We start from the raw sequence: 72,089 nt of genomic DNA on the forward strand, positions 1-72,089 counted from the left end.
GGTACAGAAGATTATAGGGGCTGTCTCGGCATGAAGTATTTATTTTTATTTTTTTATCTGGTCAGGGAGGGGGTAAGTAAAAACAAGAACACTCCCTTAGCTTCCTCACTACTGCACCTCTGCCGGTATTACAGAGTACCGGTCCATGCTGTCCTTGTATCTCCAGTTTCGGGGATGACATCACATGCCCTCTCCAATCAGAGGTGAGACATGTCCATGGCTGCTGATTGGATGACTGTAAAGTATGCTACATCTGTATATGGTGGGACTGGAAATCTGTTCTGGATAAGGGGGTGGTCTTCTCTGAGAGGTAGTGTTTTGGAGAGGAATTACTGTGTTTTCATGCTGAATGCATATGAAACTAATAGTACGATTGGATATTTAAAGAAGAACTCCAGCGAAAATTAACCCATCCGCTATCCACAGAAGAGGTGATAAGTAGCTAATCGTGGGGGTCCGACCGCTGGGACCCTCTGCGATCACTTGGACCTATAAGACTGAGCATAGATTAGAGTAGATTAAAATGGATAAGATTACCGGTAGTTTCACCTGACCATGCCAAATGGATTGGTTCTTGCATCAGAGTCAAAATGTTACATAGTTACATAGTTCATAAGGCTAACAAGTCTATGTGTGGTGTCCCGGTACCGGATTGTGTCCATTACCTTGTGGTGACGTCCCCAAAGTCAGAGTCCCTAGGTACCGGTGGGGTCCTCATCAATAGTTAGCCCCTTGTAACCCCTGTAATAGTTAAAATTATTCAAATTCAATGTGTAAATATTTGCCGTAAATAAAGTGTACTTACCTTGTTGTAGTGTCGCAGGACCTGCGGGTCACGTGATGCGTTCTAAAACTCTAGGTTTTATGGTTCAAGGACCTTTGGAGGAAGTCAGGTGATCGCCCACAATGCATTGTAACGGTGAGTGACAGCTGACTCGGACCAATCCAAAACGGCCCTGCCCATATAAGGGAGCGGCGGCCATTACTCTCTCTATTTCCTCGTGGGCTGCTGATAGAGGAGGATCTGCGCAGCTGTCATCAGCAGTGACTATGCCCAAGCCTTGCGGCAACAGCCATCTTACAAAACTGTGAGTTACCTCAATCCCTTTTAAGTCTGCAAGATCCCGGGACCTAAACAGACCCCTAACTCCGGACGGATCTCTGCAATAATCCTAATTCTATTAGTCCTTTGGATAAGCTAATGGTCCGCGGCATCTGTCAATCACTGCGGTACTACATAGAGACTGTATTGCTAAGACTGTTGCTGTTAATTGGATGTACCGCAAGTACCTCAGTAAAGTTTATACAAGTTCAAGTTCATCCCTATTGTGGACCGTCATTCATTTAAGCACGCACCTATCGTTTCTGGGAAGGGTGGCGATAGGCTGAAAATTCACCTCAGCGTATTAACCCTCACCCTGGCGTCACGAGTGACATGGGTTAAATTAACACCTCATATACCGAAGCAACACCCCAACTACACTACACCCCCAAGGCCCTACCACATATGGGAGGGGGCATGACAGCAGCCACGCCCCCTCCCATTGCCTTGCATTGAGGGGTGTGACGTCATGATGGGGCAAGGTTATGATGTCACGAGCTCCCAGCGCCGGCTCCAGCATTCGAAACAGTTTGTTCCAAACGCTGAGCAGCGGAGTACCCCTTTAAGCCCAATAGTTATTAGGTCACCCCTATGCTGTCTTTTTTTCTAAACTAAATAACCCCAAAACAAAGTAAGACCCCATGGTCCTATGGCGCTTATAGTAAGAAAAGTCAGCTCCATTTGAAATCCTCTTCAAGAAAAACCAAGTAGTGACACTGGGAGATTTATGAAAAACCTGTGTAGAGCAACCAATCGGATCGCTTCTATCATTTTGGACAGGACTCTTCAAAAATGAAACAAGCAATCTGATTGGTTGCTATGCGCAACTGCGCCCCTTTTCCTCTCCACAGGTTTTGATAAATCTCCCCCAATAAGTTCTAAAAAAAAATTCTAACAATTTCTCTATCAAAAATGCATCCACTGTCCATGGTACTGAACTATCAGGATGTTGGCTAGATCAGGATCCTTATGTGGACACCTTGGGGGAGATTTATCAAAACCTGTCCAGAGGAAAAGTTGCCCAGTTGCCCATAGCAACCAATCAGATCGCTTCTTTCATTTTTAACAAGGCCTCTGCAAAATGAAAGAAACAATCTGATTGGTTGCTATGGGCAACTGGGCAACTTCTCCTTTGCACAGGTTTTGATAAATTTCCCCCCTTGTGAGTGCAAACTTTACTATTCTTTTGACAAAAAAATAAACAAACAATGCGACAGTATAAATAGAATAGTACAGTGGTCCCTCAAGTTACAATATTAATTGGTTCCAGGACGACCATTGTATGTTGAAACCATTGTATGTTGAGACCAGAATCAGCCAAGAAGTTTCTATGGAAACTTGGTAATTGGTTCTAAAGCCCCAAAATGTCATCCAAAAATAGGAAAAAAGTGAGGATTAAAGAAAAATAAATAGATAACTAATATAGATAATGCAAGTCCTTACATATAAAAGTAAGAAAGATTTGCTGGGAGCTGTAAATCACTGTCTATTTCAGTGTTTTCCAAGCAGGGAGCCTCCAGCTGTTGCAAAACTACAGCTCCCAGCATGCCCGGACAGCCAAAGGCTGTCCGGGCATGCTGGGAGTTGTAGTTTTGCAACAGCTAGGGGCACCCTGCTTGGGAAACACTGGTCTATGTAGAGGACAGGAGCTTCTTCAGGGTCCTGTACAGTACATGCTATAGGGGAGATTTATCAAAACCTGTGGAAAGGAAAAGTTGCCCAGTTGTCCATAGCAACCAATCAGATCGCTCCTTTCATTTTTAACAAGGCCTCTGCAAAATGAAAGAAGCAATCTGATTGGTTGCTATGGGCAACTGGGCAACTTTTCCTTTGCACAGGTTTTGATAAATCTCCCCCAATGTCCTAAAAAAAGTAACATGGAGTTGCCCTCACCTGGTGTCCAAAGGAGCAGCTAACCCTGGCACCGGTAAAGAGGAGTACAGAATTTAATACCTTAATACCTTTAATACATTTAATACCTCCCTGTACTGTAGGTGGTGCTACCAGACATCAGTCAGTGCATACGCTTCAGTAATACAGGTGTTTTACCAGTAAATTGCCCATTCTGATTGGTCAGTTCTTCCAGCCATTGACACGTTTCACAGATCTGGACTGTCCGTACATTGTATGTTGAATCTGGTTTCAACTTACAATGGTCCAGAAAAGACCATTATATGTTGAAACTATTGTATGCCGAGGCCAACGTAAGTTGAGGGATCACTGTATATTCATCCGAGAGAAGAAAAAAAATAAAATCCTAGAGTTATATTCAGTTCAGCTTCTGACCTCGGTCTCTAGGATACAGCTAAAAATCCCCGATTTTTATCTACGGTGGCATTAGACACCTCATGACATAAAGGCCCATATATTTCTCATGGATACAAGTGCAATGCCTTTCCTGTCAACATGAATCCAAATGCAAACAACCCTGTGAATTACTGTAGGCAGCCCCGGTGAAAGATGGAGGAGTTAATCAAAGGAATACTAGCCATTAAATAAACCCAGACATGAAATAATACAGATGTTCCTCCGGTTCACACGGAGGTGCCCCATAGACATCTAGTTAAGGGCAATATACATATATGTATTAGGTCGCTGAGCCAAGATACCGGAATAGTCTAAGTCTGCTATTAGGAAGCCGTTCTTTCTGGCAGGAACCTATAATCTGACACAGACTGAGCATAGTACAGTAGTCAATTAATGGCTCAGTGCTCGTACAATAATGACCTACTAACCTGATAGTGTGTTTCTCTCACATTTTGGGATCCCAGGGGAAGCTACTGTCATTGTGTTATCTATTGCCTGCTTCCCTATCAAAGGAAATAAGCAGAGCCGAAATGTATGTACACATCAAGCTCTGTAGTTCATTGCACAAGGGCCGCAGCAAGTGGAGGAACAATAGATTTATAAGTTTATCCTGCATTAAACCAAACATGCCTGACTGCACTGTAAATTACTAAATAATAAGGCAGGAGGTGCGAGATCCCGACTTGGATGGAATATAAAAATCTATCAACCTGTAAAACACAATAACCATAAATGTATAGGGACGGTGCAGATAGGACAATACCAGGCCGCAGCGACATGATGGGATTATTTTCTGCGGTGCATTAAGGACATGTTATTACGTTATTATGGTATCTTTAGTATACATGTTCTAATGGAGTATGAGGGAGGAAAACAAACCGCTAATGGAATAGAATGGGACACAAATCTCACGGTAACATATGTAATAGGCTTCGCCTTGCCTAAAGCTACAGGCTTTTTTTTTTTTTTTGGTTTCATTTCAAATAATCCTTCCCTTTTCATCCCGCAGTCAAATTACACAAATGTTTATGTATTACAATAGTCCCGAGTCTTATTCCCTTCATGCTAAATTAAAGATGCGGAATGGAGGAAAAACTGCCTTTCCCTTGTTCTAACCGGTGGTCTATGGGATGTGTGATGTACATGCAAGTGCTTTATTAAATGTAGGGTGAGAAACACCCTCTAGGCTCATGTTTATGGGAGTTTTATATGGTAATTTGAAATGATCATTTACAGTATATTACTATATGGGAAAACTAGTGACTGTTTCTTGATATCTTATTCGGATTTTCTAGGAACTTGAAACTTGGGTGATAATTGTATATCGGTAATAATTGTATGTAGGTGATAATTGTATGTGGGTGATAGTCATATTTGGGTGATAATTTTATGGAGCAGAGCTTAGTACACTGCTCAAAAAAATAAATAAAGGGAACACGTAAACAACACAATGTAACTCCAAGTCAATGACACTTCTGTGAAATCCCACTGTCCACTCAGGAAGAACACTGATTGACAATCAATTTCACATGCTGTTGTGCAAATGGAACAGACAAAACAGGTGGAAATTATAGGCAATTAGAAAGACACCCCCCCCCACAATAAAGGAGTTGTTCTGCAGGTGGTGACCACAGACCACTTCTCAGTTCCTATGCTTCCTGGCCGATGTTTTGGTCACTTTTGAATGCTGGCGGTGCTTTCACTCTAGTGGTAGCATGAGACGGAGTCTACAACCCACACAAGTGGCTCAGGTAGTGCAGCTCATCCAGGATGGCACATCAATGCGAGCTGTGGCAAGAAGGTTTGCTGTGTCTGTCAGCATAGTTTCCAGAGCATGGAGGCGCTACCAGGAAACAGGCCAGTACATCAGGACACGTGGAGGAGGCCATAGGAGGGCAACAACCCAGCAGCAGGACCGCTACCTCTGCCTTTGTGCAAGGAGGAGCAGGAGGAGCACTGCCAGAGCCCTGAAAAATGACCTCCAGCAGGTCACAAATGTGCATGGGTACACTCAACCAGTCAGAAAAAAAAAACTCCATGAGGGTGGTATTAGGGCCCGACATCCATAGGTAGGGGTTGTGCTTACAGCCCAACACCATGCAGGACGTTTGGCATTTGCCAGAGAACACCAAGATTGGCAAATTCGCCACTGGCGCCCTGTGCTCTTCACAGATGAAAGCAGGTTCACACTGAGCACATGTGACAGATGTGACAGAGTCTGGAGATGCCGTGGAGAAGGTTCCGCTGCTTGCAACATCCTCCAGCATGCCCAGGTGTTGCAGGGAGGTCATACGGGCACGTGGAGGCCACACACACTACTAAGTCCCATTTTGACTTGTTTTAAGGACATTACATCAAAGTTGGATCAGCCTGTAGTGTGGTTTTCCACTTTGATTTTGAGTGTGACTCCATATCCAGACCACCATGGGTTGAGAAATTTGATTTCCATTGATAGTTTTTGTGTGATTTTGTTGTCAGCAGATTCAACTATGTAAAGACGAAAGTATTTCATATGATTAGTTCATTCATTCAGATCTAGGATGTGTTATCTTAGTGTTCTCTTTCTTTTTTTTGAGCAGTGTACAGTATGTTCCTGTTTACATGGCAGTCAACTAGATAAAAAAATAAATAAATACCACCTTAAAATGTTTGCCTGCACCCATGAAAGCCTTTTAGTGTGGCAGATAACCTGCTGCACCCAATCCAGTTGTGACATATCAAACCGCTGGGTCAAAAACCCAGAGGTATAAACCCCCTAAATTGTGATCCAGCCCTAACAGTTATATATTTTATTTGTTATAAGAAGAGTGAATATGCAAAAAATTTTTTTTCAAAGGAACCTTAAAATAATCAAATCTCCCAGTGTATATAGTAAATGAACATGGATAAGTTGATCACTCAAAGCCTCACTTTCCCTGATGATATAGTTGGCACTTTAAAACATGTTGGGGAGACTGTATCAGTTGTGTTTATCTGAAATGTTCATTTTGGGGAGATTTATCAAAGCCTGTGCAGAGAAAAAGTTGGCCAGTTGCCCATAGCAACCAATCAGATCGCTTCTTTCATTTTTCAGAGGCCTTTTCAAAAATGAAAGAAGCAATCTGATTCTATGGGCAACTCAGCAACTTTTCCTCTGCACAGGTTTTGATAAATCTCCTCCTTTGTCTCGGAAAATAAATTAATAAATTCCCCCCACTGTGATATCAAGGACAGTTGTTCGAAAGGACACACTCCGCTCTGCTACATGTGACATGCTCAGTTTGCAAACAGTACATACATATTAAGTACACAAAGAAGAGTACTACTTAAATACAATAGGGTTCGTTATACCTTTTTACTACATATCTGACAGTCACCATTGACTCCAATGTATTCTTTAACTTTTTTTTATAGCAATCAGCTCAACGTTGTAACATAACAGGAGCCTCCTCAATGTAAATACCTTTACAGTGCCACCGTAATACCAAGTTAATTCAATGGAGGTGAAGCGAACGCCGGCTGTGCTGATATAGAAGAAATAAATTAGGGAAATAATAAGCAATAAAACCTTCCTGAAATCTTACTGTAATTAATTATCTTTGGGAGATTCTCAATAAGTGACCAGAAGTAACATTATGTGATTCACAAACACGGCGCCTCCGAGCAGAGATGGGGAAATAATTGGGGCACATCTGACATAATTGCAGGAAAATGCTGGAGGAGGCAGACACTTTAATTAGAAGAGATTGGAGGTTCACAAGATGACTACAGTATCAGAGAGAGCCGCGCGTTACATTAAACAGCTGCACGCTCATTTCATTGTATCAAACTATGCGTCTTAGCCAATAATCCATCTAGTGAAGAGAAACCTACACAAGCTTCTATTATGATGTTTGTATTGTGAAAGCAAAGCTGTATTTAGTATATATATATATATATATATATATATATATGTGTGTGTTTGTGTTTAAGAAATAAAAAAAAAGCTGCCTGTAGCAACCAACCAGAATTCATCTTTTAAAGGACTAATCCCATTCAGAACTTTTTTCCCCATTATCCATGGGCTGCCGGCATAAAAAACGAAATACTGGACTCTCCCTCGTGCACTGGTATCACTGCTCCAGTCCTGTGGTGCCATCTTGGACCGAAGGACACCAGAGGACCCAAGCAGCAATACCAGTGCACCGAGGGAGTGGCGGCAGGTGAGTCCAGGTTTTTGCTTTACATGCCACCAGCCCATAGATAATGGGGAAAAAAGTTCTGAATTATATTACTTCTTTAAGCTTTTACTTCTTACACAACTTTGGAAAAACTGAAGCTACACCATAATTGGTTACTTTAGGCATCTTTTTCTAGAAACATTTAAAAACTGTTAATTAAGGTATAAAAATGGCACTAGAGCTCAAAATAAGTGTGGCACACACTCAGCGTGGACATACCTTCTGCTCATGCTATGCAGTTTCACGGTGATCTATTAGCAAAGAAGCCTACCGCCAAGATAAAACATTTCTTCTTTCTTTGGAAAGGATTATATGGACTGTTCTGCACCGAGGCCTACTTCTTCCTAGGCAGAATTTGCTTAACTATCTATTTATTTATATATTTATTTATTTATTTGTCTATCTATTTATCTAGCAATCTCATGTATATTTATATATTTATTGATCTAAAAGTATCTAAGTATCTGTTTAACATAGATATTTAAATATTTAAACCTATTCCCTATCTATTAATTTATCTTGTTTCTTTGAATAGTCAGACTTACTATTTATCCATATACAGTATATTGAAAACCTTTCTCAAGCATTAAGAAAGACTAGATGGAATAAACACATGCTACTTTAACTAGAGTTCTGCAGTGGATTTGTCTCTACAGTATATATCTATCAAATTTCTGTCTATCTAATTATCTAAAGCAAAATAAAAACGGCACAACCAAAGTCCAGAATGTAAATGAAATTCGGGGTGCCCGCATAACTGGAACCTGGGTCCGCCGGTTCCCCAATCCAGACAAAAGCAAAATATGATGCAGCACTCCACAAGTTGCAAACAAAGGGTGGTTTTATTCCATCATGTGCATAGACAATGTTTCACCAGTCTCACACTGGCTTTTTCTTGAAAAAGCCAGTGTGAGACTGGTGAAACGTTGTCTATGCACATGATGGAATAAAACCACCCTTTGTTTGCAACTTGTGGACTGCTGCATCATATTTTGCTTTTATCTGATTATCTATCTATCTATTTCATATTTATCATATATCTCCTATCTATTATCTATCTATCTATCTATCTCATATCTATCTATCTATCTCCTATCTATCTATCTATCTATCTCATATCTATCTATCCGAGCAATGTTGAGCAGCACTCCCAATAGAAAGGGGAGCGGGTGCAGGCAGTCCACGGCCAGGTCACAGGCACTAAGAATTATATAGAAGACAATACTGCAGCACTCCAAATGAAAGGTGAAAAATTGTGAAGTTTATTCCATCCAACAAGATGCAACGTTTCTGTAGCCCAGTGCAGCCATTTTCAAGCATACAAACATGTGCCACATTTTAATAGGGAAACATATCAATGGTGATTATACTGGTAACTGGCCCACGACGACCAATCCACTTTCCAGGAAACTGTTCATCTAGGAATGCTCAGACCTGACACCCATAATGTGGTGGCGCACCATCTTGCCGGAAAAACTAAGGGAACATGCCAGGTCCGAGCATTCCTAGATGAACAGTTTCCTGGAAAGTGGATTGGTCGTCATTGGCCAGTTGAGTGGCCCCCAAGGTCTCCTGATCTGACCCCCTTAGACTTTTATCTTTGGGGTAATCTGAAGGCAATTGTCTATGCTGTGAAGATACGAGATGTGCAGCACCTGAAACTACGGATACTGGAAGCCTGTGCTAGCATTTCTCCTGTGGTGTTGCTATCAGTGTGTGAAGAGTGGTAGAAGAGGGTTACATTGACAATCCAACACAATGGGCAGCACATTGAACACATTTTATAAGTGGTCAGAAACTTGTAAATAACTCATGAAATAATGAAGTTGTGTTAAAACCAAGCACATGATTGTTTTTCTTGTGAAATTCCCAATAAGTTTGATGTGTCACATGACCCCCTATTGAAAAAACAAAAGTAGGATTCAAAATGGCCGACTTCAAAATGGACCACCCATCTTGAAAAGTTTCCCCCCTCACATATACTAATGTGCCACAAACAGGAAGTTAATATCACCAAGCATTCCCATTTCATTAAGGTGTATCCATATAAATGGCCAACCCTGTAAAATGAATAAAAAACAATAATAAACACATCAGCGGAATAAGCGGGATCCGTCCCAATAGGCGTGTTAAATACCCTGTGATTTGCAATGATACCACTGTAGAATATTGCCGCTTAGTACCCTGGGGGATATGGGGGAACCCCACAGCTCACCCGGGACTTCTCTTCCATCACCAGATCCGGGTTGCGGTCAGCATCCTCACATCATGGATCAGGAGGGCGAAGTTCCACTGTCTTGCAGTATAGAGGCAGATGGTCAGACTTCGGGTAGAAACGCAAGGGAACCGCAAGAAAACCGCTGCTAGTGTGAATAGGGTTCATAAGACATTGGGCATATATTATGTAGTTGGTCCATCAATAAAAGTATTAGTCTTAAACATTTTTAAATTGTATCTTTCCCACAATTCAGAAATTTAGGCTACATAAATAGAATGTTGCAGTAATACCCCCATATATCATATTTAATGCAGAGAGATTAGAAATCTACAGCAGACTGCTCATAAAATTGTTTTTATTATTAGTTCTACTAATAACAAGAATAATTTATTGATTTTTTATTCCCATTTCTCATCTATATATTCCACATAGTTGACTATAACAAGGCTTCAAAACAGGTCATAACACGGTCAAAAGAAATCTTTAAGCAATCATGTCTGTATTTCCCAGCCCTTTCAGATAAAATCAAGACACTTTATTCTAGCGGCATCAATAAAACACCTCGAAGATGAATTACATAAATGAGCGCGGTAATTGTTTGATATATGTCGCTAATTGGTTTGCAACAGGACAGACCTGATAAAAAATGTAATAGGAATCTTCAGACATGAAATCTGCCAGGTTCATGATCTTCAAGATGGAGAGGCAGAACCTCTTCACGCCCTCCTTATCAGAGACTTTAAATAGCAGCCGTTACACGCTCAGGCTTCACTGCAATGCATTCTCCATCAGGGACAAAAAAAATTATCCGTATTCACAATTCATTCTTCAAATAATTAACCTAAATTCAGGAGCAAATGTTTTCATTCAGTGACAAATCAGTGTTCTAAACCGGAAACAAGTTGTGGGGCTAATTAAAACTGATAAAAAAAAAAAAATAAATAAATAAATAAATAAATAAATAAAAAAAAAAACAATGAAATCTCGTGTTTCATGATTTATTTCAGAGATAATTAAGTTAAAGCGCATAGCGTGAAATTATGCTTTCAGCAGTAAAAGTAACACAAAATCTCGACAAAAATCACGTGATCAAAGTAACTAGAACAATATTAACTTTAATATCTATTTAGAATTTCTCAGTTTATCTATCTATCTATCTATTTATTTATTTATAGACAGGAGAATACAGCAGCACACTGCTAGCACAAAGATACAGATAAAACATGAAATGCTATATTGCTACAATGCAAAAAATGGAGGTACTTTGCTCACCATTTGGCCAAATAGTTTGCCTAGCAGCGTGCACCTGTATGCCGGGTCCATGCAGTAGTTTGGTACCAGTGTGTGCTGGCCAACTTATCCTTGTTTTTATCTATTTATTTATCTATTATGTCTCTATCCATCTGTTAACTATCTATCTTTGTATCTATATATTATGTCTCTATCTATCCTCTATGTCTGTGTATCTATCTATGTACCTATCTCTCCATCGATCTATCATTTATCTCATATTTATGTATCTATTTCTGGATCAATCTATCTATCTCATATTTATTTATATATCTATGTCATATCTATCTCCTATCTGTCTATCTATCTCCTATCTATCTATCCATCATCAAAGGGCCATAACACACTTCTTCATAGTAAATTCAGCGAGGTGCATCATCATCATCAACCTTTATCTAGGTAGGTATAACTTGTATAACAAGTTTAAAGGGGTATTCTGCTCCTAGACATCTTATCCCCTATCCAAAGGATAGGGCATAAGATGTCTGATCACAGGGGTCCCGCAGCTGGGGGACCCCAATGATCTGGGCTGCGACACCCCAGACATCCAGTGCACAGAGCGAACTTCGACCCGTGCCGGATGACTGGTGATGCGGGGCGGAGGTTTGTGATGTCACGGTCATGCCCCGCTCGTGACGTCACGGCCATGCCCCCTCAATGCAAGTCTATGGGAGGGGGCGTGATGTCCGTCACGCCCCCTTCCCACAGACTTGCATTGAGGGTGCGTTGCCATGATGTCACGAGCCTCTGGCACTGCACCCGACGCTCTAAACGAATGCCAGCCACAGCAGGGAGATCACGGGGATCCCCAGCAGCGGGACCCCCGCGATCAGACATCTTATCCCCTATTCTCTTGGATTGGGGATAAGATGTCTAGGTACCCCTTTAAGGGTTTTGCCACCATGCAAACTTATCCCCTACACACAGAATAGGAAATAAGTGTCTGATCACAGAGGGATATATTGTGATCATGAAGATAGGGCTCCCTAAGCTCCCATTTAAATTGAGCGGCAGCTCCATTCATTGTGTCCATGGGAGTGCCACAATCTATGTGTGAACTCAGCCAGTACAGTGCAGCTGTAACACCCACTTCATGGACCCACTGTGCTACCCAATAAGTACCCTCAAAATTTTTGCCCTTTATCCAACTCAAGGATGCGGAAGCTGGACTTCTGCTGTAACCAGGTAATTTCTCAATACCAGTCCCAATATGGGTAGTGGCTGATCAGGCAGGCCAGATTGCCCCAGTGTAATGCACAGGTAAACAGGCAGAGGTGGAACATGGCTGGCAACCAGGCAGCAGAGTTAGGTGTCAGCTCATAGTAAGAGTCAGGTCCAGGCAGACACATTCTTAGAGTCTGCGCTCTGGATCAGGGACAGGAGGTTCAGCATACTACACAATAAGGTGACTTGTTTTTCCACTTGTTTCTCTAATCGAAGCCTAATACCGGGAAAAAGTTGCCCACCCATAAGGGAAACTCACGTGCAAAATTTGGTTCCGATCAGACAATATCTTCTGTCTCCACTATAAGCTTCATGTTTTACATGGGAAATGTGCCTTAAAGGAGAACTGTGATTAAACATTTTTCATTTCCCCTGTGCCCGGGCTTCAAAAATTAACAAAAAAACAAACTTTAACTCACTTTCCTAGGTTCCACTGTTGCGCCGATATTGGCGTCCCGGTCCTCTGGTGCTAGTCTTCTTCCTGATTCCTGTGCTCGGTGACTCATACTGCACTCAGCGTATAGCCAGCCGCAGCAATGTGCCCTCTCGGCCGGTGATAAGCTGAGCACACTGTCATGTAAGGAGCCTGGGCCTCACCTTCTCTCTGCTGGATGAGTCACTGTGCCCAGTTGTGTATAAATCAAATTTACCCATAAGGGTTTCCCCGGGATATGAACACATCTATCTCCAATTCCCACTCGGGCTTGCGCCTTCCTGGGACTAATTTGCCAAACTTGGGAACCCTAAGTTTAAAATTTAACTTTTATTATACCAAACTAAAATTTCAATTTGTGAGAAAAACTAAATAATGTGGGTCAAATTGGTTATATTCCCGTTTAATTCAGAAATGATCCCTCTATTTCTGTGGTATCTCTACTTTATAGTGTTATTCCCTTTTATTCAGCTCTCTTTATATTGTTTGGAATACACTGTCACCAATGCTGCTGTTAAAAACTGCACACTTACACCCCCCCCCCCGACGTTTCGCCTGCCGTAACTGGCTTTATCAAGGTCTCCATAGAAGTAGTAGGACCTTTCTCTTTTCAGCCATTCACTGGCCGAGGCGCTGTCTCATGTCAAGCCAGTGATTGGCTGAGGGGAAAGGTCTTTTTTCGGCAGCAAACACACTAGATTTCCCGGATCCGATGGGAGATTTGAAATCCACCCGGGAAACCCAATGTATTGCTGAAGTACAAAATGTGATAGGGGGGGGGGGGGAATGTGACAGGTGGGGGGGAGGGAATGTGACATGTGGGGGGGAGGGAATGTGACATGGGGGGAGAATGTGACAGGGGGGAATGGGACAAGGGGGGAATGTGACAAGGGGGAGGGGAATGTGACAGGGGGGAAAATGTGACAGGGGGGATAATGTGACAGGGGGGAACGTGACATGGGGGGAAATGTGATGGGGGTGAGAATGTGACTGGGGAGAATGTAACAGGGGGAGAATGTGACAGAGGGGGGAGAATGTGACGGAGGAGAATGTGACGGGGGAGAATGTAACGGGAGGAGAATATGATGGGGGAGGTGACAAGGGGGGAGAATGTAACAAGGGGGAGAATGTGACATGGGGGAGAATGTGACAGGGGGAGGGGGGAATGTGACATAGGGGGAAAATGTGATGGGAGAAGATGTGACCATGAAGGGAGAAGATGTGACCATGAGGAGAGAATGTGACAGGGGGTAGATAGAAATTAAATGGGGAGATGTGAAATGGGCGGTGGGCATAAAATGAGTGGATAGTTGTAAAATGGAGGAGATTGGACATGAAAGGGTGGGTTTTCCCAATTTATTTATTATATCACATCACATATTGAAATATTGCAATCGCACATTTTCCCCATACAGTGCAGCCCTAGTGCCCAGGAACCAGGAAGAAGACCAGCACCAGATGACCGGGAGGCCGATATCGGCGCAACAGAGGAACGTAAGAAGATGAGTTAAAGTTATTTTTTTTGCTTTTGCAGCCCAAGCACAGTGGAAATGAAATTTTTTTTGTCACAGTTCTCCTTAAAATTGTGCAGAAAATTGTTCTTAAGCAGCTCCAAGCTTACTTGATGTAGTGGTTGAAGTGGCCCAGACCCCACCATGTGGAGGTGGCTGGGTTTGGGCTCCTTCCAAGCCCTACCCAAACAAACAACCATATGTAGAGCTTGTGCAACCTAATCTGAGTCGTCTCCAGCAGGAAAGATGATAACAAATTGACCCTTATGGTTAAATTTGGGCAAGGCCTGTCTGGATAACGGAGTAGATAGAATTTAGTTATAATGTGCCTCTTGACCACATACTCTTGCGGACACCTCTGTCACCAGATTCAAAAACCTCTCCACTGTATGGCATAGAAATTTAGTAAAATACCACCCCAGCCCTGTTTTGTTACACAAAGAAAGCTTAACAATGAGTTGTTTGTTTGAAACACATCGCAACCCATGGGAGACTGTGAACATCTGGGTTATTCCAGGTAATCATTTCAGTATAATTCTTTTACCTTCAAGATTTAAAGTAGGTGCATATCAAGGCACATTTCCCATGTAAAACATGAAGCTCGTTGTGGGGACAAAAGATATTGTCCAACTGCAAGCAAATTTTGCACATAAGTTGCCTTTATGGGGGGGGGGGGCAACTTTTGCCAGGTATTAGGCTTTGATCAAAGCAAAAAGTGGAGAAATGAGCCACCCCAGTATGCAAGGGTCAGGCAGAGGCAACGGCAAAGGAGCAAGGGGCTTAGGTCAGGTATAGGATAATAGATCAGGAAGAACACATCTTCAACAACAAACCACAGTATTTCAAAGTTAAAATTAAGAGGGCAGAAAGGCTTTAAAGGGCTACTCCACTGAAAGACATCTTATCCCCTATCCAAAGCATAGGGGTAAGATTTCTGTTCGCGGGAATCTCTCCGCTGGGGGCCCCCCAATCTCTTGCAGCACCCAGCATTCTAAACAAACTCCAGGTTCCTGCTGCAGTGATCACGTCCCCTCATGATGTCACGCCACGCCGACTCCATTTATGTCTATGGGCGTAGGGAAAGCCGGCCGACACCCCCCCTCCCATAGACATGAATGGAGGGGGCGTGACATTATGAGGGGGCATGGCTGTGATGTCACAATCGCGGTCTCCAGCTCCGAGCGTTCTGAACAAAATGTTCAGAATGCTACAGCACTGGAATACCCCTTTAAGTAGGCAGTGCTAGGTACAGGTACAGATAGTGGTGTCAGGAGAACACATTAGGAGTGGCCCTTTAAACTGCAGTAGGCAGACCAGGAACTGTAGCCACAGGAAGAGAACAAGAAGAGGAAATCTGGGCCTGGAAGCAGGGAGCGGGAGGAACAGAACAGAGACTCGGTGGCTGTAAGCATTGGAGCAGACAGTACACTAGGCGGTGTACAGCAGTACTTTATAGGCAAAGATAGTAAAGGGTTAATGCAAGCTCCTAGAGCCCACACAATCCCTTAGACCACCTCATCCCATTCACAGCCACATAAAGGTAAGGTACATAGCTCTCTCCACTGAAGTCTATGGAAATAAGGAAAACCATATCATAGATTTAAAAAAAAGAGGGTCACATACATTTTGGTCTTCTCACCTGGATAGGAGCGTCAATGGAAGACCCCTAGGCATGCACCCAATATTACCTCTCTGCTAAGGGGCATGTCTAACAACATGGAGTCAAGAGCAGCCATCAGAATTGTGAATGTAGCTCTAGAGTATAATACAGACTGTAACTCAGGATCAATACCAGATAAGTAATGTAATGTAATGTACAAAGTTACTCATCTTTATATGTAGATTAATTCTGTACGAAAAAACTGTGAGATTATGTTCAAAAGGTGAACCTATCATAGTAACAAATGATTCGCCTTTCTACATTACCAGCCGGAATCTAAGCGGATACTGATAAAAGACGAGTAATGCTGTAACACTTCTTTTCCATAATCTGAACACATAAAACTTTTCTGTCAAGGACTCGCAACACAAAATTCAATCAGCAACCTTGAATCCTTAAATACTCAGAGCACCCACTTCGGGTGACTAATTGAGTTTGGCTATTCCAAAGAACATTTTTTTTCCCCCATCTCAATCGATATGTACAATATATCTCACTATCAAGGACATGCACTCTTTATTTACATAACACAGGCTACATAAGGGAATCGGCGCACAAATATTATTGAGTGGCACATTTTTCTTCTCTGCTAAAATGTGCAGAACTTGGCGAACCAATCATGATATTGATGTTGGCGTTTTATATTTTCCATGTTTATCACAAGGTGCACAGATGCATCACAGAGACAAAGTAGCGGAAAACTTTATGAAGTTGACATATCTGCCTCTATTTATTTATTTATTTATTTTTTGGCTTTTACGGGAAGTTGTGAGTTCAATGAATATTCTGTTATCTCCCTGAAAAATCTTAAAGGGGTAGTTTGGGGAACTGAACTTATCAGACATTTATCCCCTTTCCACAGGTCCACAAAAAAGGGACAAGTGTCTGATCGCAGGGGCCCACCGATCAGACCCCCACAATCTCCTGTACGCACCTTGTCTACTTACCTCGGTAAGCTCTGGTCCCCACCTTGATGTCCCACTTGGCCAATGACCAGACACAACAATGTCCCAGCGCAGCTGGTGATGGCTGAACAGGAAAGTAGATGGGGCCAGATTGGTCCGATCCCCCTGATAAGACACTTATTCCTTATCCTGTGGATAGGGGATAAGTGTCTTCAAACTTCAGTTCCCTGGACTACCTCTTTAAAGCAGTGGTCTCCAAACTGTGGACCTCTAGATGATACAAAACTAAGGCTGGCTGTCCAGACATGCTAGGAGTTGTATTTTTGCAACAAATAGAAACCACAGTCTTGAAGGGTTTGTCTGACTTATAAAAAAAAATGAACAGGTGCTCAGGATCCTTATAAAACAAAAAAGAAGCTATACTCACCTGCTTATTAATCCTTTCCTTGTCTGACACTGCTGCTATGGTCCTCCCCATTGGGTTTATTTACATGACAATCCTGTATCACTGCTACAGACCACAAGAAGACCACTAAGGCCAATGACAGCAGTGACGTCAGATGTACCTGGCTCAGAATCTTGATGTCACTGCAAGGAAGAGTCAGTGTAGCTACAGGTCACACTCCTTATTTGATCAGGATGGCAAGGGAGGAATCGTTTAAAAAAAAACAAAAAAAACTGGACAATCCCATTAGGACTATGACCAATTGTTTTTACTTCCACTTTCCAACGGCAATATTGTTTTATTTTTTTCCATTAATGTAGTCATATGAGTTCTATTTGTTATAAGAGTGCTTGTGTATCTAAAACTTATCCTCTGCAGGGGTCAAGTGTCTAGTCATGGTGGGTCCAACTGCTGAGACCCTCTCGCAATCTCCAGAATGAGGTCTTGGCTCTCCACTGCTTGAAGTGGTGGGGTCGGACTACAGCGCTCGTGTACATATCTCTATATCTCTGGCGCTCCCATAGAGAGTACATGGAGTATGTCTCTGCCTGACTCTACTGTACCATGTTGGCACTCCTGTGCTTTACCCAGAACATTAACCCTTAACCTATGCCGCCTGTCATCACCATTCTGCCTATTCCTAAATACACTGTCTTGCTAAATGCCCCCAATGTATGTGCAAGCCTTTAATTGACCCCTTGGAGTGGGACAATGGGTAAAAACCTAGAGGGAACATCTTCTGCTCTTAAACGGGTACTCCAGTGAAAAACATTTTTTTTTTCACATATACTTGCTCCAGAAAGTTAAACAGATTTGTAAATTACTTCTATTAAAAAAAGTTAATCCTATCAGTACTTATCCGCTGCTCAAATTGAGTTGTTATTTTCTGTATGACAACAGTGCTCTCTGCTGACACCTCTGTCTGTCTCAGGAACTGTCCAGAGTAGGAGAAAATCCCCAAAGCAAACCTCTCCTGCTCTGGACAGTTCCTGAGACAGACAGGTGTCAGCAGAGAGAACTGTGGTCAGACAGAAAATATTACAAATCTGTTTAACTTTCTAGAGTCAGTTGATATGAAAAAAAAAATAGTTTTTGGCTCATAGTTGTTACGCCGAGCGCTCCGGGTCCCCGCTCCTCCCCGGAGCGCTCGCTACACTCTCCTCACTGCAGCGCTCCGGTCAGATCCACTGACCCGGGGCGCTGCGATACCGCCTCCAGCCGGGATGCGATTCGCGATGCGGGTAGCGCCCGCTCGCGATGCGCACCCCGGCTCCCGTACCTGACCCGCTCTCCGTCGGTCCTGTCCCGGCGCGCGCGGCCCCGCTCCTTAGGGCGCGCGCGCGCCGGGTCTTTGCGATTTAAAGGGCCACTGCGCCGCTGATTGGCGCAGTGGTTCCAATTAGTCTGATCACCTGTGCACTTCCCTATATCACCTCACTTCCCCTGCACTTCCTTGCCGGATCTTGTTGCCATCGTGCCAGTGAAAGCGTTTCCTTGTGTGTTCCTAGCCTGTGTTCCAGACCTCCTGCCGTTGCCCCTGACTACGATCCTTGCTGCCTGCCCCGACCTTCTGCTACGTCCGACCTTGCTTCTGTCTACTCCCTTGTACCGCGCCTATCTTCAGCAGCCAGAGAGGTGAGCCGTTGCTAGTGGATACGACCTGGTCACTACCGCCGCAGCAAGACCATCCCGCTTTGCGGCGGGCTCTGGTGAAAACCAGTAGTGACTTAGAACCGATCCACTAGCACGGTCCACGCCAATCCCTCTCCGGCACAGAGGATCCACTACCTGCCAGCCGGCATCGTGACAATAGTCAAACCAGTTGAGTAGCACAGTAGGTCCATTCTTATTGCTGTTGCATGCACTAATATAGTGGTGCCAAATGTATTATTTTCCTATCTTTTACCAGTCTTGCACAAGAAAGACTGTTTTCTGTTTTCATCTATGGATTTGTGTGAGTACTTATTTTTCTGTGGGATGAGTTGGAACCATCTTAGAGTACATTTGACTATGTGATCACTTTTTGTAATTTTTTTTGGCAAAGTTAAAGTGTACTTGTCCGATCCCACAAAAAAGAAAAATGAATATGTTACTGAGTGACTATTGACCATGTGCATCTAATTTAATGCCTCACCTATATTTAATATAAAAGTCCCTCTTTTCATTAGTTCACAGTGTTAGAAATCCTCTCAGGGGAAGGGGGCGTGTCCCTCCCTTGTGGTGGTGGAAGGTGATTGGTCTGTCTGCTCATGCAGCCTTGTCCTTGAATCATCTCTTGTCCATGACTCATGGACACACCTGATGCTGCTGCAGGACTGGTTAGTGTCCCAATAGGTATGGGGACCCCTAGTGGTGGGATTTTCATGAGCTGGGGATTTGAGCTTTATATGAACAAAATGGAGACCCGACCCATATAAATATAGATTAAGAAATTAATAGGCACCAAAAAAAAAGAGTGTTCAATGGCGGACATTCACTTCAAACCCATCTTAACATTATCCATTGTGACTCTATGGCTTGATTTCCTACATTCACTAGATTTTGGATCCAATATGCTATGGTACTACTGGGAGCCAAAAAAAAAATCAATTTAATTCAGCATACTAATTAAAAATACTGTTTTAGCTGTTTTAATACAGAGAATACCCAGGCATAAGGTCTGATATTAGACGGTGTCGAATTTGAAATAACCACAAAAAGCTCCGATAAATGCATTCATTTTCTTGTTAACTTATGCAATGGGGTCACCATAGAATTGCACTGAAATTGCTCTGATTTTGTAATCTCTGCTCATAATGACATTGTAATGGGCCCTGCATACACTTGTATTAAAACCCTTTTCCCACCATAATCTCACATTGTAATTGGAAGATCACAGGACCCCCAGAGACCGCTGAATAAATCATCAGAAGTTAACGTTATACAGTATTTACTTTTCAGCGCATTTTAAGTATGACTAGAAGCAACGGGTAAAGAAAGGCGACTTTAAATATTGTGTATTTTTAAGATGCCATATATATTATGTTGCTAGGTTTCCATTCACAGTTTAAAAAAAGCCCTTGACCCCTGGCCAGATTTCCACATAGGATGCTATTCACATTTCTTTATTTTTTTTGCCTTCATCAGGGTAAATGTTCCCTAAAGCATCCATGCCATGGAAGCATCTAATTCAGTGTTTCCTAACCAGTGTGTCTCCAGCTGTTGCAAAACTACAACTTCCAGCATGCCCGGACAGCATTTGCTGTCCGGGCATGCTGGGAGTTGTAGTTTTGCAACAGCTGGAGGCATGCTGGTTGCAAAAGACTGGTCTAATGTACAGGATCCCACTTTATTGATTCCTAGTGTAAATAAATGATACCACTAATTATAAGTCGTCTGTCTGTATTTATCTCTATAGGAACGTGCAGCTGACAATGCTTTCCTACACATAACAAAAGATATTGCGACAAATAATGGTTTGGTATATGGCAAAAGCGCGCACTTGTGTTATACTTGGTGTATGCAGATCTTGTGTTTACAAAACAAACTTATTCACAAAAGGAAGTATATACAGAGGCTAGTATAGCAAAATCTATGGATAAAATGAGACAGATACATTTGTACCCAGTCCGACCAATGTACAGTGCGGTATCTACGGTACAGTATAAATGGAATTCAAGACAGTATGGAATACCGTATCAACAATAGCAGTGGGTCCGGCCATAGTCAGGCATCTCTGTTGCCATAGCCAGGCATCTCTATGGTGCTATAGGCCAGTGTTCTCCAAACTGCAGTCCTCCAGCTATTGCAAAACTACAACTCTCAGCATGCTGGGAGTTGTAGTTTTGCAATAGCTGGAGGGCCACAGTTTGAAGACCATCGCTCTAGGCCAATAATGTGGCACTTCACCGTAAGGGTGCATTCACACCACGTTTTTGCAATACAGTTCCCGTATCAGGTTTTTGATGGGAAACGGATTCCTCAAAACCTGACTAAACTGTATCAAAAAGTGTGTAAAACTTTCAACCCATATACAGTTAAAAACCGTATATGGTTTGAAAAATGATGTCCAGATGCATCCGTTTTTTAAGAAAAAACTTATACGTTTTTAACTTTTCACTCCATTTTGAATAAAGTTTCACTTGTTTGATTGAAATTCCAAGAAAAAAACTGTGCAAAGTCAAAAACCATATGGTGAAAAACTGATGGAACCACATGCACATACAATTCTTTACGGTTCCCATTGACTCCCATGTTAAAAAAAAAAGAAACAATTTGTCACCCATACCAAAAACCGTGGTAGACTACGGTTTTGGGTACGGGAGAAAAACTGACAAAACCGTACAGGATGCAAAACAGACACAACCTGATGCATCTTTTGGCATACGGTTTTCAATGGAGACTCAATGCATATGGTTTTCAATATGGTTCCATACGGTTTTCACATAGAAAACGAATACGGGAACTGTATTGCAAAAATGTGGTGTGAATGCAGCCTAACAGAGTAGTTTGCTACCTATCAAGTTGGAGACCTCTACATTTGCAAAATTTATAAAATGTAGTGAGCAGCGATGCATACAGTATTGCATGCATCACTGCTCACCTGAGAGCTGCCGGAGCATTGCAGCATGCCAGCATGCTGTTTTAACAATGTGTCACACTGCTACTGCACCGATGGCATGCACTACATCTGTAAGCATGTGACCAAAAGGCTGCAAGTCATCATAGCCTACTGCCTCTAAGGGCCCGTTAACACTACATATTTTGAGAGCGGAACTCCGTCCTGAGCTCCGCTGCGGAAAATATGATCCAGAAGTCTCTCATTGCTTTCAATGGGATTCTGCTGCACCATTCACACTATGGAATTTCTGCAGCGGACGTTCAATGTTCATTATTTCAACGAAATGTGCTCAGAAATGCATTGCAGTCTATGGAGATGGCACATTTTTGAGAGGTCCTAGCGCTGGCTTGTTCAGCCGGCATCCACGGCAGGTGGATTACATAGTATGAATGAGCCCTAAGGGTATGTCCCGACAAAAGAATTTCTGAGCAGTAGATTTCCGCTTTGAAATTCCGGTGTAGCAGTCTCCTATTGTCTTCAACGGGATTCTGTTGCAAAGTGCAAATTTTCGATTTTAAAGGAGAACTCTGGAATATGAAAATTATCGTCCATGCTGCCGTGAGTAAAAAAATAAACAGGTACATACCTTCCTTCGCTCCCCCGGTGCCTCCGGTAACTGCCTCCGGCCTCCGCCGCAATCTTTTTCCTAGTTGCCGGTGGTCGACAAGTCATACTGCACTCAGCCAATCACCGGCTGCAGCGAAGTCCCGACTCGGCCTGCAATAGGCTGAGAGGCAGTGTGAAGTTTTCGGCCCCGGCAGCAGGTGCCGGTGTAGTGAAGAATTGTGTGTCTTGAAGCGTTCTCACACTGCCGCCCAGCCTATCACTGGCCGAGTCGGTACTTCGCTGCGGCCAGTGATTGGCTGAGTGCAGTATGACTCGCCGACCACCGGCAACGAGGAAGAGGATCGCGGCGGAGGCTGGAGCTGGTTACCGGAGGCACCGGGGGGGCGAATGAATGTATGTACCTGTTTATTTTTTTACTCACGGCAGTATGGACGATAATTTTCCTATTCCGGAGGTCTCCTTTAAGATTCAACTTCTAGACTCCAAAGGAATAGACATGCTCAGTCTTTTGGTGGAAATTCGTAGGGACTGCATTCCCATCAATGGTGATGGCACACATCCAAGGAAGGGTTTTGGAGACGTCTGCTGCAGAGAGATCCCGTAGTGTAAACATGGTCGTAACTGTGTAACTGGCCCCTTATAGAAGCCTTATCCAGTTGCATTTATCAAACTGAGCATCATCCTACTCATGAATGAGCGGCATGTGAGGGACGTTCATCAGTCTTTTCCACCTGTCCGACCTCCCTCATGTAACCTTGTGATTGGGCCGTATCCTGCTGGGAGCTGCTGTTTTAACCTGCCCTTGTATCAATAGCTTTGGCCTTTTAGGTGATTTTATGTCCTAATTGTTCTCACTCTCTATAAAACACAGTACCATAAATAATGGTATAGTTCACCTTGCTATGTAAAAAGTAAAGGATAACGTATCACCTGGAGATTTTTTTTTATCACTGGTATTTATGTGTTGGAGATATAGGAGGGAATTTGAAGGCAACATTTGCAGTGACAACTACTATTACATTAGCTGTTCACAGAAAAACCCAAGCACGATGTCCTCTCATAGCAAGCCATTGTATAAAATGGGCATTACAGGATTTTTGGTTCTTTAAATGCGAGACAGGGGCAGCAAAGTTAGTCAAGTTAGTAAGATACTTCATTTACCTGTGATTGGTGGCTGGTATTGATTTTCTTTGCCTTTATTTTCCTCTGAAGTAAATTTTTTGCGTCCCTACAAAATGAGTGTTGTCTCGGACCTTTCCCAGCTTGCTGTGGAGCCGAGACAATACATCACAAGTCAGGTGCTGAAAGGGGGCTTGGCTGCTTTGTCTGTTGTGTGTAAAGCCAGCGCCCTGATGACACTACCAGTGCACATGTGCGTGCATTCATCATCACACAGATCCACAGATTGGTGATGTTGGGCAAGCATGTGCTCAAAGGGAGCGTGGCTGTGCCATACTGGGTAGGGCCACCGATGTGTGGGAGGGAAATAAGTCACCTCCCTCCTTGAAACAAAGGATCCTGGGGAATGTGGTCTGAGGGAGGCCACAAAAATAGGAAGTAGCAAGTTCCCAAAAACAAGCCTGCAGTGTAATGGAGGACACAGGACATGGCCTTTAACCACCAACACAAGCACAGATCCTTGGTAAGCATGTCCATTACTGTATGACACTTAATTACTAAGTCAGCTTTTGTTGGATAACCCCTTTAAAGGGGTACTCCACTGCAAAACATTTTCTTTTAAATCAACTGGTGTAAGAAAGTTAAACAGATTTGTAAATTACTTCTATTAAAAAATCTTAATCCTTCCAGTACTTATCAGCTGCTGAATGCTCCAGAGGAATTTCTTTTCTTTTTGAATTTCCTTTCTGCCTGACCACAGTGCTCTCTGCTGACACCTCTATCCATCTCAGGAACTGTCCAGAGCAGGAGAGGTTTGCTATGGGGATTTTCTCCTACTCTGGACAGTTCCTAAAATAGACAGAGGTGTCAGCAGAGATCACTGTGGTCAGACAGAAAGGAAATTCAAAAAGAAAAGAACTTCCTGTGGAACATACAGCAGCTGATAAGTGCTGGAAGGATTAAGATTTTTTATTAGAAGTAATTTACAAATCTGATATCAGTTGATTTAAAAGAACATGTTTCCCAGTGGAGTACCCCTTTAAGGCAAACATCAGCCTACCATGTAGGATACCAATTACAAAATATGGAACATTTAGTGGCAGACACTTACATTAACTGGGCTGGAGGAAATACTATACATACCTATCATGTTACAGATGATTTTTTAATAACACCGTGCCTTTGACAGTAGAAGGATGCTCTCCGGCGTAGCATCTTATTATCAGATTTTTCAGGCCCGAAATAAAATAACAAGTTCGTTCCATGAAACAAGTGTGTATTTTATAGGGTTTTATATCACTGTCGTCCTAATTATGACTTCCTCATCATAGAAATGAAAATATGTCTGCATAGAGCTCCTAAAAGAAGTTATAATGGAAGAAATTGCAGGAATAATAAGAGATGGGATGGCACAAAGCCCAGTATGTCATAGTTGCCGTGCCAAAATTTGCTAATTTATGCCGAAAGACTAATGTTGGTCAAGGAGTGACTCACATTTCATAGTTTTATACACTGCCTATCAGGACTTTTACATTTATGATGAAACACAAGCCATTTAAGTAAAATGTTCTCGAATGGTTAGTACAATTTCGCTTTACGAGCTTGATTATTGGAGTTCACAATGTGAAACGTTTGGTCGAGAACTACACGCATACGACAAAGAAGAGGCGCGGAGCGGCCAAAATGATGGTTTTTAGTATGATTTTATTTCTCGTATAATTTGAACTTGGGATAAATGAGGAATTTATAAGAGCGCTATTAGCAGAACAAATATTTAATGATATATTGCTGTGGTTTTTATCTTTTTTTTTTCTTCATATTAAAATTTAAAGGGTATTCTGTATGAACTGAAAATTTTGTGAATTGAATTTAACACTTTCTGATGCAGAAGTTTCTTGCAATAGCGTTTTCCCTTTACCTTTCAAGGGCTTTTTATAGGACTAATTGTATATTATATACCTTATTGTAATTGGCACCATCTAATGCATAGGAAATCTTTAAACATTTTGAGTGGGGTGGAATGGGAAAAAAACGCAATTGCGCCATTGTTTCTTGGGCTTTGTTTTACAGGAGTACTCCTGGATAGAAAAATGTATCCCCTACCTTAATGTGTGGCCAACACACACCCTCAGACTCCGGCTCTCCCATAGAGATACATGGAGGGGGCATGTTGGCCGTTTGGGAGATCGCGAGGGGTCCCAGCAGTTGGACCCCTGCAATCTGACCCTTATCCCCTATCCTCAGCATAGGGGATACATTTTTCTATCCTGGAGTACTCCTTTAACAGAATTCAACATGTGATAGAAATTACATGTTAAAGGGGTATTCCCTCTTGAAACATTTATTCCCTATCTAAAGTTTAGGGGATAAGTACCAGATCATGGGGGCATTCAGACCCCTGCGATCATAAGAATAGGCACCTGAGCTCTTTCTTCCAATGCTGCTCAATTTTATGGCACATATGTGATCTTTCCGAGCCCAAACCTGAGTGCCTGTTCTCAAGATCACAACAGGTCCCTGCGGTCTGACGCTCTTTCCACCTTACAATTTGGCACTCATCTCCTATCCTACTGTTTTAAGTTGTAATACCACTTTGACTTTATTCTGCTGGTCAGTACAACTATAGCTATATCAGATTTGTATAGTTATTATTCTGTGTTTTCTAAAGTTTTGGTCATGTGGCCCATCAAGCCTGCATATAATTGTGCAGTCTTATTGATCAACTCATGAAACTAGTGGTCTAATTTTTTTTTCTTAAAGGGTACCTTTCATCAAAAAAAACTTGTCATATATAATAGATTAATGTATACAGAATAACTTTCCAATAGCATGTTATTAAAAAATATGCTTCTTTCTATTTAATTTTCCACTTTGAAAAAATGACCACTAGGGGTCTCCCTACCAGTGCTTTTTTATAGATTTCAGACTCATGCTGGAGTCCTAAATCTCAGACTGCAGCCGGGACACAGACAAACTCAGCACTGCTCCCTGCCAGGGAGTTTGTCTATGTCCCGGCTGCAGTCTGAGTTTTAGGACTCCAGCATGAGTCTGAAATCTATTTAAAAAAAAAAAGGACTGGTAGGGAAAGTGGAAAATTGAATAGAATCAAGCATATTTTTTAATAGCATGCAATTGGAAAGTTATTCTGCATACATTAATCTATAATATATCAAAAGTTTTTTTGATGAAAGGTACCCTTTAATGCATGAGGCCACAAAATGTCCAGAGAGGTGTTCTTGGCAAATAAAGCAAATAAAGAGGTAACGGTCATATTATTGTTTCAATATAGGGATATGTCTGCACCTCTGTGGAATCTGTGGTGCACGAGATAGGGTAAAGCCACAGGTAGAAGAAAGATGATACCCAGCACTCACCAGTAATGCCCAGTGAAGATTTATTATGCCATAGTGCAGTACAAAGGACATGTTTCGGCATGGGAGCCTTCCTCAGCTACTCTGCCGATAGGCAGACAGCTGAGGAAGGCTCCCACGCCGAAACGCATCCTTGTACTACACTATGGCATGATAAATCTTCCCTGTGCATCACTGATGAGTGCTGGGTATCATCTTTCTTCTACCACATGAGAAGACACACAAAGACACATAGCAGATATAAGCAATCACACTTAAATGGGTACTCCGGTGTAAAACTTTTTTTTTTTTTTTATGAACTGGTGCCAGAAAGTTAAACAGATTTGTAAATTACTTCTATTAAAAAAATCTTAATCCTTTTTGTACTTTTTAGCAGCTGTATGCTACAGAGGAAATTCTTTTCTTTTTGAATTTCTTTTTTGTGTTGTCCACAGTGCTCTCTGCTGACACCTCTGTCCGTGTCAGGAACTGTCCAGAGCAGCATAGGTTTGCTATGGGGATTTTCTCCTGCTGTGGACAGTTCCTGATACGGGCATCAGGTGTCAGCAGAGAGCACTGTGGACAACACAAAAAAAGAAATTCAAAAAATAAAGATTTCCTCTGTAGCAAACAGCTGCTAAAAAGTACTGAAAGGATTAAGATTTTTTAATAGAAGTAACTTACAAATCTATTTAACTTTCTGGTACCAGTTCATTTAAAAAATAAAGTTTTCCACCGGTGTACCCCTTTAAGCCCAGGTTCCTGAGGAGGTTAAGATGTCCCTCTTCCACTTAAGAAGATACCAGTATTATAAATTGCATTAGGCATCTGATGAGAACCAACTTTGGGGCCCAGGAGTTTCAGGTACTCTTGATGGCAAGATTACCAGCATTAGCTATAGTCTTCCCGCTGTAATGGAGGTCAAATGTATATTTCAGAATATGCTTGCCAAAATGGTCACTCACTAACTCATTCCCCCTCTTATCGTGTTTGAAACAATGTGTATAAGATGGCACCTCCAAAAAGAGCTACACCCAAGATGGTAAGACCCACATGCTGGATGAGGAACACCTGCAGATGGAAGAAACCAATCACAAGGACAGTTATTCATGATGATTAGCTTTGCACACAGCACATTGGGGGGTATTTATCAAAGGATTTATGTGTCTTTTTAACGTAACTTTGGCGCAATACTTTGGTGCAGTGTCTTTTTGCTCCAAAGTTTGGAGCATCTTCTCCACTGTCATTTTTAGAACTTTCTCGAAATCACACGGTCCTGTGTGTGATTTTAACTTTAGTCAATAATTCATCATTTGCGGCAATCGATCTTTGGCACAATTTTGGCGCAAATCCCGTTTTTTTGGCGCAAATCCCCGCCAAGAAATTTTGCACATGGAAAACACACTTAGCAATGTCAGAAAATGTAAAGGCATCAAAATACATTAAAAAAATGTTGTTTGTGAAAGCAGCGACATCTCCGGGGCTGCGCAATACTATCCTGCGACATAGTTGTCTCTGAGGGACCTTCACCCTCCGTTAAGCCAGCATTGGACATGGCCACACAAGTTCAGGAAAGGTAAGCACTAAAGCAGTGGTCTCCAACCTGCGGACCTCCAGATGTTGCAAAACTACAACTCCCAGCATGCCCGGACAGCCAACGGCTGTCCGGGCATGCTGGGAATTGTAGCTTTGCAACATCTGGAGGTCCGCAGGTTGAAGACCACTGCACTAAAGTAACAAAAAAATAAATAAATACCCAAGTTGAAAATAAAATCCATTTCACATGGTGGCTATAAACCCCACAAAAGAAAATAACTCCTGTCGCTTGCTGATATACTGCAGGAGGGACTCCGAAATGGGGTAAAATACGCGTCCTCTGTGGTGGTAAGTTCTGTGTAAAAGGCGCTGTGAACAGCTGATTTCAACATTTGAGCCAAAATTACTAACAACTTGCACCAAATGATAAATTTGGCGCACGTCCACGAAAACCAAAGTGAAAAAAAAAGGGTAAAAAGAAACTGTCACCAGGCAAAATTGATAAATACCCCCCATTGTTACAGACTATAAAAACCCATGTAACTATTATAGATACAGGAAGTATAATTTGCTGAACTTTGTGTCAGAGTGATTTTCTTCTCTCGTGCATGCACTGATCCTGATACCTAATTTGGAAGGGGGGGGGGGGGGGGAGATACTCAACTGATACCAGTTCCGGTTCCGATCCCTTTTACCACCACATAGCAGAGCCAATTTCCACATAAAGAGAAGTTATTCTCCAATGACCGGTTTTCTTTGTGCCTCCAAGATCACGTGAATTCTGAACAACATGGCCAGCTTTGACATTTCGCTGTCGAGTCCGTTACCCAACAAAAAGCTTTTTTGCAGGACTGAAAAAGGATTCATGTTTAACTAGAAAAGCAAGTAGGTCTTCAAAAGAGGTTCATATATTTTGCAGGAACACTTGCAAAAGATTAATCAACTTCAAAAGCATTATGTGTTTTCAAATAGAGAAGGACAAGGACCCTTATTAATTCTCTGATATGGCTTTAACATGTACATGATACAAGTATCTGCTCCAGAACCCGTGGAGATAGCGGTAACATCTGCTGCAGAGACTGAGCCATGATCTGTGCAACTTTGATATCAATAAAATATGGAAACTGATTAATATCACGGCACATAATTGTAAAATAAACAGGTTTCAATAAGATTATATGTTTTCTGGTAGATTTTATATTTATTTTTACATTAAGCTTATTTTTTTAATGTTTATTTATTTATTTTTTTTTCTTTCTTACCTGAGCATGTTTTAGGTTGCATTTTGCAAAATTCCTTTTATTAAAAAAAAATATTTCTCCAGATTCCTCTTTAATTTTATGGTATAAGTCGGTCGTCTCCAAACTGTGGACCTCCAGATGTTGCAAAACTGTAACTGTAGTTCTGCAACATCTGTGTTTGAAGAAGCACATATCTCCTCCAGGGAAAGCTGGGTGATTAATGGGGAATATAGGATAGTCTAAAATCCCTAGCAGACCAAAGCTACTGAGGAACTTTTGGTAACGACCATTTTTAGGTTTGTATTTTTATGAAATGGAAGACAGATTGGCAGTGGGACCTTTCATTCCCTTTCTTCTCTGTGTCAGAATCAAAGCCCACTGAAGGATTTAAAGGTACAATGGTGTATTCAGTCCAACTATGATTTCAAAACAAAGTTCTTCATCTATGTCCCTCATACATCTGCAGTGATCGTCTACAGATTATACAAAGCCATAATAATGGACCCATATGAGGATATAGGGCTAGACTACATGTCCATTGTTTCTTATTTCATACATAGTCATACCTCTTCTATCAGAATCATTTGGAATCCAACAGAAAATAAATTGTGGGATGTTCCATCAAATCATATACTAGAAAGTTATTCTTTACATTGTTTCAAGGGGGAATATGTTTGTAATATGGGGTTGTACATAGATACCATACAGCAACACAAAGAGAGCCGACTGCTTCATGGTGCAGCGCTGCAGAGACTACATGTACCATCATACAGGCACTCTACACATTGGCACTGCCAGGTTATGAGTCCTTACTTACAGATGCCAAAGTCCCACAAATATAGATAGATGTAGATAGACTTAAAGGGGTACTCCGGTGGAAAACATTTATTTTTTTTAAATCAACTGGTGCCAGAAAGTTAAACAGATTTGTAAATTACTTATATTAAAAATTCTTAATCCTTCCAGTACTTATTAGCTGCTGAATACTATAGAGGAAATTATTTTGTTTTTTGGAACACAGATCTCTCTGCTGACATCATGACCACAGTGCTCTCTGCTGACATCTCTGTCCATTTTAGGGACTGTCCAGAGCAGTATATGTTTTCTATGGGAATTTTCTTCGACTCTGGACAGTTCTTAAAATGGACAGAGGTGTCAGCAGAGAGCACTGTGGTCAGGATGTCAGCGGAGAGCTCTGTGTTCTAAAAAGAAAATAATTTCCTCTGTAGTATTCAGCAGCTAATGAGTACTGGAAGGATTGAGAATTTTTAATAGAAGTAATTTACAAATCTGTTTAACTTTCTGGCATGAGTTGATTTAAAAAAAAAAAAAAAAAGGTTTTCCACCGGAGTACCCCTTTAACGATGATAAAAAGACTGAAAGAAAGAAAGGTAGATAGATAGATGATATAAACAAGGAGGCGACTCCAGCACATCGGCATATTCAGAGCAGTGAGGTAGCTTTATTCCAATAAAACAGGTAGAACAACGTTTCTGTGGTCTCACACCACCATTTTCAAGTGTTGTTGTACCTGTATTCCTGGAATAAAGCTACCTCACTGCTCTGAATATGCCGATGTGCTGCAGTCGCCTCCTTTGGACCCAGGAGCGGGGTCCCTGAGACCGCTTGCACCCACAGCATTTGTTTTCCTATCTATGTGCTGCTCTTTCAATTTTTTCTGAGATGATAGACAGATAGATATGAGATAGATAGATAGATAGATAGATATGAGATAGATAGATAGATAGATATGAGATAGATAAATAGATAGATAGATAGGAGATAGATAGATAGATAGATATGAGATAGATAGATATGAGATAGATAGATATGAGATAGATAGATAGATATGAGATAGATAGATAGATAGATATGAGATAGATAGATAGATATGAGATAGATAGATATGAGATAGATAGATAGATAGATAGATATGAGATAGATAGATATGAGATAGATAGATAGATAGATATGAGATAGATATGAGATAGATATGAGATAGATAGATATGAGATAGATAGATAGATAGATAGATAGATAGATATGAGATAGATAGATAGATAGATAGATATGAGATAGATAGATAGATATGAGATAGATAGATAGATATGAGATAGATAGATAGATATGAGATAGATAGATAGATATGAGATAGATAGATAGATAGATAGATATGAGATAGATAGATAGATAATTTGTAACAGGAAGTGTGATAAAAAAAAATTGCTATATTTCCCCAAGAAACCTGTATACATATCTGCATTTGAGGAAGCACACATAATACAGGGAAAGCTGGGTGTTATTTGGGAATTCTATGATAGTCTGAAATCCCTACAATAGCTGCTAAATAACCCCTGGTAAATACCTTTTTTAGGCTTGTTTTTTTCTGGAATAGAAGACAGATTGGCAGTGGGACCTTTCATTCCCTTCCTGGCCAGTCCAGGTTTTCAGCGTGGCCCAAAAGCAGCTGGTTGTTGGCTTTAAAACAAAGTGCAACTCGGTCAGCCTGCTGAGACTAGAAGGAATTTGAACCTCTGATGGGAGTTGGAGTCCTGAAGTTTGCAGCTTCACAGGAGACATTTGGCTTGTGCGCGTAGCTCATTTTGATGACGGTTTTGTTGGGTGGCTTGTTGTAAGCCACATGTATAGATAGAGTTAGAGGTTTGACAAGCAGGATTTACTTTATATTTTGTATTTGAATGTAAAAGGTTGTATTTTTGTTTTATTGAGAAAGAAACAGAACAGAAGGACTGCTTAACCCCTTAAGGACCAAGCCCATTTTAACCTTAAAGGGGTACTCTGTTACCTTGCTGTCGGAGCTCCGCTTCCCAGCGTCCAGAAGTTATTGTTCCGAACGATGTGTGTGCGGGCTTCCATGTTCTGGGCCGCCCCACGTGACGTCACACCCGCCCCCTCGCGACATCACGCCCGCCCCCTCAACGAAAGTCTATGGGAAGGGGGCAAGACGGCCGTAGGTAACAGAGTACCCCTTTAAGGACTAGGCCAATTTTATTTTTGCTTTTTCGTTTTTTCCGCCTTCTTAAATCCATAACTCTTTTATATTTTTATCTACAGACCTATATAAGGGCTTGTTCTTTGCATGACCAATTGTATTTTGTAATGAAACCTCTCATTTTACCATAAAATGTACGGTGAACCCAAAAGATTATTTTTTTAGGGAGGAAATTTTTATGAAAACCACAATTTTGCACATTTTGGAGGGTTTCGTTTTCACACTATACACTTTACGGTAAAAATGACATGTGTTCTTTATTCTGTGGGTCAATACGATTAAAATGATACCCATGGCTAGATACTTTTATATTTTTGTTCCGCTTAAAAAAAATCTTAAACTTTTTGTACAAAATCAGTAATCTAAAATTGCCCTATTTTGACCACCTATAACTTTTTCATTTTTCCATATATAGGGCGGTATGAGGGCTATTTTTTTTGCGCTGTCATCTGTACTTTTTATCAATACCACATTTGCATATATAAAACTTTTAGATAATTTTTTATACATTTTTTGAGAATAAAATGGGACAAAAAAAGCAGCATCTTTTGGACTTTTATTTTTTTTTATGTTTACGCCGTTCACCGTACGGGATCATTAACAGTATATTTTGATAGTTCTGACATTTACACATGCAGCGATACCAAACATGTTGCTAAAAAAAAATTACACTTTTTGGGGGTAAAATGGGAAAAACTGACAATTTTCATTTTTATTGGGGAGGGGATTTTTCACTTTTTATGCTTTTTATTTTTACATTTTTTAGCATAAGGGACTATCTATAGCAATCATTTGATTGCTAATACTGTTCAGTGCTATGCATAGGACATAGCACTGATCATTATTATCGGTGATCTTCTTCTCTGGTCTGCTCCATCTCAGACCAGAGTAGGAGACGCCGGGAGACGGATGGAGACAGGTGAGGGGACCTCCGTCCGCCATTACAGATGATCGTATCCCCGCAGCAGCGATGCGGGCGATCCGATCATGTATTTTAACATGCGCATTGCCGCAGATGCCGTGATCTGTACTGATCACGGCATCTGAGGGGTTAATGGCTGACATCCGCGCGATCGCAGATGTCGGCCATTACTGGCGGGTACCCGGCTGCTGCTAGCAGCCAGAACCTGCCATGTATGACGCGAGCACCGCTCCGATGCTCGCAGACATACACAGGACGTAAATGTACGTCCTGGTGCGCTAAGTACTGCCACACCAGGACGTACATTTATGTCCGTGGTCATTAAGGGGTTAACATTTACTTATGTGTCACTGTCTCTGGCTCCTGTTTTGTTGTTATTTGCCCGGTAGAACTAATATCCCACAATAGATAGATAGAAGCATGTACAAGAGAAAAATTATGCTAACGTTCATAAACCTTGGGCACCCATGACTATGTTTCCAGATGACAAGTTTTTAGTAGGTAACAACCTTTCATTGTACTATCATATCACGAGACCTGCTGTTTCCGAGATTCCCCGATCCAGTTGTCTAGTGATTACAGATCAACCCTCGTCAGTCGATTATTTCCTTATGCTTGTCCAGTTTTCCTACTTTAAAGGGGTTATTTGGGAACACATACCCTTTATCTCATATGTAGCGTGTCCAATCCAGTGGAGTGCTAGGGACCAAGGATAGATAGATAGATAGATATTTTAAGCAAAGACAATAGGGAGATTATTCAGAATTATGCAGATGATCAAAGAAAAAAAAACAGGTTACATATACCGTATTTTTCGCCCTATAGGACGCACCGGCATATAAGACGCACCCAATTTTAAAGGTGCAAAATCTAGAAAAAGAAACATTCTGAACCCAACAGTGATCTTCAACCTGCGGACCTCCAAATGTTGCAAAACTACAACTCCCAGCATGCCCGGACAGCCGTTGGCTGTCCGGGCATGCTGGGAGTTGTAGTTTTGAAACATCTGGAGGTCCGCAGGTTGAAGACCACTGGTAAAGTAGGTAATACTCACGTGTCCCCGCCGCTCCAGACCCGTCACCGCTGCCCTGGATGTCGCTCCATCGCTGTCGCCGCGTCCCTGTGGTGTCCCCGACGTCTTCTTCCCCGGGATCCACGCTCTCCGTCGCCGTCATCCCGTTGCCGTCATCATGTCGCTACGTACGCCGCTCCTATTGGATGACGGTACGGCGTGTGCGATGACGTGATAACGTCAAAGGTGAGCGCCGGCCATGCAGGGGATCCCGGCACGGGGCAGGCAACGAGGAGGCAGGTAAGGTCCCTCCCGGTGTCCTGTAAGCTGTTCGGGACGCCGCGATTTCACCGCAGCAGTCCCGATTAGCCCAACTGAGCAGCCGGGTTAGTGTCACTTTCCCTTCAGACGCGGCGGTCATCTTTGATCGCCGCGTCTGAAGGATTAATACAGGGCATCACCGCGATCGGTGATGTCCTGTATTAGCCGCGGGTCCCGGCCGTTGATGGCCACAGGGACCGACCCAATAGGTGAATAGGTGTGTGTATTCGCCGTATAAGACGCACCAACTTTCCTCCCCCCCCCCCCCCCCCCCCCAGTTTTGGGGAAGAAAAAGTGCATCTTATACGGCGAAAAATACGGTAAGAAATGAAATGTAATGTAACCTGCACCCTTTGATGCTACTCGTAGTTATTAGTTGCACTATATATAGTCAGGTAGAAGCAAACAGCAAAATCCATTGTATACAGAGAGGTAAAATAGAATGTTCCACACCCCGTTCCTTCTAGCTGATCTCCTTCTTATTAGTCGAATTCATATAAACTGTTTATGTCACTTAGATGGAACGAGAGGGAAACCAATGTACGCAGCATTTATTGAGATATGTATTACCCTGGAAATATATAGATAAGCAAACAGTCTAATATTTCAGCTAAGCTCACACATAGATAACTAAGATAGATATGATGGGGAATATTCATTACCACTTCCGACTACAAACTGTCTGCGGAATGCGCATTTCACTAACTCAATCAATGAACTTTGCAAAGATATATTTAAAAAAGGGTATTTAGGGATTAGGCACAGGTTTTAGAAATGAAATGGGAGCTATTCTGACAAATCTATCAGGAATAAGATCAACAACTTAAGTTTAAACCAATCATCCTGAGTATATATTTGAACTTGGATATGTAGATTTACATGCACAAGTCCCTACGGTTCAGCAATACACTCAAAGGATCAGCAGCCCTATAGACAGCTAAATTACTCAGAAAGCCGGGGAATTTATCAAACATGAATTTCAAAGTACATTCTAGCCTGCAGGAAAATGGAAGTGCCCATTAATGTACATACAAAATAAATGTTGTTTCCAAGATCTTTCCACTATTTATTTCTCAAGCAGCACCGGCAAAATGTTTTTATTTATTTATTTATTTATTTATTTTGGAGTTAATTTACATAAAATGGGACAAAATAGTTTTCGCAGCTTTGATGGCAATCATACAGATGCGCAAACTGCTTAAGATGTAAGAAAAGAAGATGATACCTGGACCCAGCGGGAGTTTTGTGCTCTCTTCTGCATCTTTTATAAAGGACTGTTTATTCTCATCAGTAATTTGGAAACGAGTGTCATTACATGTGGCAAACTGAGAATTCTAAAAAGAAAAACAAAGGAGGTAATCAGCATAATTAACAAACAGGCTGCTGCTATGTTTTTTTGCTTTTTTTTAAATTTTTTTAGAAATATTTGTGTTTGTGCTCATTTTGTTGGAGACGAGTATATATAAGAAGAAAAAAATATCTCAATTACTGGCAAAAAGTTACTCGATTAATCTTCAAAATGAGCCTTAAAGTGTACCTGTCATGTCACAGAAAACAATAATGCTTCTATATGTTACTCACTAGGTCATGCAGATGTTTTACATATGTGTTTTATTTTTCTAGCTTCTGTATTTGGCTCACAAATCCATCCATTCTGCTGCTCCCTTATTCTGGCATCCAATGCTCAGGAAGGGGCATGTCCTGAACCAGTTCTTACTCACCATGCATTCACTTCCTCCCTAAGTCTGCTGTGCTGTGCTGGGTCTCTTCATCCAATCACTGCAGTCTATTCTGTAACCCCCCTCCTCTCTGTTTTCATGCTATAGTCTGATAGATAGGACAGGAGTGAGCACAGAGGAGTGCTAGCCCCACTCTCACTTCCTGGACTTTGTCCAAGCTTGTCCCCTGAGTTGGGAGAAAGATGATGCTGCAGCCAGACAGGATTATGTTCTGAATGGTATGGGGACCCCTAGTGGTCTATTTTAGAAGCCATGATTTCTATAAAAAAAGAGAATACTTTTCTCTATTAAGTATATTAGACAGGTTAAAGGGTACCTCTCATCAAATAAACTTTTGATATATTTTAGATTAATGAATGTTGAATAACTTTCCAATAGCAGGTTAATGAAAAATATGCTTCTTTCTATTGTATTTTTCCCGATCAGTCCTGTCAGCAAGCATTTCTGACTCATGCTGGAGTCCTAAACACTCAGAGCTGCCAGCCTGCTTTGTTCACAGCCGAACAGGCTGTGAACAAAGCAGGCTGGCAGTTCTGAGTGTTCTCCTTTGTGAACAAAGCAGACTGGCAGCTCGTAGTGTTTAGGACTCCAGCATGAGTCTGAAATGCTTGCTGCCAGGACTGGTAGGGAGACCCCTAGTGGTCATTTCTTCAAAGTGGAAAATTAAATAGAAAGAAGAATATTTTTTAATAACATGCAATTGTAAAGTTATTCTGCATACATTAATCTATAATATATCAAAAGTGTTTTTGATGAGACGTACCCTTTAATATTTTGTCAACATGTATAACATATAAAAAGTTTTTTGACTCTGACAGTGCCAATTTAAAGGGGGACTTTTCTCTTGAAGCCTATGTATAAGATTGGTGGATGCCTGACTCCCAGCAACCCCAACATTTAGGATCTTCATCTCCTACCAATCATTGATCTGTACATATGATGAATAGGAGGATCTACAATACCAGACACAGCCGCAACTGAATTTATGGAGCTCAGTCTAGTAGGTAATTAAGTGTTGGTAGCGCTAGTATGAGTTCTCAAATGATCAACAGGTCAGACCCACACAAATCTGATATTAATGAAATATCCTAAGGATAAGTCATTCAAATAGAAGTCCTGGAAAACACTCTAAGGATGCAAGCTGAAAGGTTGGCTGCCAAGTTAAAACATAGCAATTGTAGAATGGGGTTGCCAGTACTATCCTGGCTTCTGAACCTTGGACTGCACCCTGACAACCTCTGTTTGCTGAGTCTGCTGAGAAGCATAACCTTCTGAATTTGGACCATTAGGCTGTACCCTGCCAACCATTGTCTGCAGATTCTGCCACTGCATGTCCTCCAGGTATAGAGCAGAAAGTTTGTATTGCCCAGCAACAGCCCCGAAGCCTGAAGGATCTGGAGAAGGTCTGTGTGGAGGAGTGGGCCGAAATCCCTGCTGCAGTGTGTGCAAACCTCGTCAAGAACTACAGGAAATGTTTGATCTCTGTAATTGAAAACAAATATTTATTTACCAAATATTAAGTTGTGTTGTATCAAATATGTATGTCATGCAATAAAATGAAACTTTTTTTTTTAAATCATACAATCTGATTTTCTGGATTTTTGTTTTAGATTCCGTCTCTCTCAGTTGAAGAATACCTATGATAAAAATTACAGACCTCTACATGATTTGTAAATAGGAAAACCAGCAAAATTGGCAGTGTACATCTCCCCACTGTATAAGTCTGATGTATACTTACATCAAATGCCACATAGGGGCAACCATCACCTATACACTCCCATTGTGGCTCTTCTGTCCCATTGCGCCCATTGCAACAGGTGTATGTGTGGTAACTGCCTTGGGGTGTAGTGCAGTTGGGGTGTTGCTTCGGTATATGAGGGGTTAATTTAACCCCTGTCACCCGTGACGCCAGGGTGGGGGTTAATACGCTGAGGTAAATCTTCGGCCTATCGCCACCCTTCCCAGAAACGATAGGTGTGTGCTTAAATGAATGAAGGTCCACAATAGGGATGAACTTGAACTTGTATAAACATTACTGAGGTAATGCATGGTGGGCGATCACCTGACTTCCTCCAAAGGTCCTTGAACCATAAAACATAGAGTTTTGGAAGGGGTGACAAGAGGCTAACTATTGATGAGGACCCCACCGGTAGCTAGGGACTCTGACTTTGGGGACCTCACCACAAGGTAACGGATGCAATCCAGTACCGGGACACCACATATGTACTATAGAGGAAGCCCTAATTGAATGGAAGTCAAGCCATGGTTGGTCCCATCCCCTTTGCTATTGGGCAGTAAGAACCTGAACAGGGCTCTGCCCAAGAGGAACAGCATTGATAGCAAACAAAATCTGGGAAATCATCCCAGGGGTCATTAAATGGAAGACAAAGAAGAAAATAAATACAGTACCTAGGTGGTAAAACCTGGAACCATAATGAGCTCAGTTTTATGTCTTCTATGTCCTTTTACCCATGGCAATTGAATATGTTCAATCTTATTTGAAAATGGCCCTATATCCTAACAATAATGAACCCATATTTTAAGTCAATATTTAATTAATATCAATATTTCCAGAAATTGGTGATCAGCGGGTAATTGTAGAGGATAAGTATGGGTTAAATAAACAAGCACTTAAATGTAAAGTTCCATCTTCCCTGTCACATCAGGCATTAACTATGACATTATTTTCCTATTTGTAAAATTATAGCATTAAGCATTCCTTAATAAGCTCATTAATATGATGAAGAGGAAATCTATTCATGAGCTCATTGCCATTTGCAGCAGAACAATTTATTTGCCTTAGAGTATAAGTAGTTACGTCTGTTGTCTGTCTTTACTACATAATGTAAATACGATACACCTTTCCTTCATAGTGAATCACCGTATTGTCAGCACTTCAGAGATAACTAGAACATTTATTGTGCTCTGTATCAGTTGTAGATGTTGTCTTGCCTGCCTGTTATTTATGGTGATATAGTTTGTGTTCCCCCATCTACTTCTCCATCTGTTGAGTGTATCTGTCCACTCTGTGTGTGTCCAGTCTGTATTTTTGATCTGCAGGGGCTGGCTAAAGGAGAGGAGTTAGAGAAAGGAACTCTGAGAAGCCAATGGCAATTGGCGAGGAGCCCCCTGGAGTGATAAGAAGCTCCTGGTGGCACAGTAAGGGGGGAATATGAGTAAAATTGTCTTATATCAGGCTACACTATGGATGTAGTATGTAGAAATATCTGAATCCCTGGCAATAAGGTAAATGGAGATCAAAAGTGAAGTATACACAGATCCAGCTGGGACCACTGGGAGGTTTAGTTTCTTGATCTTAGGGGTGTACTAGGAGTAATGCTTCTCGGCCTTTTGGCTAAGATCAAGGGTAGTATCCGTTATTATCAGAGAGTCCACTGGTAGGGAAGGATAGCTGCATGGAGGAGCAGGTGTTTGGGGGCTGGTGCCATGTAACCAGCTCAACGGCTGCCCTGATGTGACCTGTTTCCTCCGGGTCTGGTCATTGGGCCGGGGGGGTGTAAAGCCAAGGTTCCTTTATTTGTGCCTCATGGAGTGCTGACCCGGAGATGCCTAAACTCACTGGATAGACTCCCCACTGAGTTGAAGCACTGCAGCATTAACGCTTCACCTTTGGCACTCACCCTTGGTATCCCGGCCTTCTGGCTAGAATCATGAAAGTTTTTATAGATCTGACTGGATGACCGAGCAGTATATCTGCACTCATCCACTTATTTATTTTCTTTTTTGTCACTGTGCCACAATGCATGTTTCTACACAGGATTTGTCAGGGTGCGGCAGCCCTTCTGGGTGTTCCTACTGGCGGTCTAGGGGAGGTGTGTGTTGCCATCAGTTTCCTTACCTCCCTGTAAACACCCGGGCATCTTGGCTTTGGCCAAGATGCCATCAGTATACAGCTCCTTGGCTGATACGTTGGTTAACGCCTAGGTTGATGGCAGGCGCATTTGTGGCACCTTAGTAGCTTCAGCGAAAAGGGGAATCGAACCTGGACCCTTGACGGTGCCTCTGGCCTGGAGATGAAGGGTAGGTTTGTTGGGGGGCCTCTCTCCTGTTGGAGAAGGGCTTTGTGATAGACTGCATCCTTTGTGCAAGTTTTCTTTAGTGTGACACGTTTCCACTTTTTTTTTTGCACTTTGGGTGATAGAGAGCATGTGCCTTGGAAAAATATACTAGGAGTAACGCTATATTGTATTCACAGAAGGCCTGGATAGGCAATAATGTCCAAATATCTACTTATAATTGTTTTGTCACATGGCCCAATCGTAAGTTACCTTTTTCCTTGATCTTGTAACGATGCAAAAACAGGACTATAGTATACAAATATCATATGCTATTTACAATAGTGGTGTCTTTTTAAATAAGTGAGGAATATCTAAACCCTCCTAGCTACCTGGCTCTGGGCACACCTGCTACCTCTGCTATGCTCCTGCTTGTGATTTTCTTTTGTCCCAGCAACTTTCCTCCAAAGTCTTCAAAGAGGTGTTGCAACACTTTCCCATCTGAGCTTGGAACAGATAAGAACAGAACATTGGGGGAGATTTATCAAAGGATTTAGACTGTTTTTTCCTGTCTAAATTTGTCGCACAGAAAGTCGCAGTCTAAATATGTGCGACTTTCTGCGACTTTTGCTGTAGAGGATTTTTAGAACATGATGCATGCAAGTCTATTTTAGAGGGAAATGCATTGGAAAATGCATTGGTGCTGAATTTATCAAGTGAGACTTTTGTGCGACAAGTTGCATCTGCCCAAAATACGCTGAAATGTCAGACCATGTTGGAGCAGGTCTAAATGCAGTTTAAGCTGTAGACCCTGAAGTCTGAGCACAGAATTTATCAAGCGCTGTGAGACCTTTGATAAATTAGGAGCACAATAGACAGGAGACTACCACATACGCTGGTCTATAAGCATACCCAGAATAGACTAAATTAGGAAATGTCCCCCAATGTCTCCAGACCACACATGTTCAATAGAAAAAAGAAAGATCTGGCTTCAGGCATAGTAACGTGTTCCAGGTTTACAGGGCCCTTAAAGGGGTACTCCAGTGGAAAACTTTTTTTTTTTTATCAACTGGTGCCAGAAAGTTAAATAGATTTATAAATTACTTCTATTAAAAATTCTTAATCCTTCCAGAACTTATTAGCGGCTATATACAACAGAGGAAATTATTTTTATTTGGGATTTCTTTTCTGTCACAACCACAGTGCTCTCTGCTGAGGCCTCTGTCCATGTCAGGAACTGTCCAGAGAAGGAGAAAATCCCCATAGGAAACCTATGCTGCTCTGGACAGTTGCTAAAATGGACAGAGGTGTCAGCAGAGAGCACTGTGGTCATGACAGAAAAGAAATCCCAAATAAAAAGAATTTCCTCTATAGTATACAGCCACTAATAAGTACTGGAAGGATTAAGAATTTTTAATAGAAGTAATTTATAAATCTGTTTAACTTTCTGGCACCAGTTGATTTAAAAAAAAAAAAAGTTTTTCACTGGAGTACCCCTTTAATGGTTGGCATGATTAACCCTTTAACGACGCAGGACGTATATTTACGTCCTGCGCCGGCTCCCGTGCGTCGGTCCCGGCGCTCATCAACGGCAGGGACCTGCGGCTAATACCACACATCGTCGATCGCCAAAGCTGACCGCCGCTTCTAAAGCGAAAGTGAAAGTATCCCGGCTAGTTAGTCAGGCTGTTTGGGACCGCCGCGGTGAAATTGCGGCATCCCGAACAGCTTGCAGGACACCGGGAGGGCCCTTACCTGCCTCCTCGGTGTCCAATCGACGAATGACTGCTCCGTGCCTGAGATCCAGGCAGGAGCAGTCAAGCGCCGATAACAATGATCACAGGCGTATTAATACACGCCTGTAATCAGGATGAGAGATCAGTGTGTGCAGTGTTATAGGTCCCTATGAGACCTATAACACTGTAAAAAAAAAAGTAAAAAAAAGTGTTAAAAAAGGTTATTTAACCCCTTCCCTAATAAAAGTTTGAATCACCCCCCTTTTCCCATAAAAAAAATAAAACAGTGTAAAAAACAAAAAAAATAAACGTATGTGGTATCGCCGCGTGTGTAAATGTCAGAACTATAAAAATATATAATTAATTAAACCGCACGGTCAATGGCGTACGCGCAAAAAAATTCCAAAGTCCAAAAAAGCGTATTTTGGTCACTTTTTATACCATTAAAAAATGAATAAAAAGTGATCAAAAACTCCTATCAAAACAAAAATCATACCGATAAAAACTTCAGATCACGGCGCTAAACATTAGCCCTCATACCGCCCTGTAAGTGCAAAAATAAAAAAGTTATAGGGGTCAGAAGATGACATTTTTAAACGTATACATTTTCATGCATGTAGTTATGATTTTTTCCAGAAGTACGACAAAATCAAACCTATATAAGTACGGTATCATTTTAACCGTATGGACCTACAGAATAATGATAAGATGTCATTTTTACCGAAATATGCACTGTGTAGAAACGGAAGCCCCCAAAATTTACAAAATGGCGTTTTTTCTTCGATTTTGTTGCACAATGTTTTTTTTTTCCGTTTCGTCGTAAATTTTTGGGTAAAATGACTGATGTCAGTGCAAAGTAGAATTGGTGACGCAAAAAATAAGCCATAATATGGATTTTTAGGTGGAAAATTGAAAGGGTTATGATTTTTAAAAGGTAAGGAGGAAAAAACGAAAGTGCAAAAACGGAAAAATCCTGAGTCGTTAAGGGGTTAAAGGGCTACTCCGCTACCGAGCAACTGGAACATTGAGTTCCGAACGCTGTGTGCGGGCTTCCGTGTTCATGCCCGCCCCCTTGTGATTTCACGCCCTGTCATGTGACGTCATGTCCCGCCCCCTCAATGCAAGTCTATTATAAGTCCCATAGACTTTCATTGAGTGGGCAGGTCGTGACGAGGGGGCAGCCTTGAACACTGAAACCTGCACACAGCGTTCGGAACTCAATGTTCCGGGAGCTGGGGAGCGGAGTAACCCTTTAAGGGTCCTGTAGTCACATAACACTTTTTTTGTTCCACTGTATATGCTATTTGTTGGATGATAAAATGTGCACTTACTATGCCTGGAGCCATATCTTCATTTTTCTCCTTGGGTTTTCAGGTGTTGGGGCATGATAGGAGTTGTAGTCTTACAACAAATGGTAAACACCATCTGTAGTTTGGTTCCCACTGAATAACAGTAGTAAGGAGGAATTTCCAAATTTGTAAATTGTTTTGAGCACTGCTTTATGTAATGGAGAACAAGTGTCCCCTCCTTTCAAACAAAGTTAACAGGCAGAAGACTTGCAGGGTTTCATTTTCACACTGTACACTTTACGCTAAAAATGACATGATTTCTTTATTCTGTGGGTCAATATGATTAAAATGATACACATGGCTAGATACTTTTGTATTTTTGTGCCGCTTAACCCCTTAAGGACCGGGGGTTTTTCCGTTTTTGCATTTTCGTTTTTTGCTCCTTGCCTTTAAAAAATCATAACTCTTTCAAATTTGCACCTAAAAATCCATATGATGGCTTATATTTTGCGCCACCAATTCTACTTTGTAATGACATCAGTCATTTTGCCCAAAAATCTACGGTGAAGCGGGAAAAAAAATCATTGTGCGACAAAATTGAAAAAAAAACGCTGTTTTGTAACTTTTGGGGGCTTCCGTTTCTACGTAGTACATTTTTCGGTAAAAATGACACCTGATATTTATTCTGTAGGTCCATATGATTAAAATGATACCCTACTTATATAGGTTTGATTTTGTCGGACTTCTGGAAAAAATCATAACTACATGCAGGAAAATTAATACGTTTAAAATTGTCATCTTCTGACCCCTATAACTTTTTTATTTTTCCGTGTATGGGGCGGTATGAGGGCAAATTTTTTGCGCCGTGATCTGAAGTTTTTAACGGTACCATTTTTGCATTGATATAACTTATTGATCGCTTTTTATTCATTTTTAAATGATATAAAAAGTGACCAAAATGCACTATTTTGGACTTTGGAATTTTTTTGCGCGCACGCCATTGACCGAGCGGTTTAATTAATGATATATTTTTATAATTCGGACATTTCCGCACGCGGTGATACCATATATGTTTATTTTTATTTACACTGTGTTTTTTTTATTATTGGAAAAGGGGGGTGATTCAAACTTTTAATAGGGGAGGAGTTAAATGATCTTTATTCACTTTTTTTTTCACTTTTTTTTTGCAGTGTTATAGGTCCCATAGGGACCTATAACACTGCACACACTGATCTTCTATGTTGATCACTGGTTTCTCATAAGAAACCAGTGATCAACGATTCTGCCACATGACTGCTCATGCCTGGATCTCAGGCACTGAGCAGTCATTCGGCGATCGGACAGCGAGGAGGCAGGTAGGGGCCCTCCCGCTGTCCAGTCAGCTGTTCGGGATGCCGCGATTAGCCGCGGCTATCCCGAACAGCCCGACTGAGCTAGCCGGGAACTTTCACTTTCACTTTTAGCCGCGCGGCTCAGCTCTGAGCGCGCGGCTAAAGGGTTAATAGCGCGCGGCGCCGCGATCGGCGCTGCGCGCTATTAGAGGCGGGTCCCGGCTTCACTATGACGCCGGGCTCGCCGAGATATGACGCGGGGTTACTGTGTAACCCCGCGTTATATCAGAAGAGCAGGACCAAGGACGTACCGGTACGTCCTTGGTCCTTAAGGGGTTAAAAAAAAAACTAAAACTTTTTGTACAAAATCAGTAATCTAAAATCACCCTATTTTGACCACCTATAACTTTTTCATTTTTCCATATATAGGGCGGTATGGGGCAAATTTTTTGCGCCGTCATCTGTACTTTTTAATCGATATTTGCATATATAAAACTTTTAGATCATTTTTTACATAATTTTTTGGGAATAAAATGGGACAAAAAAGCTGCATTTTTGGATTTTTTTTTTACGTTTACGCCGTTCACCGTATGGGATCATTAACATTATATTTTGATAGTTTGGACATTTACACAAGCGGCAATACCAAATATGTTTATAAAAAACATTTATTTACTCTTTTTGGGGGTAAAATGGGAAAAACTGACAATTTTCATTTTTATTGGGGGAGGGGATTTTTCAACTTTTTATTTTTACATTTGATTGCTAATACTGTTCAGTGCTATGCATAGGGCATAGAACTGATCAGTATTATTGGTAATCTTCTGCTCTGGTCTGCTCGATCTCAGACCAGAGCAGGAGACGCCGGAAGATGGACGGAGGCAGGAAGGGGACATCCGTCCTCCATTACAGATGATCGGATTGCTGCGGCAGCACTGCGGGCGATCCAATCATCTATTTTAACATGTGCACTGTCGCAGATGCCGTGATCTGTACTAATCGTGGCATCTGAGGGGTTAATGGCGGACATCAGCGCGATCGCGGATGTCTGCCATTACCGGCGGGTGCCTGGCTGCTGATAGCCGCCAGAACCTGCCGTGTATGACGCGAGCACCGCTCGGTCATACACAGGATGTAAATGTACGTCCTGGTGCGCGAAGTAGCGCCAAACCTGGACATGCATTTACGTCCGTGGTCGTTAAGGGGTAAATTATAAATTAATTATCCCTAAATCTAAAATATTTTGTGGCTCTTCTCTCCTATAGGGCTCATTGTCACTGGTGTATGCTATAGCGGAAGTCCTTTTAGAGTGGAGATCCAGCCATGGTTCCAGAAGAAATGTAAGTTCAGCATCAGAGGTGTGATAAAACCAGGAATAACTTTACAGGAATGCAACCATCATAGGAGTAAACTCTGATGTGTTTCCAATTAGGTACGATCCTTAATCATGACAAACCATCGTTGGTCCCAATCCCTTTGCTATTGGATGTCAGGAACCTGAGCAGAGGTCCCCTTCAGTGGAACAGCATTGATATCAAACAAGAAGTTGGTAAATTGTCCTAGGGGTCTTCAGACAGGCATGAGAGAAGAAAAAGAATACAGTACCTAGGTGGTAAAACCTGGAACCATTATGAGAGGCTCAGTTATATCTTTGTTTTCCTCTATTCAAGGTTCAGTGAACGAAGCGGCACATGTGGTGATCACCCAGAAAAAATGGATACTTGTCTGCTCCAAACAGCAGATGAAGAGAACATCCAGAGTTTAGATCAGAAGAAAGTTTTTTTTCTGTATAGACGATGCGTTTCGAGTTGTGAAAACCCACTCTTCGTCATGCTTTCTACTCAAGGCAATTGATCATTTTCATTGTTTATCGAAATGGTCCAATATCTTAACAATACCCATAATGACCCCATATTTCCATAGTCATTAATATCAATAAATATTCTTGTCTTCTTTGATCCTAAAGAAACTCAAATACGTTAAACGATCCAATAAAGATTTCTGTCCAAATACATGTATTATCCACCACCATATTAGAATATTCTCCTTCCAAAGCCTTAAATAAAAGTCTCACAGGCTAAGGTTAAACCATTAGTTAGACTTCAATGTTCAAACATTGTAAAGCTATTTTATAATTGGAACAATTTCAGCTCTCGGTTATTTCCTAATTAAATATTTGTCACCGGGATTGTTATTGGTTCAGCAGAAATGAGGGTTGTAAAATAAATAAGGTGGTGTTTCCTCTCAGCCCCGGCTGGTAAAGAGCTCGCGGCTGGGAATAATGAACTCGGCGACTCCCGGAGTCAGGATGTCCATCTACAAGTGCTAATTCAGACTGCCAATACATTCTCACCATTGCTTAGTGTCAAGAAATGCCTAACTCCAAATGCCAAAGGGTTAATAAAGCAACATATTGCCAGGATTTCGTGTGAAATATTCAATTTTCTAATACAATTCTTTGCAAATGGAAAGGTTCACAGCTCGCTGGCGGGCAGCGGAAGTTCAAGCCCGTTACGAGGCGGCTGTTGGGCCTCAAAAGTGTAAAACGTGACACAAGAAAAAAATAAAAGAAAGAAGGAAAATCAAGATAAAAATACATTTTCTGTTATTTTACACTGCAAACTAAATCTATTATTAACAGATTATCGGTATTATATGAGTTTTATAATTTAGCTATCATGTTGTCAGAATACAACTTGTTTTCTCCCTCTATCACAGTGTTTCCCAAACAGTGTGCCTCCAGTTGCTGCAATACTACAACTCCCAGCATGCTTGGACAGCCTATGACTGTCCGGGCATGCTGGGAGTTGTAGTTTGGCAACAGTCGGAGGTGCACTGGTTGGGAAGCACTGTCCTATCATGTAACATTACCCCCTTCATGGTTCAGCAAATTTTTTTTTTCTTGAGTTTGGGATTTAGTTTTTTGCGTTTATGCCGTTCACTGTGCAGGATCAGGAATGTGATAATTTAATAGCTCAATTATGCACGTGGCAATACCAAATATGTTTATATATATTTTTCAACAGTGTCTTATTTGATAACATTGCAAAAGGGGAAGATTTGAATTTTTTAAAGGGGGTTTACGTTTTTAAAAATATTTTTTATCATATTTTTGTCCCCCCCCCCCCCAGGAGCCTATCATAAGCCATCAGCCTTAAAAGGGTATTCCATGATTATTTTTAATTTGACTATGCTACAGGGGCTGTAAAGTTAGTGTAGATCATAATATAGTGTCTGTACTGTGTCTTCCAATTTTTATGTGATCTTTGCCACAATATTTATTTTTAACAACAAACAAAATCAGTGTCGTCACAGGTTTTCCCAGGTTACGGTGCATCTCGAGGCATTACATCACTAAATGGGTGATAACAAGGAGCCTGTATGCTTCAATGGGTGGAGCGTATGCTGGGAGAGAGATCATTCAATAGTAAAACTGCAGTTTTGCAACAGCTGCAGGCACCCTGGTTAGAAAACACAGGTCTATTGTTCACAGCAAAGCATAGAAGGCAGCTCCCCTGTGCTTCAATGGGTGGGGTGGCTGATGTGTAAGAGGGAGAAAAGAGACCTTGCATTTACAAACATGGTATTATAGGATTTGTAGTTTGACAGAGGAATTTCCAACAGGAAATAGCCATTTCACAATAAGATAGACACAGCATTTTGTTAAAGGACATCTGCAGCAAAAGACAACTTATCCCCTATTCACAGGATAAGGGATAAGTGTCTGATCGCGCAGGGTCAGACTGCTGGAACCCCCCGCGAACCCCCAAACTGGGCCCCCCACATTGCCGCTCTATGTGAGCTGCTAATGCGCTTAGCGTCGACCTCTATGAGGTTGACGGAACGCCCCCTCCACACCCCTCCCCATACAGTTCTATGGGAGAGGCGGGGAGGCACAAACGCTACCTCCCCGCCTATCCCATAGAGATACATGGCGGAGGCATGCCGGCAGCTTTATCACGCAGCAGCCGGCACGCCTCCTGCACGGAAGAGCCGTGGCAGAGCTGTGGCCCCATGCAGGAAATCGCGCGCGGTCCCAGCATTTGGACCCCAGCGATCAAACACTTATCCCCTATTATGTTGATAGGGGATAAGTTGTGTTTTGCTGCAGATGTCCTTTAATCTCACAACATCCATATAGCCACTTAGCTGCAAGACCAATACCGATCCTTCCTAAGCATGTCCATTACTGTCTGGCAGGTGGATAACCCCTTTAAGCAATCGCCGATCCACGGTGTACCAGTAAGCCCCCGTTCTTCTACTTCTTCTACAGCAACCCATTGGCAGTCTGCAATTACATTGCTGAGCTGCCGATTTGTCCCCTAGACACCAGGGATTACCAGCATTTAATGTTTAAATGATGTCATCGCTATTGATCAAGGTATTTAGCCATTCAAGTGACACTGGAGCCAACTCTGATGTTCGTCATTACCTGAAGATATCAGCTGCTGATAGCAGTGTGCATCAGTGGGTTTTGACGCGGACCAGATTTGCAGGCCTGTGCCATAATCCCCTCATCTGACCCATGACCCAGGGGTTAAAGGGTCTTGTCATAAGTATGTATTTAAAAAAACTAAAATACAAAAAATACGTAATCTGACGTATGAATGTTTAACAGAAGTGTATGGGGTGATTGGGAGAGACCACTGTTGGCCATATAATGTTTTTGCTCATTAGGGGGTTGAGGTGCTGAGATCCCCACCAATCACTAAAATAAAGAGGACATTAGCACTGAAGTGTTGTGCCCAGTCATTTCAGCTCAGCATGCCACATACCGGTCTATATAAAGTCCATGGGGGAGATTTATCGAAACAACTGTAGAGGAAAAGTGGTGTAGTTGCCAATAGTAACCAATCAGATTGCTTCCTTCATTATTGAAAAAGGCCTGTGAAAAATGAAATCAAGTGATCTGATTGGTTGCTATGGGCCACTGCCCTTCTCTTCCTATAACCAGGTTTTTATAAATCTCCCCTATGAATCCTTCTATAAATGCCAATAAGTGTGTTAGGATTCGGCAGGCTGGATGTGGATCCTCTGTGTCAGCGAGGGATTGGCGTGGACCGTGTCGGTGGACCGGTTCTAGGATGCTACTGGTATCCACCAGAGCCCGCCGCAAAGCGGGATGGTCTTGCTGCGGCGGTAGCAACCAGGTCGTATCCACCGGCAACAGCTCAACCTCGCTGACTGCTGAGAAGGCGTGGGACAGAAGGACTAGACAGAGGCGAGGTCAGACGTAGCAGAAGGTCAGGGCAGGCGGCAAGGTTCGTAGTCAATGGTGATAGCAGAAGGTCTGGAAATACTGTTATGGCAAACACAGGAAACGCTTTCTCAAGGCACAAGGGCAACAAGATCCGGCAATGCTGGGAAGGGGAAGTGAGGTTATATGGACGTGGAGCAGGTGGAAGCTAATTAGACTGATTTGGGCCAGGCACCAATCATTGGTGCACTGGCCCTTTAAATCTTAGAGAGCTGGCGCGCGTGCCCTAAGGAGCGGAGCCGCGCGCGCCAGGACGTGACAGCTGGGGACCGGGACAGGTGAGTAGCTTGGGATGCGATTCGCGAGCGCTATGCGTATCGCATTCCCGCCGGCAGTGTCAGTGCAGCGCTCCCGGTCAGCGGGTCTGACCGGGGCGCTACAGAGAGGGGAATGCCGCGAGCGCTCCGGGGAGGAGCAGGGACCCGGAGCGCTCGGCGTAACAACGTGCATCCTCTGAAGAGAGTTGAGCATTGCCAAGTGGAAACAAATGGGCACAGCAAAGCTGAGCCATATCCCCTATTCGTTTTAACCAAATACAAGAAAATTGAAGTCACTAATTTTAGTGAATTAGTAAAAATACATATTTAATTTATTGCAGAAATGTTTTATAAAAATTACATATAATGGGATGTAACCCCCTCAGAGGAGAAAGAGGACACACATCATACTTACACAATGACACCCATGATGCAAAGTTGTAATACTTTCTAATCTGCATCTATTGTCTATAGTCTCTGACATTTCCCAGCATTCCATGCGGCCAGAGACAATATATCATAAGTCATGAGGTCTCCAGGGGGTGTGGCTATGCTGCAGTGGGTGGACAGCATTACTTCAGTAAACCCCTTCCACCCTGATTTCGAACCCACCCTCTGCAACATAGCCACACCCCCTGCATACAATGTGATTTATAACATATTGTCTCAGGCCACATAAAATGCTGGGAAAGGTCAGAGACAACAGTAACATAAAGTGTCACACAGAGGTAGTAGAAGTATATTACACAGTATTACTGTATAACTCAGCATCATCGGCTCAAAGGCTGAAGAAACAAAAACCCTGGACTATCCCTTTAATTATCTTTAATATATTTTGATCAAATCTGTTTGCATGTAATTTTTACAAGACCCTTTAGATTCCATGGGGAATTTAGACATAGATTTTCTTGCCAAAAACCTTTTAAATTCAACAAATTAGAAAACTGTGTGAACTTTGTGCCCCCTTCTCTGGTCTGAGCACAGATAGCATCCATATTTACCAGTCTATTTCACATAAATACTTTTTTTGCCCGGCAGAACACGTGACAGCACTGTTGGTGGTCTACTTGGACCACCATTAAAAGATCCCTTCTCAGAGGGTTATCGAGATTTTATAAGCTATAATTTTGGAAGATGGAATTTGTGTGAACTGAAGTGAAATTGTTTACAAAGGCAAAAAAAAAAATGGATTTTATGCAAAACCATCCCGCCGCTCATTAAGTTTCCGTCATTAACAGTGTAACTATTTAGGGCCCGTTTTACTTTTTCCCCCACACAGATGATTTACAACCACAACGCTTTCTAAGAATCGTTTCACACATCCAAAAAAAAAAAAAGAGTCAAAGTGTTAAATAAACATGAAGCAAAAACCTTGTTTTCTTTCCAAAAGTGCAGGCGCTGTGTTAGTTTAATGATTAAATATTGTTCAAACACACAAGCAAGTGAGTCATTCGGCAGCTATTCCTGGGCTTGCAGTTTTATTTATTAGACACTTTGTTTTCATACAAAGGCTTTAATTAGAGCCCATAAAGAGGGTTTCGGCAATGAAGGGAGCGGGCTTTCATTTGCATCAAACTGATAATATACAGACTAATTTCAAGAAAGGGCACGGGGAAAAAAATAACAATAAGGACATCATAACTATGTTTATCAAGTCTCCATTATTGATGACGTTCTAGAGCCGGAGTGTGGAATATCCTGATGGATTCATTATAGGTTGAGTAATTGCTCGTATGCGGCAATTTATTCATTATTACAAATTTTATATTAGTTTTTGGCCATTTTTGAATAACGTTGGTCGCCTCCACAAGTCACAGATGCTCAACCATCAACTTCAATCTTAGAGGAAATAATAAAAATTGTTTTGTTCTTCTTATGTCCAAAGTAACAGTAGGGGAATATACTTTAACCCTTTCCCGCCCAATGACATACGATAATTTCATGGGTGGGAAGACATTAACGTCAAATGACCTATATTCATGTCATTTCACGTTAAATAACATTGAATCAAGCTCAAGAGCTGAGTTCACTTCAGAAACTGTGAGAAATGGCTATAAGCAGTGCTCGTGTCAATGCCCGGCAGTAACCCTTTATATTCGGTGATCAAAATTGATTCTGGGAACTAAAGGGTAAAAATTTTGGTGACAAATGATTTAGAGGTCCCCACCTGCCTCTGTTTCGTCAGATTGGCACTCCAGAAATACAGGCAGCTTGTACAGGTGGAGTGCCGATAACACTGATGAGTGGTATGCCTATGGCATAGATCAGTGTATGCAGTGTATGCAAGCATACCATTGCTGCAGCAATCCACTATGTCTATGGAGAGGTATGGCCCAGGGTCTGGTTGGGTGGCACTGGGGCTGCTCTGCCAGTGGGTCATTCCTCCTGTTGGCACTGGTATTGGGGTGGTGGTGGTCGCCACTCAATGCAGCACCTATGCTAAAGATGTTAGGGACCCACTACTTACAGGTGGCCATGACGTGGCTAGCGGGCTGCACTTCATGATCATTAAGTAAACTAACTACTTGTTAGATTAATAAATGTTGCTGAGAAGTCTCAGATCACTATGCATGTTGTAGATGTGCAATCATGTCTGTTTTTTTTCTATTTGAATTCATGTAATATTGCATGTAATAGCTGAAAAAAGTTTTAAAATATTAATAATCTAAATGAAATTACCCTCCTTTTCCCTGTTTTTCAAATAAAATAATGTAAATAAAAATAAAAAAAACTATGAAAAAGTCTCCCTGCATATGGGGGATAAAAAGAGTTACAGGGGTCAGGACATTTTTAAGCATTCTTATTTTCTAACAAAACATTCGAATTTTTGAAAGTAGTAAAATAAAATAAAAACTACATAAGTTGTGTTACGCCGAGCGCTCCGGGTCCCTGCTCCTCCCCGAAGCGTTCTCCTCTCTGCAGTGCCCCGGTCAGACCCGCTGACCTGGAGCGCTGCACTGTCACTGCCGGCGGGGATGCGATCCGCGTAGCTGGACGTGCCCGCCCGCGGGTCATATCCCAATCTACTCACCTGTCCCGTTCCCCGGCTGTCACGTCCCGGCACGCGCGGCCCCGCTCTCTAGGGCGCGCGCGCCGGCTCTCTAAGATTTAAAGGGCCAGTGCACCACTAATTGGTGCCTGGCCCAATCAGTGTCTACTAGCTTCCCTGCTCCTTGTGTATAAAAACCCACTTCCCCTTCCTGTCCTTGCCAGATCTTGTTGCCTTGTGTCTAGTGAAAGCGTTTTTGTGTGTGTCCATTACCAGTGTTTCCAGACCTTCTGCCGTTGCCTTGACTACGAACCTTTGCCGCCTGCCCTGACCTTCTGCTACATCTGACCTCGCCTCTGTCTAGTCCTCCTGTACCACGCCAGTCTCAGCAGTCAGTGAGGTTGAGCCGCTACCGGTGGACACGACCTTGTTGCAACCGCCGCAGCAAGACCATCTCGCTTTGCGGCGGGCTCTGGTGAAAACCAGTAGCAACTTAGAACCGGTCCTTCGGTACGGTCCACACCAATCCCTCGGTGACACAGAGGATCCACCCCCAGTGTCCTCGCTGCATACCAGTCGGGATCCTGACAAGTTGGATATTGTTGTAATTGTATTGACCTAAAGCATAAATATTATTTGTTAATTTAACCGTAAAGTGCATAGCGTAGAGACAACAAACCCCAAATGTTGCTAAATTGTAATTTTTTTATTTAAAAGTTTTACATTTCACAAAAAATGTTTTGGGACTCCTGTAGATTTTGTAGTAAAATGACCAATGTCACTAGACAGTACATGTAACACTCACGTTTCAGAAGACAGGAACCCCGGTGGATGTGGATCCACTGGACCTGTGTGGCAGATGACTCGGACCGTACCATTGAGCCGCTAAGGTGCCGCTGGTTTTTGCCAGAGCCCGCCGCAAAGCGGGATAGACTTGCTGTGGCAGGTGATACCCAGGTCGCTACCCCTGGCAGGGCTTGACCACACAGGCGGCTGAGGAGATGCAAGACATAGGAGGGATAAGGCAGCTCGTAGTCAGCATAGCAGAAGGTCAGGGCAGCCGGCACATTAGCACAGTCAGGATGTAGCAGGAGGTCAATAGGCAGGCAGCAGAGAAGCAACGTCAGTCACAGAGCAAAGGATCAGATACACGGTAAGGCAACTCTCAGATATGCCTTCTCTCAGGCACAAGGCAGCAAAGATCCAACAGGGAAGTGTGGGACGAGGAGGAATTTATCAATGAGCCACAGGTGTACTACACTAATGGGCACACTGGCCCTTTAAATCTTAAAAATCTGGCGTGCGCGCGCTCTAGGGGGAATGGGGACATGCGTGCCGGAGCAGAGAGGCAGGGGCGGGGGCTGGAGAAGCACCTGGTGAGTGATAGACTGGGATTCGCATGCAGGCGTAAACAGTTGTCACACCTCCTCCCATAGACATGAATGGAGGGAGCATGGTATGATGCCCCAGGCTTCCATGACCGTAACGTTACAGCGCCGGCCCGGCCAGCGCTGGCCCTGCGGCCGGACCCCCCATGATCAGACATATTACCCCTTATCCTTATCCCTGGCGAAATAGCTTTTTATATCTTTGACAGAAACAAGGAATTTTGCTAAATACAGCCAAAAACACAGTAGACAAAAATGCTGCATTTTTGCAGGAATTTAGGATATAACCTTTAAAAAAAAAAAAAAACACACGTCCCTTTATTGAAGTAAAACCATATTACAAGGAAAGCCAATGTGAAGGCCTCTGAAACTTACCGGATCTCTGCTGAAACCCCATGCCATCAATTGTCTCTCCTGCATTTGTATAGGGTGCATATTTAATGTGGACAAAAAATTGCACTATTTCCCAAGGAGAGTCAAGGGACCAATGATTTAACAACATGATTTCATCTTCCCCAACCATGCCTGATATATAATTTATTTGCCTTTGAATATAATTAATTTCTTTCCCTTTGCCTTCATTACATGTCTTTGCGCCGAATTCTGACTGAATAGCAATCATGTTTATGAGCCAGGGCTGGCATAGGTTAATGCTTAAGTTGACTTGTATATTTAGATTTATTCAGATGAATTAATAATTTACCTATAGCGCACATACATGCATTTCCAAATTGTATAATAGATAAAGCAAAATGAATAAGGAATGAATTCAATAAATCTTTCTAATGCATATGTAGCTTATTGTCCGCCCATAGCCCTTAGGTTTCCACCCATGATGCCATTCCTATCAGTATAGCAGTGTTTACCAAGCCAGAGTGCCTCCAGCTGTTGCAATACTACAACTTCCAGCATGCCTGGACAGCCAAAGGCTGTCCAGGCATGCTGGAAGTTGTAGTATTGCAACAGCTGGAGGCACCCTGGCTTGGAAACACTGAAGTATGGTATCACATATCTGCTTTTCTTATCAATCATCTGTATTTATATTAACTTGTTACAACACTCTATATCAGTATTTAGGCCTCAGATAAAGGGGAACTCTAAAGACATTTTTTTTTTTTCAAATCAACCAGTGCCAGAAAGTTATACAGATATTTAAATTACTTCTGTTTAACAGTCTTAATCCTTCCAGTACTTATCAGCTGGTGTAGGCTCCAGAAGAAGTTGTGTAGTTCTTTCCAGTCTGATCACAGTGCTCTCTGCTGACACCTCTGTCCATGTCAGGAACTGTCCAGATTAGAAGCATAGCTCCATAGAAAACCTCTTCTGCTCTGGACAGTTCCTGACACTGACAGAGGTGGCAGCAAAGAGCACTGTGGTCAGACTGGAAAGAACTGTACAATTTACTGCTGATTCAGCGTTCTTAAATGTGTGCTTAAAGGGGTAATCTGGGGGGGGAATTTTTTAATCAACCAGTGAAAGAAAGTTATACAAATTTATACAGATTATTTCTATTTAAAAATATGGATCTATCCAGTACTTATCAGCTGCTGTATGCTCCACAGGAAGTTGTGTAGTTCTTTTCAGTCTAATTACAGTGCTCTTTGTCCATGTCAGGAACTGTCTAGAGCAGGAGAGGTTTTCTGTGGTGATCTGCACAAGGTCTTGACAGTTCCTGACACAGACAGAGGTGGCAACGGCACTGTGGTCAGACTGGAAAGAACTACACAACTTCCTCGGAAGCATACAGAGGGTGATGACTACTGGAAGGATTAAAATGTAATAGTTTAATACACGTAATTTAAAAGTAATTTACAAATCTGTATCTTTTCTGTCACTGGTTGATTACAAAAAAAAAATTCCTCTGGAGTACCCCTTTAAGTATACATTCAAAATTGGGACCTACTCTTTCAAAACCCTTATCTCTTATGCTCTGCGCAGCAGGTTTGCTGAATCAGCCGTACATCATGAGTTGTATAGTGAATTTATGAAGGGTTGTAGGTGAATGATTTTTGTACACCTTTAATCTGTGCGAGGGCAATGTGTGCGTGCGCCAAATTTATTAAAAGGTCGCACAGTATGTGATAAATATGGCGTTAGTTCACTTTTTATTTTAAATGACACTTTAGTACACCAATTTGTATGCTTCTTTCTTAGCAACTTTTATAACCAGTTGTGACAATTTGTGGGGCTTTTCAGTAAGGAAGGTCAGGGCTGGTGCAGATTCGATACAAATTGAGGGCTTTGTGACTTTTTTTTTTTTTTTTTGCGACTTTCCATCAAAAGTTACACATGATAAATTTACGACCACTGCAGAAAAACAACTTGATGTTGACACACCTACACAATCATAAGAAAATCGTCTGCTTGAAAAGTTGCAAAAAAGAAACAGCAACAAATTTAGAGACAAATTTAGAGCAAAAAAATATAGTCTACATACAACGATTAATCCCTCCATTTCCATCATCATAAGTCTTTGCCTGGATATAGGTGATCTCTAAGTGCTACTTTGTCTTGAGTAGGGTCCCTGTTGGTTATTGCTGCTGACCTTTGAACTTTTTGACTATTCTTCTGCTTGATGAGACTTCTGCTTCTACAAATTTGGATACTGGACATTACTTAACCTTAACCCCCTTCAAGTTTTACAAATTTGACCCCAGGCTTGTTGCTGGATTATGCTGGTGCCTCTGCTGTCTTCATGTTGCTTGTTGACTATGCTTTGTCTTTGCTTTCAAGCCTGATGATCCAGGCTATTCTGGATACCACTTGCTTGGGGATTCCCTGCAGTTAAAGGGGTTATCCGGGAATCAAAAAACAGTCCTAAATTCTTTCAAAAACGACTTCCTGTCCGTCTCCACTTTGGGTGTAGTATTGAGAACTGAGCTGCAAAACCACACCCAACCTGGAGACAGACAGGTAGCGAACTTTGAATGAAATTATCTCTGTATTTCGATTCCTGGATAACCCCTTTATGTCCACAACTTTGTGAGGGGCTTTAAGGGTGTATTCACAGGTACTGTATCATGCAGTATCATGCACATATTTGATGCCCAGGATTTGAAGGTGCAGATTTTATATAAACTTAATGACTAAACTCAGCTTTAAATATTCAGCTTCAAATTCTGCACATCAAATATGCACAGGATACTGCACGTGTGAATACACTAAAGGGGTACTCCAGCTCTAAGACATGTTATCCCCTATCCAAAGGATAGGGGATAAGTTGTCTGACCGCTTGGGTCCCACGGCTGGGGACCCCAGCAATCTTACATTCGGCACCCACCTCTTTGAGCTCCACGCCGCGCTGCCAGCTCACAAACTGCCAGGTGCCGACCACGTGGGCCAGAGTATCGTGACGTCATGACTCCGCCCCTGAGTAATGTAATGCCCCAACCCCCCCCCCCCCCCCCATTATGCAAATCTATAGGAGGGGGCCTCATGCGGTGTACAGCTCAAAGAGGTGGGTGCTGAATGCAAGATTGCGGGGGTCCCCAGCGGTGGGATCCCTGCGGTCAGACATCTTATCCCCTATCCATTGGATAGGGGATAAGGTGTCTTAGGGCTGGAGTACCCCTTTAAGGTGATGTCTGCATAATCCGAAAGACCTGAATCTGGTATTGTCAGTGCTATTGGATTACAGGAACTAATAGATACACCATTATTACAGGTGGACATCACTGGTGAGGTGGGGCATCAAGGATTAAGCTGGACAGTCTCACAATCCTGGGACCAAGCTTCTTTTTCAGCAAAGATGATGTATCCCTCCATCCAGGAATGCATGGGGCAGGAGCAGAAAGTTAGCCTCCTTGTTACTGCAGAACAGATGGGACCATGGAGAAGCGTTGCACTGATTTGGGTACGGCTGTCACGCCCCCTCACATAGACTTGCATTGAGGGGGTGGGACGTGATGTCACACAGGGGCGGAGTCGTGACGTCACAATCTTCCATTCCCGTGGTCGGGAGCCAGACCCTCTAGCGCTTCCGGAGCAGTAACAGGTGGGTGCCGCATGCTATATTGCGGGGGTCACCAGCGGCAGGACCCCCGCGATCAGACATCTTATGCCCTATCCTTTGGATAGGGGATAAGATGCCTAGGGGTGGAGTACCCCTTTAAGATATAAGGGCTGAGCTGTCATTGGTTGTTATGGGCAAAACCAGAGAGTTTTGGATTTTAGACAGATTAATAAATCTGGACCAATGTATCTATATATTCAGATTTTAACAGCTCCTAGTTTTATGTGTTTCTTATTTGGCAGCTGTTGTACAACTTTATTATATACATTTGTATTTCAAAATTATCAGCAAGATTCATCTCACTTTCTTCAGATGCTGAAAACTTAACCTGACCCAGTCTCCTTTTCACACAGCTATAGTTAGTTATATTGGGGCAGATTTATTAATGCTGTCTTAAATCTGTACAGCCTAAAACTAGACCAGAAGGCAGAAGACGCATCAGATTTATCACAATGGTCCTTGCTGTATGATAAATTTGCAATCTTGCTAGACATTCTAGACCCTTTTTTCTTCGAATGCCACCTCTTACTTGCCTTAATGTTTGGACCTTTTTTTTAGTTTTATTTTATGAAGCATAAAAAATCCACTAGGGCAGTGTATTTTGAAACAAGCTTTAAGGTTACTACCGGGTATTATCGGTTTATCCATAGCCATACATTGTTAGAACTTTCACATTAACTTAAAAAGTACTAAGATACATCTCTATGTGACGTGACAGTGTTATACATGAGATTTAGTTCACTTCAAAACAATCTTTTTTACCGAAGTTTGCCAAACCTGCTTAAAGGGGTAATCCGAATTAGTTCAGAATTGCAGGAAAAATTTGCTCCATTTAGTGTGGTCCAGGCTCCAGGGCATCTAAAATGGCAGATCCACATGTGAGGGCATGGGGCAAGGAATCCTGGGAAGGTGGGAACAAGGGTAGGTGGCCTGGACCCTGAATCACTTGCAGGGTGCAGCCTATCAGCAGCCAGGCACCCCTGTGATGTCACAGCCCTATATAATCGGCATCTATATTGCGGCCAGTCACTTCAGCCTTTCACTGCAGAGAGATGGATAGGGATAGACAGTGCTATGTGTTCCACAGAAAAGCTTTTTCCAGCAGCGATTCACCTCCTAGTTAAAGGGGTACTCCAGTGGTCAACGTGTTTTTCCGTTTTTGACTTACCCTATCTGTTTTGTTTCATTTCTATTCTTGTTGTTTAGCCTACTCTATTTCCGTTCTTTGTTATCTTTTTATCCCCCACCTTGTTTTCCTATCTGTGCTTTTATTTCCTGTTTCTTGCTGTGCTGAAAACTACAAATCCCAGCATACCACATGCCTTACTGGTTTGGGGCGGCTCCTTTTTTTGTTTGTTTGTTTGTTTGCTCGGCCCCCTTATACACAGCACACTAATATAATCAGCACTGGTTGGGATACACTGTCATACACACACAAAAAGGACTATAACTCCCAGCATGTGCCATTCAGGAGTCTTCAGTCTGTGGTATAACACCAGCATGCTGCCTCTGTAGTCTCCTGGGGGTTGTAGTTCACCACACCTCTATAGGGCATACACCAGTGTTTCCCAACCAGGGTGCCTTCAGGTGTTGCAAAACTACAACTCCCAGCATGTCCTGACAGCCTTTGGGCATGCTAGGAGTTGTAGTTTTGCAACAGCTGGAGGCACACTGGTTGGGAAACACTGGTGTAACATGATGTGTATGCTGAATAGGCTAGAACATCATTCCCAACAAGTGTGCCTCCAGCTGTTGCAAATGTACAACTACCAGCATGCCCAAAGTCTGTCAGGGCATGCTGGGAGTTGCAGTTTTGCAACAGCTGGAGGCACACTGGTTTGGAAACACTAGCATACACACATAACAGGGACTACAACCTACAACTCCCAGCATGTGTCATTCAGGAGGGGGAGGGGAGATAAGGAGCTGTGTACTATGGCTTCTCATTCAGAACTCCGGGAGGGGGGAGATGAGGGGGCATGGCTTATTCCTGTCATGCAGACAGAGAGAAAAAAAAAGCTCTGACGTCTTGTCCACAAGAGATTCAGAAGATTCAGAACATGGTGGACGACAGTAAAATAAAATCCTCTGAACTACAGAACTTCCTGCCCAACAAACAGGTAAGCAAACACACACATGCTGCCAAAACATATAACACATGTATATTGCAAAAAAACTAAACTTACAAAGAAGATGCCATATAGTCAAAAAATTTACCACCGGAGTACCCCTTTAAGTCAGCGTTCTGTTGCAGGGACGGAGAGCAGTGTGTGTTTCACAGAAAAGCATTCTTACTGCAGCGATTTACCTCCCAGTAACTGTCTACAGAGTTCTATTACAGAGAGCAGCGTGTTGCACAATAAAACAGCAGAGTTTCAGCTCAAGCACAACTACTGCCTTGAAGCACTGATAGGGAAGGAAGCGAGATTGAGAGAAAAAGTGCAATTTTGGGTGTAGTACACAGCACTGTGTGCTGCAGCACTGGTGTGTACTGCTGGTGTTATGCACAAATACTTTTTAAGCGTACTGTAGTGCATTTTTCTGCCCTCATAAGTGCATACCACACACATACATCTAAGAGGTGTACTATTTTGTTCCTGTTAAAGTCTCAAGGGCCTAGATACTATGAAAGGCCAGGTAAAAGTACTCACCGGTTAGTGTGTACACAATTACTTTTTAAGCGAATTGGAGCGTATTGTACTCCCCTCATATACAGACTAAGTATGTCAGACAGAGAAGTACCAGGATATGCACAGAGGAGTGGCAGAGGCCTAAATTCATCAGGCAGAGGTTGCAGCAGACTAGGGCAAGTGGCAGCAGGAGTCGCAGCGAGAGGCTTGAGCTCCCGTTATCAGCCAGCTAGCATGTCTCGACCAGCAACCCATCTGCGTCATCAATTGGTTAACACAGTCATCCATTTCATCACAAGTGACATCTGACACCTCCAGTCAACAGTCGGTGGGTTCCTCAGACACAACCCTCAGTTGGCATTGCCCGCGAGCAGTCCCTGTCCTCCCATTGCCTCTGTCCTATGCTGTTCCCTCCCCCACAGAAGTATCTTATGCTGTGGGTTCAGCTCCACTATTTAGTGAGAACGATCTAGAGGACAGTCAGCAGCTACTGTCCAAGAATTGGCGGAGATATCCGCCGCTTCCTATGCTAGGTGGGAAAGTAGTGAGGAGGAGAGTGGCGTAGGAGGTGGTGTTGCGAGCATTCAGGTTCCTGAAGCAGACACTGTTGAGGAACCTGAGGAGAACATCAGTGAAGTGCAGACACAGCTCAATGATGATGATGAAGCCGATCGCACTTGGGAGCCAGGTGCGGAAGGGGCTTCATCATCATCAGGAGAAGAGGGTTGCAGGTTGCCCATGAGGCAGCAGCTGAGCCAGCAAGGTGGTAGCATGGTTGGCAGTCAGCATGGTGGCAGAAGTGGAAAGTCTGGAGCCAAACTTGCCCGGGGGAGACCACCTGCTTCGCGGCAGCCTACCTTCTCGCGAGGTAGTTTTACAGGGGTTCCTGGAGTCAACGGCAGTAGCAGTCAATCAATGTGGACTGTTGGTGGGAAAATCAGCTACTCGGTGGTGTGGCAGTTTTTCATCAAGCTTCCGAAGGAGGTTAACCTGGCCACATGCAAGATGTGTTGGCAGAAGGTGAAGCATGGCCAGGGTCCCAATGTTGGCACCACGGCCCTGCGTCAACAGATGCAGCGTCACCATAAAGTGGCCTGGGAGAATCATGGCTCCGATGTGGTGGTCCAGCCTGCTGCATCACCCAGTGGCAAGCCGCTCCCTGTTTTAGCCAGCCAAAGCTCCACCACCTCAGCCGAAGAGAGCTGTGTGTCATACCCATCTTATGTCGCTGCAGATGCTCCTGGTACTCCTACTTTGAGTAAGTCATTCCGCCAGCAATCCCTCGGCGAAGCCATATCCAAGAGACAACAGTATGCGCCCACTCATCCAACGGCACAGAAGCTGAATGTGCTCCTGTCCAAGTTGCTTGTTACGCCTAGCGCTCCGGGTCCCCGCTCCTCCCCGGAGCGCTCACGGCGTCTTTCTCCCTGCAGCGCCCCGGTCAGTCCCGCTGACCAGGAGCGCTGCACTGTGTTGGCCGTTGGGGATGCGATTCGCACAGCGGGACGCGCCCGCTCGCGAATCGCATCCCAGGTCACTTACCCGTCCCGGTCCCCTGCTGTCATGTGCTGGCGCGCGCGGCTCCGCTCTCTAGGGCGCGCGCGCGCCAGCTCTCTGAGACTTAAAGGGCCAGTGCACCAATGATTGGTGCCTGGCCCAATTAGCTTAATTGGCTCCCACCTGCTCCCTGCCTTTATCTAGTCTCCTCCCTTGCACTCCCTGGCCGGATCTTGTTGCCTTGTGCCAGTGAAAGCGTTTAGTGTGTCCAAAGCCAGTGTACCTGAACTTCTGCTACCCATCCTGACTACGAACCTTGCCGCCTGCCCCCGACCTTCTGCTACGTCTGACCTTGCTTCTGCCTACTCCCTTGTACCGCGCCTATCTTCAGCAGCCAGAGAGGTGAGCCGTTGCTAGTGGATACGACCTGGTCACTACCGCCGCAGCAAGACCATCCCGCTTTGCGGCGGGCTCTGGTGAAAACCAGTAGTGGCTTAGAACCGGTCCACTAGCACGGTCCACGCCAATCCCTCTCTGGCACAGAGGATCCACTACCTGGAAGCCGAATCGTGACAGTAGATCCGGCCATGGATCCCGCTGAGGTGCCGCTGCCAAGTCTCGCTGATCTTCCCACGGTGGTCGCTCAGCAATCGCAGCAGATTGCCCAACAAGGACAGCAGCTGTCGCAGTTGACCGCCATGTTACAGCAAATTCTGCCTCTGCTACAGCAACAACCATCTCCTCCGCCAGCTCCTGCACCTCCTCCGCAGCGAGTGGCCGCTCCTAACCTCCGCTTGTCCCTGCCGGACAAATTTGATGGGGACTCCAGACTCTGCCGTGGATTTTTGTCTCAGTGTTCCCTGCATATGGAGATGTTGTCAGACTTGTTTCCTACAGAACGGTCTAAGGTGGCGTTCGTAGTAAGTCTTCTTTCAGGAAAGGCCTTGTCTTGGGCCACACCGCTCTGGGACCGCAATGATCCTGCCACAGCCACAGTCCAGTCCTTCTTTGCTGAAGTCCGAAGTGTCTTTGAGGAACCTGCCCGAGCCTCTTCTGCTGAGACTGCCTTGCTGAACCTGGTCCAGGGTAATTCTTCCGTTGGCGAGTACGCCATACAATTCCGTACTTTTGCTTCTGAACTATCCTGGAATAATGAGGCTCTCTGCGCGACCTTTAAAAAAGGCCTATCCAGTCGCATCAAGGATGTGCTGGCCGCACGAGAGATTCCTGCCAACCTCCAAGAACTCATCCATTTGGCTACCCGCATTGACATGCGTTTTTCTGAGCGACACCAAGAGCTCCGCCAGGAAAAAGACTTAGATCTCTGGGCACCTCTCCCACAGCATCCTTTGCAGTCTTCGCCTGGGCCTCCCGCCGAGGAGGCCATGCAAGTGGATCGGTCTCGCCTGACCCAGGAAGAGAGGAATCGCCGTAGAGAAGAAAATCTCTGTCTGTACTGTGCCAGTACTGAGCATTTCTTGGTGGATTGCCCTATCCGTCCTCCACGCCTGGGAAACGCACGCACGCACCCAGCTCACGTGGGTGTGGCATCTTTTGCTTCTAAGTCTTCTTCTCCACGTCTCACGGTGCCCGTGCGGATTTCCTCTACAGCCAACTCCTCCATCTCAGCCGTGGCCTGCTTGGACTCTGGTGCCTCCGGGAATTTTTTGTTGGAGTCCTTTGTTAATAGATTCAGCATCCCGGTGACCCGTCTCGTCAAACCGCTCTACATTTCCGCGGTCAACGGAGCCAGATTGGACTGCACCGTGCGTTACCGCACAGAACCCCTCCTGATGTCTATCGGACCCCACCACGAAAGGATTGAGTTCTTCATTCTCCCCAACTGTACTTCTGAGGTCCTCCTCGGTCTGCCTTGGCTCCGGCTTCATTCCCCCACCATTGATTGGACCACCGGGGAGATCAGGAACTGGGACTCTGCCTGCCACAGGAAGTGCCTCTCCCCCCCTCCCAGTCCCATCAGGCAAGCCTCTGTGCCTCCCCATGGCCCCCGTCCTGGTGTCACACTGCCCCGTGCCAGGCCTCGCCCTCTGCCCTCCCTCCCCATTCCCACTCCTGCTGTACTGCCTGCCGTTGAGGAAACCCTCCATTCTTTCCCGGTGTCCTCATCCCAGGGGAGGCAGTTACCGGACAAAGAGAAGGGGAGACCTAAGGGGGGGGGTACTGTTACGCCTAGCGCTCCGGGTCCCCGCTCCTCCCCGGAGCGCTCACGGCGTCTTTCTCCCTGCAGCGCCCCGGTCAGTCCCGCTGACCAGGAGCGCTGCACTGTGTTGGCCGTTGGGGATGCGATTCGCACAGCGGGACGCGCCCGCTCGCGAATCGCATCCCAGGTCACTTACCCGTCCCGGTCCCCTGCTGTCATGTGCTGGCGCGCGCGGCTCCGCTCTCTAGGGCGCGCGCGCGCCAGCTCTCTGAGACTTAAAGGGCCAGTGCACCAATGATTGGTGCCTGGCCCAATTAGCTTAATTGGCTCCCACCTGCTCCCTGCCTTTATCTAGTCTCCTCCCTTGCACTCCCTGGCCGGATCTTGTTGCCTTGTGCCAGTGAAAGCGTTTAGTGTGTCCAAAGCCAGTGTACCTGAACTTCTGCTACCCATCCTGACTACGAACCTTGCCGCCTGCCCCCGACCTTCTGCTACGTCTGACCTTGCTTCTGCCTACTCCCTTGTACCGCGCCTATCTTCAGCAGCCAGAGAGGTGAGCCGTTGCTAGTGGATACGACCTGGTCACTACCGCCGCAGCAAGACCATCCCGCTTTGCGGCGGGCTCTGGTGAAAACCAGTAGTGGCTTAGAACCGGTCCACTAGCACGGTCCACGCCAATCCCTCTCTGGCACAGAGGATCCACTACCTGGAAGCCGAATCGTGACATTGCTGGTGCTGCAGTCCCTCCCTTTTCAAATGGTGGACTCTACACCTTTCAGAGAACTGATGGCTTGTGCAGAGCCGAGGTGGAGAGTGCCAAGCCGTCATTTCTTTGCGATGAAGGCAGTACCAGACATGCACAATTTTGTGGAACAGAAGGTGGGCCAGTCCTTGAGTCTGTCGGTGTGTACCAAAGTGCACTGTAGCGCCGACGTGTGGAGCTGTAACTACTATCAGGGACAATATATGTCCTTTACTGCCCACTGGGTGAATGTGGTTCCTGCACAGCCACAGCATGTTGAACAGGTCACGCCACTTCTGCCTCCACACTCTCAGGCTGTTGGTCCAGTGACAGTGTGGGACGCCACGTCTTCATCCTCCACTGTGTCCTCAGCCTCCACTGCACTGACAAGTCTCAGTGCCTCTCCAGCATACCATGTGTGCAGGGCACAGCGGTTTCACGCTGTTCTTCACATGGTTTGCCTTGGCGAAAAGAGTCACACAGGGGGGGAACTGCTAAAAGTAATTCATCAAGAAATCGAATCATGGCTTACTCCACGAAAACTGGAAATGGGAACCATGGTAAGCAACAACAGGAAGAATATCTTGTCGGCGCTGCGGCAAGGAGGCCTGAGACATGCACCCTGCATGGCACATGTGTTTAATCTGGATGTCAAGCGGTTCCTGAAGTGTTCCCCCCATCTTCAAGACATTTTAACAATGAGAAGGAAACTTTGAATGCACTTCAGCCACTCGTACACTGCAAAGCACATCCTCCTTGAGCTGCAGCCTCAGAACAGCATCCCCCAACATGGTCTGATTTGCGACATTTTCACACATTGGAATTCAACCCTCCATATGTTGAATTGACTATAGGAACAGAGAAAAGCCTTCACCGATTTCTTGATGATCCAAGCGGATAGGGGGACTTCCCTGTGTAACTTCCATGTCAACCAGTGGCAGCTCATACGTGACACCTGCCGTTTGCTCAGGCCCTTTAAGGAAGCCACATTATTAGTCAGTTGTTAGGATTACGAGATGAACAACATCATTCCACTGCTTCATCTGCTACAACACATGTTGTAAACAATGGCTGGTGAGGGCACTGGAGACATGGTGCCTACATCTCATGGCCACATAAGCCCTGTGGGGGCTGAACTGGAGGAGGAGGAGGGGGAGGGGCACAGTGGAGCACAGTTTAGGTTTCGCGAGATGGGAAGTTTTTCTAGTCATCTGACAGGAGAGGAGGAGCAGGAGCAGCTAGAGGAGTTATGAGGAAGGCAAGACAGAGGACCCATACACACCGTGGCAGTATGCAGTGGAGATGGAGGCAGGGAGTCCCTCCTTGTCACTTGCACAAATGGCACGATGCATGCTCACTTGCTTGCGTAGTGACCACCGAATTTTCACCATTCGGCAGCGGGATGACTTCTGGCTCTCTACCTTATTGGACCTTCTCTTCTGGCACAAAATGGGGGGCCTTTTTTACACCCACTGAGAGGGAGGACAAACTGACCTACTATAGAGACATCCTGCGTAGCCAGTTGGCCGATGCCTATCGGCACCATGGTCCATCCTCTCGCAGGTCTGACTCGGGGGGCCCTATGCGCTCATCTTCCATTGCCATGGCTGCTGGGGAGGGGTGGGGGTGGCATGAGCAGTACCAGCTCCATCAGCAGCAGCCTGAGGCTACAGTCGCTGATGAGTACCTTTCTTCACCCGCATAGTGAAGCAACTCATCAGCAGCAGGTAGACCTGGAACAGGACCTGAACCAGCAGGTGATGGCATACCTTGACATGACCATGGCAACACACCTTGAAGATCTGCTGGACTTCTGGGCAGCCAAACTTGATTTGTGGCCGCAACTAGCAGATGTTGCACTGGAAAAGCTGTCCTGCCCGGCCAGTAGTGTGCCATCAGAGCAGGCATTAAGTGCAGCGGGGGCCATAGTAACCTCAAGGAGAACTCATCTGTCCACAAAAAATGTGGAGAGACTGACCTTTGTGAAGATGAATCAGGCATGGATCAGCCAGGATTTCCACCCACCAATGCCTGATGCATCAGAATAGATTAACCATAGTGCCACACCAACACTTCCCAAATATGGACAGTGCAAAACATGTTTACGGTGCTGCTCCCCAGTTACAGACATTCCTCATCATCAGACCACAAGTAAGTATTGAGGATATGCATTAGCTAAAACTTTACTTTTCTTAGGATACTCAATTTTTAATCAAACAAAAGGAAAGGTGTGCAAAAAACACCATGTGTCTCCTACACCACCAACAGAGATGAGCGAACTTTTGAAAAATTTGATTCGGACAATTTGCTGATTTTTTTGAAAAAATTCAATTCGATTCAAATTTATTTGTGGCAAATTTATATAAAAAATGGCTATTTCTGGACTACACAGAGCCTCAATAGGGGTGTAGAACACATTGCTTTGTTCTAACACACTTGTGGAGTGTGCTGGGGTAGTGAAATAATACTGTTATTCAGAATGACATGCAGATTATAGGCATCGCTTTTAGAATCACTGCTGCAGAGCGGCACAATGACAAAGCCTGGATGTGGCTGAAGCATGAGGAGACCATATAGTGGTTGAATGACACAGCGTGGAGGTGTTGGCAGGGTGAGGAGACATTATAGTGGCTGAATGACATAGCGTGGAGGTGTTGGCAGCATGAAGAGACCCTACAGTGGCTAAATGGCACAGCGTGGAGGTGTTGGCAGCATGAGGAGACCATATAGTGGCTGAATGACACAGCGAGGAGGTGTTGGCAGCATGAGGAGACCATATAGTGGCTGAATGACACAGCATGGAGGTGTTGGCTGAAACATGAGGAGACCATACAGTGGCTAAATGAGACAGCATGGAGGTATTGGCAGCATGAGGAGACCATATAGTGGCTGAATGACACAGCTTGGATGTGGCTGAAGCATGAGGAGACCATATAGTGGCTGAATGACACACCGTGGAGATGTTGGCAGCATGAGGAGACCATATAGTGTCTGAATGACACAGCTTGGATGTGGGTGAAGCATGAGGAGACCATATAGTGTCTGAATGGCACAGCCTGGAGTTGGCAGCAGCATGAGGAGACACTAGGGCTTCACAATCCCTAAGATTAAAAGACGAATTTTGAAATTTAAATTTAAGATTTAGGGTAGCTAGTGATACCATAAAAACATTTTAGGCCCAGACTCAGGCCCAGCACCATCAGTAAACCATATATTGGCTGAATGACACAGCCTGGAGTTGGCTGAAGCATCAGGAGACCATATCGTGTCTGAATGGCACAGCCTGGAGTTGGCAGCAGCATGAGAAGACACTAGGGCTTTAGGGCTTTACGATCCCTAAGATTAAAAGACAAATTTTGAAATTTAAATTGAAGATTTAAGGTAGCTAGTGCTACCATAAAAATTTTTTAGGCCCAGACAAAGGCCCAGCAGCATCAGTAAACCATATATGCTGAATGACAGAGCCTGGAGTTGACTGAAGCATCAGGAGACCCAATTGTGTCTGAATGACAATCACACCATTGAAATTTTTTATTTTTTTATTTAATATTTTGAAATTGAAATTGAGGATTTTGAAAATGAAATTTTAACTCCCAAGTTTTAGTGTCCCGGGCCCCGATGTGGGTACAAAGGACCAAATCTAACAAGGAGTCACATGTTACATGGCAGCACAATGACAGAGCCTGGAGGTGGCATCAGTAAGAGGAGACCATATAGTGGCTTAATGGCACAGCCTGGAGTTGGCTGAAGCATGAGAAGAGACCATATAGTGGCTAAATGAGACAGCATGGAGGTGGCATCAGTATAAGGAAACCATAAAGTGGCTGAATGACTGCCTGGAGTTTGTGGCAGCATGGGGAGACCATATAGTGTCTGAATGGCCCAGCCGCGAGATGGCTAAAGCATGAGGAGAACATTGTGTCTGAATGGCCCAGCCTGGAGTTTGTGGCAGCATGAAGAGACCATATAGTGTCTGAATGGCACAGCCTGGAGTTGGTGGCAGATGAGGGGACAATAGGGCCTTACAATCTCTAAGAATAAAAGATATATTTTGAAATTTCCATTGATGATGTATGGTACCTAGTGCTACCATAAACATATATAGGTAATGTCCTATGCCCATCTGCATCACTAAACCTTGTAGTTGCTGAATGACACAGACTGGAGCTGGCTGAAGCATCAGTAAATCATATATTGGATGAATGGCACAGCCTGGAGGTGGCTGAAGCATGAGGAGACCATATAGTGGCTGAATGACACAGCCTGGAGTTGGCTGAAGCATGAGAAGAGACCATGTAGTGGCTGAATGAGACAGCCTGGAGGTGGCAGCAGCAGCATTGGGAGTCCTGAAAGTGACCCGGTGACAGAGTGGTGCGGTGGGTGGCAATGCCAGTACCGGTGATGAAGGTGGGTGAAAAAAGGTGTAATGTGGAGGAATGTTTGTAACTGGAGAGCAGCGCCTTAAATCTGTTTGGCACTATTCATATTTGTGAAGTGTTGCTGTGGCACCATGGTCAATCTACTCTCATGCATCAGGCATTGGTGGTTGGAAATCCTGGCTGATCCATGCCTGATTCATCTTCACAAAGGTCAGTCTCTCCACATTTTTTGTGAACAGACAAGTTCTCTTTGGGGTGACTATGGCCCCCACTGCACTAAACACCCACTCTGATGGCACACTACTGGCCGGGCAGGACAGCTTTTCCAGGGCAAACTCTGCATGGGCATGTCAAGGTATGCCACCACCTGCTGGTTCAGGTCCTGCTCAGTGGCGGATCCAGGGGGGGGGCAACGGGGAGATTTCTGCCTCCCAATTTCTAACATGGTGGAGCGGGAGCTGTCAGCTCCCGCTCCCCCATTCACTCATTAGTTTACCTTTCTCGCCACTGGGATCGGCGATCAACGGCAGCCCGGCGTGATGACATCAAATTATCGCTCCGGCGCCTGAAGATCCCATGACCGCGGCTCGACGCTCACCTGTCTGCACAGGCTGTGCACGTAAGAAGAAGAGAGCTGCTCAGCGGGGGATCTTAATAGAATTGTATGTATTGTTTTTTAAACTGTTTGGCACAACTAAATGGCACTGGGGTCAGGGGGCAGTTTAAAAACGTAGGGGGCGCAAAAAAGGATAAATTTAATGTGAGGTGCCCGTGACAGCGGGCATTATATGTGAAGAGCACATGACAGGGGGTCTCCTGTCATGTGCTCTTCACATTAATGCCCCCTGTGTTGTGCCCCTCACATATAATGCCCCCATTATCATCATGTGCCCTTCAGATATAATGCTCCTGTCATGTGCCCCTCACATATGATGCCCCCTGTGGGGCAGGACAGGGGGCATTAAATGTGAGGGGCATGTCACAGGGGGCATTATATGTTAGGGGCACAGGACAGGGAGCAGTATATGTGAGGGGCACATGATGAGAGCATTATATGAGGGACACAGCACAGGGGGCATTAAATGTTAGGGGAACATGACAGGGGCATTATATGTAAGTGGCACAGCACAGGGGGCATTATATGTAAGGGACACAGCACAGGGGGCTTTATATGTGAAGGGCTAAGGACAGGGGGCATTATATGTGAAGGGCTCAGGACAGAGGACATTATATGTGAGTGGCACAGCATAGGGGGCATTATATGTAAGGGGCACTGGACAGAGGGCATTAGATGTGAGTGGCACAGCATAGGGGGCATTTTATGTAAGGGGCACAGGACAGAGGGCATTATATGTGAGTGGCACAGCATAGGGGTCATTATATGTTAGGTGCACAGGACAGAGGGCATTTTTATTGTGGGGGGAACAGGGCGGACATTATTAATATGTGGGGGGCGCAGGAGGGGCCATAATTATTATATTTGGGGGCACAGGATGGGGCATTATCACTATATGTGAAGGCACAGAGTGTTTTGCATTTTAGAGGTATGATGTATATTATAAAGGAATTTCAGGGTTGGTACCATTTTTATGGGCCACAATACTTTACAGTATTATATTCATTGGGTACAGTGTGTGGTAGTATTATATTCAGAGGGTACAGTGTGTGGTAGTATTATATTCAGAGAGTGC

The 72,089-nt window shown here is 43.6% G+C and overlaps 1 long non-coding RNA gene and 1 pseudogene across 2 annotated transcripts; both read left to right on the forward strand.

Annotated features, from left to right (window-relative positions):
* Positions 1-713: 713 nt before the first annotated feature.
* On the forward strand, positions 714-47,518 carry LOC130281847 (uncharacterized). Of its 2 annotated transcripts, XR_008846133.1 has the most exons (4): positions 714-1,088; positions 46,352-46,426; positions 46,519-46,635; positions 46,757-47,518. It is a non-coding gene; the product is annotated as an uncharacterized LOC130281847 (long non-coding RNA). The 2 variants fall into 2 exon arrangements; XR_008846132.1 differs by having other exon boundaries at positions 46,519-47,518.
* LOC130283603 (U2 spliceosomal RNA) lies at positions 40,050-40,223 on the forward strand (annotated as a pseudogene).
* Positions 47,519-72,089: the final 24,571 nt, after the last annotated feature.

This window comes from Hyla sarda, chromosome 7 (assembly GCF_029499605.1).
Source record: "Hyla sarda isolate aHylSar1 chromosome 7, aHylSar1.hap1, whole genome shotgun sequence".
Lineage (NCBI taxonomy): Eukaryota > Metazoa > Chordata > Amphibia > Anura > Hylidae > Hyla > Hyla sarda.